Source organism: Pinus tabuliformis, chromosome 2_2, assembly GCF_031772625.1.
Source record: "Pinus tabuliformis cultivar Carrire ecotype Pingquan chromosome 2_2, CPIR1, whole genome shotgun sequence".
Classification (NCBI taxonomy): domain Eukaryota; kingdom Viridiplantae; phylum Streptophyta; class Pinopsida; order Pinales; family Pinaceae; genus Pinus; species Pinus tabuliformis.
Genome location: NC_142300.1, coordinates 314916572 through 314988660, shown reverse-complemented (window position 1 = coordinate 314988660; position 72089 = coordinate 314916572). Strand labels below are relative to the sequence as shown.

The window sequence follows — 72089 nt, the reverse complement described above, 5'->3', positions numbered from 1 at the left end:
CCCACACTAGTTTCCAGCATTCTGAAAAAAAAAAAAAAAATATATATATATATATATATATATATATATATATAATAAAGAATAAATTTTTTTTTATCATATTAGTGCACTTTCACATAAAAACGCATCGGTACGTTTAAATAAAAAACAACAATGGTACGTAATTAGTTCCCAAATTTAGAAGATAAAAACGCATTCAACTGTCTTGGTGCTCTTTTAAATATAGATCGCACCATTGCATTAAAAAAAAAAAATTGCACCATTTCAAGATTTTAAAAATGAAAAAAATTGAATCACGTCAGTGCGTTGAAAAAATATGGCATCCCAGAAATGTCGTTGCGTTTTTTATATAAACACACCAATGTGCTTGACTATCGAATACACCGGTGTGCAGAGAAATTGAATATATAAAAAAAATGTGGTTTTTTTTTAAATTAAAAACCGAGTGATGATTGTTTTTTTGAAATCTAATTTTATAAAGGCTTTTAAATAGTAAAAAGTTATTCACCATTTCATTATTTTAACCAAAAATTTAAGGGAGTGATTTACAAGAGACCTATACCAAGAGCATTGTGCAGCAACAACGGAATACTTTGGAGCAGCAGAATTATTCAGAAGATCATAAACAGGTATGGTGATTCACTCAAAAACCTACATAATAAGTTTTAAATTTTATTTTTTATTTTACTAATAAAAAAATTTGCAATTTCTGTTAGGGTTTAATTAAAAGAGAGACCATTTACAAGAGAAGTTCATATCAGAGTTGCAAAATATTTTGGATCTGCCAAAAGATCAGAAGTTGAAAGGTAGGTATGGTGATTCACTCAAAACCGTGGATAGCAAGAATCTTAAATTTTACTGTTAAAATATTTTACAATTCTGTTAGATTTATTCACAAAAAAAAAACAAACAAACAAAACAAAACAAAACAAAAACCATGTATAATAAAAAAATAACCCATGTATAATAAAAAAATTTACTATAGATTTTACTAATATATTTTTTTTTTTTTACAAATTTTGTTCCTATTTAAATTTAATTAAAATTCAGAAAACAAAAAACAAAAAGATTTAATACTTACCTTAAACCCTTATTTTTTGCTGCAAAATTTCACATTAGGGTTTAACTTTCTCTACCTCTTCATAATTAGGGTTTTTCAATTTAAGCATTTTAGATTTAATGGGTTTGTGTACTCATTATATATAGGGAGTTTGATATATAAAGTAGGGGAATCACTTATTGAATTAGATCTAAAACGTGTCGATCCTCTCCTGTAAATTATAACACTTTTGAATTTGTCTAGTATGTTCATCATTGCTCCTATTTAATACAACGCACCAACGCGTATGTTCCTAATAGCACTGTTAAATCATTGTGATGCATTGAGCCTTACAATTCACACCGTCAACCCTCTTCGACTTTTAAGAAATGACTATATGTTTCGTGGTGCGCCTTATGTAACATAATACATCGGGGTTACCTGAGTACTTCAATGCATCAATATATTATAACCACTTTCGATTTTGTCCAGTCTGCTCATCATTGCTCCCGATGTAATATAACACACCGACGTGCCTGTTCCTAATAACACAGTTAAATCATTGCAGTGCATTTAGCCTTACAAATCACATCGTCCTAATCTAAAATTAATTTTAAAATTTAATTTTCCATGACAGTGTTGAACAATTAAAAGCCCGATGCATTTAACCTTATAAATGCACCAGTGTGTTTATTCTAATAAACACACCAATTACTAAAGTTTTTTTTGGCTAAAAATCATTTGATTTGTTTGTAAAATATATCTAATGGCTTTTGTATTGAATGGTACAAGTTGTATATTGATAAAAAATGTCTCAAAAGGTTTCAAGTAACAAAAATATTGATCGACACAATGACAACACATCAAAAAAATCAGAGAAGACAAGTTCTTTGTAAATTCTTTACAAAATTAATATGTTTGAACTATATGTAAGTTTAAATAATATGTATTAGTTGGTGTGTGTCATGTAGAGCCATAAAATGAACAAGGCTGATAAGATTATTTCTAATTTAAGTGCAAAAGAGTGTAAAATCCTGATAGAAAAATTGCGAAATGATGAATAAGATGAATGAGAAAATACTATTCAATATGATTTTTTTTTTTGAAATTTCATTAATAATATACTTAAGAATATTATATAACATGTTTCAAACTATCTATTAATTCATATATGTTTAATGTTCTACAGGGAGCAACAACGAAGGAAAAAGATCAATGTTGTTCTAAGAAAAGAAAAATTATGGATCATGTAAATGACGATAAATTGGTCCTTAGCTCATCTGGAGTGGTGTTGGAGGTTAATGAAAGGGGGTATAATACTTGCAGGAAACAAAGTATGGAACTACGCCAACAAAAGAGTTGTTGAAAGAAGGCATGAAATTTGGTTTTGAAAGAATGTGTATAATTCACGAGTCACTTCTTGCTATGGTACATTGTTTTTCGATTTACATTGATGTATATTATTTATTTCAATTTTCATGATTCTCACCAAAGTAAATACACTCATTACACCTTATTTTTATATTTGCAGATGGAACAAGATCAAGAAGATGAAAACAATCGATGCAATCAACACAACATTGTTTCAAATAACCCAAGTCATGGAAGTAGCTTGAGCATTAACAACAACTCCAACAAAAAATAATGATCTATTTGGATATCAATGCAACTTGTTGTATTTTTTGAAATAATTATCTGTGAAATAAGATATTTTGTTTAATGTAAGCATGGACATAGTGTCCCAATTGAAAGACAAAGGTTACGAATAACAATCTCATTTTGTATGACAAAGAGTCTCTTATTGATATATAATAAAATATATTTTAATTTATTCTATTGTGTTATTTAGTGTCGTTGTGAAATGTTACGCCACTGATTAAATATATGGATGATTAAATATTATAATGAAGAGATGTGAAATCTAATAATATAACAATTTAATCCAAACATCATATAAACATGTACTAATCAAATATTAATTTATATAAATATTTTTATAAGATATATGTAGACTTCTCAATAAATAACAAATTTTAAAAATTACAATAATTTCACTGTCACAAGTCGAAGTCTCCAAAAAAGAGAAAATATCATACAAAACATCGGTGCGTTCATAACATAACAATGCATTGGTGCTTTACTTTAAATAAAAGCATTGTGACAAAATCTTTTAGTATAATTGATGCCTTTTTGGAAAATGACAACACTAGGGCTTTCACGTCTTCAAGCACCAATATTGTTTTTAATTAATGCTCCGGTGCATTGTGACTCTTAACACTCCAATGCTTTCATAGAACTAAGACCCCCCGGTTTTACAAAATATTATTTCCATTCCCGGTGCACTATTAAAATTAATAGCACCAGACCCTCTATATAACAAACTCATTGGTGTGTTTATGTAAATAAGACATGTCAGTGTTGCATGTTTAAGAGAAAGCACCATAACTACAATTATTTTTTGCATGCCCTAGAGCCATTCCTTCATTAAATAATGACTGGTTTTTTTTTTTTTTTAAGCACCAACGTAGTATACGTTTCAAGGTCCGATGCTCTTTAAGTTGAACGCATTGGGGAATTTTTTGTTGTAAGCATAGGGGTGGTATACATTTCAGGTTTCGATGTCCTTTCAATTAAATGCCTCAGTGCTTTTAATTATGTATGAAGCCTGGTGCATTTCTATAAGTAATGCACTAGGGTTGCTTGTTCCATAAAGCATGCGTAAAAAAAATAAATAAATAAATAAATAAAATAAAATAAAAACAAAAACAAAACAAACAAAACAAAACAAACAACAACAACAACAACAACACCGAAATCCTTTGTTATAACCTTCGTTAGAAGGCCTTTTCCTTGTAATGGATGTTGGTTGATGCAAGACAAAAATAACTCTTCCCTTGTTTTTAAGCTTTGTAGGTTTGATGCAAACTTGATGTAGAAATCATGTCACAAAATCTTGGCATGCACTAGATGAAAATTTGGAAATAGAGAAATAGGTTGTGGTGATGCAAAACAATTATGTTACAAACTTGTATTGTAGTAGTGAAAGAGTGTGATTAATTAAGTTGAGCGAATGTACAAGGGTTGGAATATGTGGGGAGAATGGGTGAAACATATGAGGGATGTTGGGAGTAATGGTGAAAGGGAAATTAAAGTTGGGATATAAGTTAATCCCTCAAAAGTTTAGTATTTACAAGGGAATGCTTGGTGGGAGAAAGGGGTAATATTTAGTTAATGAGAGATAAGCTTCATGCGAGGATTGAGGGTTTGATAATAGAGATATAATGAGAGGGGACCTTAAGTTTGTTTTTAGAGGCTAGTTTAAGTGTTGGGAAACACGTTAGTTGATTTGTATACCATGTTGTAAGTAGAGGTGCTACTCAATTTTTGATATTAATATTAAGTAAATTATGGATGAGTTGATAAGTAGATTAAGATGGCATTGGGTAATAAGGAGACACATTGATTATACACATGGGTTGTTTTAAGAAGGGGTAGAGATAACTTAATAGGTGAGTGGAGCATGGTGGGATTGAAATGGTAAATATGAGGGTTATTAAAATTCAAAGTAACATTAGGATGGCATTAAGCATGTGTGCAAATATTTCAAGTACTTAAGCAACATGGTTAAATGAGATAGAGGGTAAGGTAACTTGCCAACAAATAATTTGAAAATATTACATGTAAAAGAAAGGAGAAGCTAGCTATTAAGTGAACAATGGACTACAATAAAATGGTGTTCAAGAAATGTAACAAGCTAAAGATAAAATTGGCAATTGCCCCTAAAAGGTGCAAAGGAACACCGAAGGAATATGTCAACTAAGCAATATACAATCAAGTGTCAACTAACAAGAAACCAAAACATGAAAGGACATGGTCATTAACATGTTGAATACTAACTTCCCTTAGAAGAATATATGATTAAAAAAAAAAGCTAGTAAAAATGTAAATATCATAATCACAGGTGAAGAGAAAAATACAACATTCAAACTTCAAAGCAAAAGAAAATGGCAAGCAAAAACTCAAAAAGTCAATGTATAGAGCTATTACATTTAGATTGGTGTTGATGAAATGTTTAAGGTTGATGCTATTTATATTTGTGAGATTTTCTATATAGCTGACTACATAAATCTTATTATATAACATTGAGAATTCCTTTATATAGATAAGAGAAAATTACATTAAGAGTGATTAGTGAGAATCCTTATTCAATTTTCCCATTCTTTGCCCTAATTTATTTTCTCAAAGCAATGGTTTGTAAACTCTGTTGCATCTTTTTCTCATGTTTGAAGTCACCTGATGGATCTTCTTCTCCCAAATAACTAAGTAAATAAAGAAACTCCATATTTAATATTTATATTTTTTTTAGGAAATGTATTTAACCTATCTCTCACAAATATATTTGGTAACTTTTTCTCCCAAATAACTAAATAAATAAAGCAACTCCATATTTAATTTTTATATTTTTTTAGGAAATATATTCAACCTATCTTTCACAAATATATTTGGCAAGAACAAACAATCTTCTCAAAAAGAACATTATCACTACAAGAAGACATAATGTAGCTAAGTAGGATAAGATTCTCCACCTCCACAACACAAAATTACAAATCTATGGATAACTTGGATAATGTGTTCATCAACATCTAAGATGGCGGCCATAACTTGGTGACTTGTATCTTCAATTCCATCAATAGGTTGGTATGTCTCTAGACAATGGCAATGAGTGTATGCAACAACTCTCCTGTGGAAATATTCACATTTGTCATGTATATGGTGTGGGAAATGGGCATTAAATTTGGGTCCTTCATCTTAGTGTTTTTGTCTTCTTGTTATATTAAAAGAAATAATTTGTCATGCTCTGCAGGGAATTTTACTCTTTTTTTTAACCAAGATATGATCATCTCCTAGTCTCTAGATATGAAAAGATTGAAAAAGGGTAATGTTTTCAAATTCTACATTTTATTTCCTATATAAACATTTGTATATGTTCCATTGATGGAGGTGATTCCAACAGATTTATTATTTCCCTTTTTATATCTCTATGGAGGGTTTTTCATCTTTATTAAAAGGCTGTGTGACATAGATTTAGTCCCCAAAGGAGAAGACTCTCATTCCATCTTGACACAACGAACCAAAATTTTGAAAAGAAATATAAAAATTCAACTTTATGGAACAATAAACATTCACATTAAACCACTATTGAGTGCGTCAGATTTGGGGAGCAAGTGTAGAACCTATCAAAGTTTGCAAGTAGGTATGAATCCACCCTTGTTTACTTCATTATCGATTACCTATTTTTAATGACTTAATTGCAATAACATGTCATTCAAATTGTAGAATTTTAGGAGTAGTTTCTATCAGATTGCTTCAATGCTTATTTTTGTCTACATGGCTGAGCTGAAACAACCAAAGCCATATCAAGGTACCTGTTACTGACTCTAAGGATGTATCAACTAATCCCCTCAAAAAACTCTTGAGAAAAATGAGATTAAACATGAATTTTCAGGTATGTTAAAATTTCAGCACACCTCTCCAGCGAAAAACTACTCTATCAACAATCTGTCTTCTTTTGTTCAATCTTGTTCATTCTTATTATTTTAAAAACGTCTGTCCTTATAATTGTCAAGTGCAATGAGCCTGCTTCTGGAGCTCTTACATTTCAAAATGTAAAAATGGGTTGTCTTAGAAGATTCCACATCTTGGGTTTTCCAATAGTCTCATCCAAATTTTATTCACAGCTTAGGCTTCAATGTGTATCTAACTTAATGATGCATATAGAATATATGTTTTTTTTTATTTTTTAAAAATAATGCAACTAACAATCTAGGGCCTAAAATTTATAATTTTTTATCCCAGACAAGCTGTATGGTGTATTGATGATTATTTTTTCTATTTTATATCTAAAATATAAGTATTTTTACAAATTCCTTGTGTTCTTTGTTGGTCATAACTTTCTGCATCCCAGGTATCAATAAATATTACTCAAAATATCTCTAACATAATCTCATGATAGCATCTTATTTTTGAAATAGATTTCAATCAGTCAATCCAAGGTTTGAGATGCCCAGTCCAATACACACCATACAATTGAGTTTGAAATCTTTGTCAAATTTACCATAGATTCTAGATCAGTTTCAACTTTCAAGTTCCATTAACATCACAAAATTAAATATTTGGGTAGTTTTACATCTTCCTAAAGGCATTAAATGTTATATGGAAGTGAATAAATATAAAGTTACAAGTATTACCTATAAGATATTACACTAAATATTATAATTTATAAATAGTATACCTATATAAAGAAAGTTTTGACATTCTTGTCTATTAATTTAGATTAAGCAAATCATAAAATAGTCTAAACAATTTACATTTTTAAGTTTTTCTAGATACATTTTCAAACCATTTTTCTCCAAAAGTTGGTTAGAAGTTTAAAAGAATTAGTAGAATTGTAAATTTCAATATTAATATTGCACAATCCAAGTGTTTTATAAATTTTGGAGGGTGTTGAATTGATTTATGCATTCAAAAGGCAATTTAAGCAATCAAAAATTGTCAATTCACCCACACTTGAATCGCCAGATTCCAATAATGATTGCTGGAATAACATGGAATTTATCCTCATAAAATCTATTTAACGAGTTTCTCCAAGATGAAAGAAAATAAGAAAAACATCATGTAGGCTCTTCTATTAAATGTTATGGTCTAAATCCCCAACTTTGATTTACTGGCATTTTAAAGGGAACCCTGCATATTGCTAAATAAATAAGAGGTAAATGTTACGCACATAAGTTGTAACTCAAAGTAAGGGTAGAGTGAAACATATTTGCACCGTGATGAACAACCATGCACATTGAGAGAAAGAGCATTTTATCTAATGCCTCGTGCAGGGAATAACAAACATTCTCTTATTACAGTCAATGGCTATATTGTAGATTTCTTCCAGCCCACTCAGGACTCTTTTAGTACAGAACGACCAGAAGCTTGAAGGAGTAAGTTACGATTGCCTACAATAACTTTCACCATTGAGCTCTCTTCGCTTTCCACGGGTTCCATCTTCTCCTTTGACAATTTTCTATTATCTAGGAAAATCCAACGATAAACTTTCATTTTCTCTTTCACTATTTCATAAATTCAAGAGGCTACTTGAATGATTCGCTGTATAACTGATCCCTTAAGTTTTCATTTTTGTAATTATTTTGTCTTTCATATAATCTTATGATAAATTATACCTCTAACTTTTCACAGGTTTTTGAACATTCAATTAAATTTCCATGAGGATTGAAGACAATAACATGCATTTTGTGATATAAATTTGCAGGACAAATTGGGTAATCTATGCCCTACATAGTGAACTATCTTCTACGAAGGCAAGGGGTTAAGAGCGTGAACCTTGTATGGAACCACCTTCCTTGCTGGGATGTATATGGCTGCTACCAACAAAGTTGCGCTGAATGTCATGAATAGAGCCATCAACACCAAAATCACAAACACTTATCATTCGAGACCTGAAAACAATAGCCAAATCGAGTTAAATAAAATATGTTCAATACATTTCGTCTGAATTTAACATTTTTATGAAATCTAAGTTTTACCTTCCTATCTCTTCCAATGTTGAGGACAATCAACTCGACTAATCCTTTGGTGTTCATCAAGAACCCTAGCATCATTGTACAGTGATATGGGGTTTAACGGTAAGTTTCGTTGAGTGAAACCCACAAGACGGAGGTTCAAATCTCGTTGAGTACATGGCCTGTTATGTCTTGGCTAGAAGGGGAAAAAAAAAAAACAGAACCCTAGCATCATTGCTTCATGACAAGGAACTCAAGGAACTCTGCACGCAATTGCAACAACACATGTATCCAGAATATTCCTAGCCCAAGAAGTCACAATTACCAAAACGAGTAGATTCCAAGTGGGTCTTCCATGGATCGCTGCCACATTAGTCTTTAAACGATTGAAGGAAAAATACAGTGGAAGCAGCAAGGAATTCCAGCTACAAAGGGTAAGCTAATTCCAGCTCCAGCAATTGCTAAATCCTTCCTTCCAGTTCACTTAATGGCAGGTAAATTGTGCCCCAAAAACTCACGCCAAACCAACTTAGAAACGGTCGCTGAATCAAGAAAAGAAAATAGTATTGGTGATACAAAACATTGATTTGAAGGTTGGTGTGGAGGTCTGTAGACGAGGCGCTAACAATGAGGATATGTGCAAAGCTATGAGGGCAGTAATGGCTTCGGAAGACCGAATAACTGCGCACAAAACCCTTTCCACGTGTCAAATATTTATTTGATGGAGGACGACAAAAATGGGGTGTTGGGATTGGCTAGGCTGAACAATGTTTGCCCAGCCCAAGCCCGCACAGGGAACACCTTCGATGTAAAAATAGAGTGATTTTATATGTGCTATTTTTTAACATTCAAATTGCAGTGAAAACTTTAATTTGTATAATTAAAAATAGAAAACAGATTGACTTTATTTATAATATTTTTGACATTCAAATTGTAGTAAAATGTTTGATTTGTATTGAAAAATTAGGTTAGCATGGTATTAAATAAATACGTAATTTTTAACTAAGGTTAAAAGTTAAAGGATTTTAGCTCAATTGGTTTGGTGAATAATTTGTTTACGTCTTTGTAAACATGTTATTTGTTTGTTTATGGCATTTATGAAAAGTTGTATCTAATTTTCATTATAGTTAGAAATTAATTAATTAATTAATTAATTAAAAAATAAAATTTAATCCCATAAAAACACACAAATCTAAATCTAAATCTAATAAAATAAATTGTAATTACAAAGATTTTTTTTTTTATTCCATTGAAATAACAAACGGGAATGAAAACTATGAATATTTGTTGTGGTGAGAATATTCTTTGTCACATAGTAAAACATTGAAAACATATAACATGTAATGAAGCATTAAACTTTACATCAACTATAAAAAAGTGAAGAGAAAGCTTTTAAAAACCAAAACAATGGTTACAAATATTATTGAGAACCTTGAACACTATTTCAAATTATAAACAAAATTAATCAACATCATACAATAATTCTATTTTTTTAAATAATATATATATATATTTTTATCACAATTTAGTTGTCAAACCAATATTGGGAAAATCATCATTAATTGTTATTTATGAATGTAGGTTAACTCATCACAACTATTCATGAAAAACCACACTACTTGGAATATTTTGTTGGTGGTTGGTAAAAAGGATAGACTTTCACTCACACCAAATGTCTTTAGGCATTGGGTAGTTAACTTGATTCTTTACATTTTAGAAAGAAGATCTCTTAACCAAGTAAAAATAGTTTTAGGTCAAATGATTTAAAAATTAACTTATTTACAAACAAAGAAGAATGATCAATTTGAAAGAATTCAGAATAATTAAAAATATATCTAATTTCATCTCAATATAAATACATATGTGTTTTATATCAAAACATATTTTAAAAATTAAATAGGAATGAAGACGAGGATAAACATGTATTGTTTTATTTTAAATAAAATATTAGATTGCAAATGATTGTGTTGAGAGATGCTCTATATCCCGATATGGGAGAGATGTTGTAGTGGTTATAAACGAGTGCACACATTGAAATGTTGGCTCAATAAGAAAAATTAAAACATAACAAAATGCCGAAGACATTGTAGTGATTGTATCAACTTAATGCAATGGTTTCACATCTAGCAACAACTCAAAAAATAAAGGAAAATTGATGTTGCACTTTAAATTTTATGTTAAAAGACAAAGGAAATAAGTGAAATGGGTTGCAATTTATCATTTAAACCCAAAACAAAAATGGCTTTAGAACTATCACTATAAGTTTACAAATGTAATGACATATTGGTAAAAGGAGCTCCTAGAAATATGTATCATTAAAATTAAGCATAACACAAGGGATAAATTCGACCACAAATTCCATGATTTCTCTTGATGGCAAGATCGGGCTTAAAAATGCATACTTTGTTTTCTATTGTTCATTGTGTAAGTGGGACTTCTCACAACAATCTACTTCAAAATATAGTTGTGGTCTTAAATTATTGAATTCTTGCAACCACCAAAATAAAGACAACGAAAAATATATATGGAATTATCACCATTGATGAAAGGATTAAAGAAAAGTGTTAGAAGATGAGAGGAGTATATGATGAGACCCATAGCACATTAAGGAAATGACTACTGCATCACATGGAGAATTCATCAAATGTCATGTCCCCCTCTATTAATGTCTGCTCCTACTCCATTTGACAACCCACTTTTCTCTTACTGTGCCAAATAATAATTTCCATCCACTACATAGACCAAGTTATGTTCTATGAGGAAGTGAGTGAACCAAAGATTCCATTCATGTTCATAAGAAGGGTAGGGACAACATGCTCCAAATAAATAAATAAATAAATAGTTATGACTTATTATTTGTTGAGGGGATTGAGTGGGTACAAGCTCAAATTCATTGGTTGGATGACATATATAAATATTGTGCGTCTATGAATACAAGGACTAAGGATCAACCTCTTTGTCATTTCAATCTTGATAAGTTTTTGTGGAAACAAGTTGGCCCAAATATCTAAAAAAGTGAGGTATGTTAGAAGTTTCCAAGTGTTCTTTGATTTCAAAATTTATTTCCATGAAATTTATTTTTGTTTTTGTGTTCAATTTGTTTTGTTGTTGAAAGCTTCAAATTTCTTTTAAAATTATGGGGTTGATGTTGAGCCCAATGCTTGAGCAAAAAAATGTGAATATGAATATAACAGACCCCCGAGACTACAACCCCATGTTGCTCATCTAAGGCAATGGAGGTGGGATTGATTACAACCGTGTTCACCTTTATGTCGGTTTCAGACTCTCCTCCAAAGACCACGCCACCTCGGTGGGGCGCCATGGCAACAGTTTCAAGACATTGACAATGCACTTGGCCATTGACGCCATCATCTTTAGTCGCACACTCCCTCTCAATGACTCACTCCCCAACCTCAGCATAACATTTCTTTTGCAACCCTTCCTAATCTAGACACAACAACGCACCATCATTACCCCTGTCCTTGACTTCTAGATCTACCATATCGAATATCCCATGCCCTTCATAAATAATCTCTCAACAGTTGACAATGGTTGGAACCACAAGCTCAACATATTAGGTCATATTATGTTATATTAGGTTATAATATCAACTTATATATAATATTAAATTATAATATATTAAACGTAATATATATTAATGTTTTATGTTGAGGTGCTTTAATATAATATAATATTGAGTTTAATATTAATGTTAAAAGTTTAACATTAATATTAATACTATTAAGTTTAATATAATATTAGAATACTAAACATAATATTATAATGTTTACAAATAAATTATTACAAAATATTTAACATAATATTGTATAATAATATGCTTAATATTATATAATTACGCTAAAGGTGTTTTTCTCTGCGGACTTTCGGTGTGCAAATACTATTCATTGCAATGAATAAAAATCCCTCATTTTCGTCCTCCTTCGCCAAGTAAGAAACTTACACGTGGAAAGAGTTTTGTGCTTGTCATTTTGCTTGAACACAGATGATGGGACATTTTTGGTGGCCAACCTTTTTGCTTCGAATACGTTCGAGAGAATTTTCATGGCGGGTGTTTCCCATAGGAGTCAACATTTCACCATGGCCACGCAATTATTTCCTTATGGTGTTAATCATACCATGATCCTCTTCGTAGATGGGAATGTACCCGAGAACATTATCCTCAATGATGGTCATGGTCATCACAGTTTTCATTCTCATGATGTTCTTCTCCCTTTTCTTTTATCGTATGCATCATACTATTGTAATGTTGCTGCAATCACCTTTGCTGCATCAAATGTTGCTCCTGGATTTCTATCAACCCTGCTTTCGCATGCCTGAGATCGTAATAATGAATTGTCACAAGACCTTCTCATCTCCTCTCCAAATATAATGCATGAGTAGGACCCCAAACCTCCAATTATTGCCTTAAATCCTCTTCGCTCAATTCAACAGGCATGGAACTTAAAAGCAACACTCGAGATGCATGTTCTCGGCCTAATGGATAAACAACCCCGGAACTAGAACCCATGACATTGCTCCCACTACGAGCAGTAACACCACTAGTGTTGCTCGAGTTCTTGTTGTCATTGTAGTTGTAAGGCCTGATTAGGGGCATCAATGGAAGACAATGGTTAGTTAGATCCCCTTGAAAACCAATGTGAACTTGTTGTTATTGGTGGTGGCGGTGTTGCGCATGTCTGTTATCGAAGAGCAGTTATTGAATTGAATCGGCAGGATAAGGGATACCCATATCATAGGCATTATACAAGGGCACAACTAGATTCGTAGGAATCAAACATGTGCCTACTGTGGGTGAAACATATGGTCGTGCGTCTAGGCGATAAGAATAATAGATTGATAGGTGGTTCTAGTGGTTGAAACATGGCATAAGGGCCCAATGTAAACTCCCAGGCACATGGGTCGAGATGTCCAGAAGAATTCAAAGAAGCATGACCAAGCGTTGTCATTGTATTCATCATAACCAGAAAAAATATTTTCAATATCACAGTAGCAACACAACAACAATTCTAACCTTAGACCACAAAAACAAAAGTTTCAAAATCCAGTTGAAATTTAGAGGCGGAAATCAGAGTCCTAAACTCTGTTGAACTTCAATGCGTGCACATTCGAGCAATTTTTTTTCTTAGCATTCAAATTCCTTGCAAAAACCTTGCACTGATCCAAACACAATGCCTTTCTAAGGATTCTAAGCATAGACAAATAGACCACATGCCATATTTGGCATTTTTTCCCATCACAATACAAAAAAATCTCGCAGACAAACCCACTAAACACCCAAAAATCAACACTGTCGGACCAACAGACAAAGTTGGCCCTCAAAATGGCACATTCCCAAAGCTCCCTAAAAATATTCCCAAACATGAAAATTGCATGAGTCATAGGCTTAACTCTCTTGTATTTTGTGCATTTTTCAGAATTATACTCGACAACATTACACAGGTTATAAAGTATTAGACATGAGAGATTGTATTTATGCCACACATGACTTGCAATTGAACAAAAAAGGTTACACATTGGCTACAATAATGGACAAGTACAAACAACCTAATGTAGTGCTCAATTTTAGTTTTGTCATATTTTCTTTATATATTTAATTAAATCATTTATTGTTTTTATATATATTTACTACATTCTTTGTGGGTATTTACAGTTCAAATGTGTGGCAAACTTGTTTCCACCTCCAGTAATTTCTCCTCAGTTCCTCATAGATAATGAGGTGTAGTAAAATCAACTGAATATGTGGCATGCATCTTCATTTGGCTAATCTCAAATGGATGTAGATAACTGTGTTTTTCAGATTTGTGAATTGGGTATTCATCACTGAAAAGGAATTCGTCTTAGTCCTTCAGGACATGTACTTATGTCTATGCAAGTGCTTATTGCCTAAGCTATGTTGATACTTTTTCTTTATATAGGATGCTTGGTTGATGTTGCCATATAAATGATTGTGTTTGCTATCTACAAAAATTTAAACAATTTCTTGAAAATCAAGCTTATGACTATGGGTATCAGTAACCACTTTTCACTTGTATTTTATTGTGGAATATAATATGGAGGATCATTAGCCATGAGAGTGGCCCATTTTGTTTTTAAACAATGAACTTACCTAGTTTCCTATAACATTTTTAGTTAACATTGAAATAATGGCTTAAATGTGGTTTATTACCATATGAGGTAGCATCCAAATGTGTGATGCGTGTTGCATTAACATTCTGCTTTTGATAAGATTCTTTGGTTTTCATTTAACAAATTGATTTTGGTTGGTAACTGACAAATAATAGGTGTTCCTTTGCGCTTTCAACTATATATTTTTATTTGATTATTTTTATTAGTTATGGACTTTGAATATTCTTTGAAAGTCGATATTATTAAAATAAATGTTGTCATGTCTTGCATCTTGAAATATAACATAATTGAAAGACATTTAGGTTTATGCATATTTGTTTCCATATGCTCCTGGTGACTTTTAATGTTCATAACTCTATAGAATGTAGGCATCTCGTTTGGCATAAGTTCCTTCCAAGTGAGAATGAAAAAATGGGTGCTTAATAAACATAAAATTAGCATAAAATTACATTTGAATTTGGTAATTTGACTATTTTGTATGTTAAGTCATCCCTTTGACATCCTCTTCGCTTTGATATTTATTATAATTAACACATTTTAATGTCCACTTAAATATTTTTTGAGCCAAAGGCGCTCTAGAGCCCATTATTAAAGAGATTTTGTCACTAAATGCTAAATTTAATCACAATAAAATAATACATATAGTAACAAATTAAAAAAATAGTAATAAAAAAAATAAATCAAACTAAGCATATATAAAATACTTCAATTCCACCTTAATTTCCATTTTAATCATTAACTCCATATCTTTTACTTGAATATTACCTTCCACATTCCCCACTCCTTTCGACGTTTCTTTGCACCTCTTGGTGTAATTGCTAGTATTGGATATTATTAACGAGATAATAAGAGGAAGTAAATTTTTACAAGAGGTAAAAAAAGTTGGATTAGAAAGCCATCAAGGTCTCAAAATCAAATAAAAAACAAGATATAAAAAATTATTGAAATTTCACCAAATTAAAGGGGTAAAAGTATATATAAGGTCATATCTTGAGTTTAGATTAATTTGACATTAATATTTTGTTTTATTATTGAATCTATGCATTGGTTTCAATGTAGATGTTAATTTCTAATCATTTTTCATTGGTTGCACTTGATGCATTGATTTCAATGTAAATGTTGATTTCTAATCATATTTGATTGATTGCACTTGATGCATTGTTTTCAATATAGATTTTAATTTCTAATCTTATTTGATTGTTTGTACTAGATACATTGATTTTAGTGCATATATTAATTTATGATATGATGTAACTAGATGGATGATGTGCATTGCTTTCAAAATAGCTAGATTAATCACTTAGTTTAACTTATAGACAAAATGACATTTTTAAGGCATTTTTTTTCTAGTTACTTTTAACAAAAGTCTAACATATATTTTTAAAAATTTGAGTTAAGATGTTTAATCTGTAGAATTGGAGTGCCTTGGGGGTTATTCAAGGTGTTGAATCTATTTATGCATTAAAAAATGTATTTTAAACAACAAAAAATCACAATCTGTTTAAAATTGTATCCCTAAATTTCGGTGAAAAAGGCCATTTCGTCTATAAGTTAGATTGCACCATAGATTAATAGTCTGCAATAATTTCACTATATGGATAAAGTAATTATTGACGATGTGCACTAATTTCTATGTTACAATAATCATTAGCCTAGATCCACATTATATAGAATGAACAACAAAGAGCCTATATACATCTTAATCATCAACCTATATCCATCTTAAATAGAAATGAACAATAAAGAGCAAGCCAATAGAGAAAGTCATAAGAAATGACAATTGAGGATTCATTGATTTCAATGTAGATGTTAATTTCTAAGCCTATTTGATTGTTTGCACTAGATGCATTGATTTCAATGTAGATGTTAATTTTTGATATAATGTAGATAGATGGTTGATGTGCATTGCTTTTAAAGTAATTAGATTAACAATGAGAATTGATTTCAGTTTATGTACAAATTAATTATTGCCAACGTACATTGATTTTTGTGTTATAGTAATCATCATCCTAGATTTATCTTAAATAGAAATGAACAACAAAAAACAAGTTGACAAAGAAATGCACAACAAATGACTATTGAGGAGTGTCAACAACAAAGGGAGATGTAAAGAGCAGATCAACAAAGACAGTCACAATAAGTGACAACCGAACAACAACAATAATAGTTGAAAGAAAAAATTGAATGTCAAACATCATATTAAGGAGAATATCCAATAGCATATTGACATAGAAGGGCACAACAAATGACAATTGAAGAGTATCAAGAGCAAATAATACAAGAAAATGCACAATGAAGTGAAAATCACCCAAAAAAGTCAAAGTAAATGATAACTCAAGAGCATGAAGAACAAAGGAAACAAAAAGTTGAACAACAAAGAGCTTATTGACAAAGAAAACAATATTCAACCAACTTAGGCATAATACATATGTAAAAGAGAATCCTATGAAAAAGATATATATTGCACATTGAAAATTTTGTGATATAATTTATTGATTAGCTCAAGTTCAAATTTGTCATATGTGCAATGAGTCATATATTGGAATTAAAGTATTCAGTACAAATATAAGTCTAATGTGCATGAGAGCTAGAAGAGGAGGAACTCATCAAATTAATCTTAAACATATTTAAAAGATTTAAAATAATCAAATTAATCATATGTTCGACAATTTTTTTGTGGCTACACATGACTGAAACCAATATAAGATCCATTTTAACTCTGAATCTATTAAGCAATGAGAGGGATCAACTCTCTCAAGGTGCAAATCTTCTCTCGAGGTTTACACTAAAAAAGAGGCTTGCACCTCAAGAGATTTGATCTCTCTCAACACTTGAAGAGTTGAGATAAATCTAGACTGATAATAACACAATCTTTTGAAAATTTGATATTTTCATTAGTATATTATTATTGTGATTTTATTATGTTATTAAATATTTTGTAAATTCTATTTTGTTGAAAAAAATTATATATATATTTTAAACATTTTCATTTATTTTAAAATATTATCTAATATAAAGTGGATAGTATCAACTTAATGCAAATTAAACAAAAATTTGTATAATATTATCAAATTAGCAACAATAAATTGTTCTTCCATTTTGATGAGCACAAAAGTGCTGAATTAACCTTGTTATCGGTCGATGTAAACGATAAAGGAAGCTTTGAAGGGTTTCGACAGTTATAGAGCAGAGATGCTGCCCTGATCAGTGAAGGAGCTGTAGGAACACCAACTCCCAAAAAGGTTGCGATGAGAACCCCTAACAATATGGAAAAGAGGGCCAACAAGACCTCGCCACCCAAGGTTGAACCTGCAATTGTTGGAGATGTCAAGAATCTAGAAGAAGCTGAAGTTCCTGTAGAGGATGTGAAGGTTTTTGAGGATCCAGTAAAGGAGGAGAAAAATATAAGGGCCAAGAAGTTTAAAGCGCAGCCCCCCAAAGATGCTAAAGATGTCGTTGCTGCTAAGAATGAATCTGCACCATAGCAAACTTGTCCTATTGGTGTGGTGCAAAGAGGCCAACTCTTGGGTAGGGTAGTCAGCGGGTCGATCTCGCTCAGGGTACCATACAAATTTGAATTGTTAACATATATATAAGCCAATGGTTTGCAAAAACTAGATCAAATCCTAGGTCATTTTAAGGACACTTCATTAGATCTTTTGAGCCCTTTTCAAATCTCCATCAAATTGATTTTCAGGCATTCAATTCTTTTTTGGGTTAGATCTACGGATTTGGTAAAAGACCTCAAGTTATCGCTAGAACTCAAAACAGGGCTACCCTTTGGATTATAATGCCTTATTTTCAAATGTAAGCAATTGGAAGGTGCCTCTCCTCATTCTGTTTATAATATATGCAGGGATGTCACAACTTTTTTGGCCCTTCAACTGTGTGGGGGATCTTTGGGAAAGCCTTCCTCTTCCCAAACCTTCTCTTACAAAGATGAGGTATGAAACAAGTCTCCCCAAAGTGTAGTGTCGCCTCACGAACATCCCCTCCCTCATGCAAGGTGACTCAGACCTAGGTTGCTCCGGTTCCTTTTATAGTTAACAAAGCTGATGATGTCCTTTTAGTTGAAATCACTCATCCACATCTGGATGGACTCTGCGATTTATTGGCAGGTAATGACCTCATTTGTCACTTCAATGGGTTATGGCCACGTACAACAAACCTTTACCAATGGGTCCATTCAACTTGGACCAAGACATGCAGAGTCCTCCTCTTTTCTAAGGGTTTCATCATCATCATTTTTGACAATGATGCAGATTATCAGAATGTTTTTTCCAAGGGGGCCTGGTTTTGGGGAAAAGTTGGGCTCTTCTTGACCCCTTGGTTTCCAAATTTTGAACCCTCCACAACTGTGATCACAAAGCTACCCATTTGGGTTCGACTCCCGAATTTGTCGGCCCATCGATGACATTCTGCAGTGTTTGAGGGCATTGGAAACACCTTGGGTTGTTTTCTGGTCGAAGATCCCTCGCGAGGCCAGTGTGGAGTTTTCACCTATGGTAGGATTTGCGTAAAACTTAACATCAACAAAGGCTTGCCTGACAAAATTATTTTTAAAATAGGTGATTTTCATTGGGCCCAACAACTGGACTACGAGAACACTGCTTTCGATGTCAACTTTGCAATCAAACAGGTCATCTTCAAAACTCCTATTCTAAAAAACTAGTCAAACGGAAGCCCAAATCTAAAGCATGGAAGTCATGCAACCCACCTCCTCGAGAAGAGGAGGATTCCTCTTCCTCGAATCAGGAAGATGATGAGTCTAATGACGACATGTTCTCATTGGACGAGGCCTGGAATTTAGATCTTCAAAAGCCCCATGAAGGAGGTTAGGAGATCCAAGTTTTGCCAACCAAAAGAGAAGAAGTTAGTAGTAATGCTCTGACGGGTGCCATGAAACGTGCCCATGATGGTTCCTCGGACTCTGACAAGGATGCCTCCTTAGATTGCCAAAACAATCTTAAGGTAGCTTTGGTAGCCACACCTCTAGAAGGTTGGATCAAAGTAACAAAAAGAAAAGATGCAACCCAAGTTGGGTGATTTCAAAGTTTTGTTTTTTGTTTTTTATAAGTATTATGTACTCTGTTTAGTGACCATCCTTAAGTCTATTCTATCTTTGACTATTGTAGACTAGATCTCCTCATATATATATGTTTTCCATAATAAAATATATTATTTTTGGTTTACCAAAAAACAACTTAGCAACCATATCTCAACTTCATTAATATTAAAATTTAACTTTAAAATTAACTAATAAATTTTTTATTGGAGTAAATAAATAAATATAACCTTGCCCTTTGAAACATTAAAAAGGTTATTTGATAATATGATAAAAATATAAATAAGCAGATAACACAAGCAATTATTTAACGAAAAATACCTTTAAGTTTCACGTTGGGCACCTTGGCAAAATGAATTTACCCAAATAAAAGTTCCTGATGCAAACATTAACCAACAAAATGAAGAGAATGGAATTTCTCAGCACTTACAAATTCGTCCCACCCAACTCCCTTTCCAGCGTTATGCATTCATTGGAGAAAGTTTGAAAGGCTGACAAAGTGGAGCATAAAATCTTACTCGGTGCAGCTCCTCGGATTCGTATTAGGACTTAATCTCTATTCAACATCCAATTACACTTCAAACTTCATCTCAATAAGGTAAGATTTATTTTCCAAGGAAGATGCTTGGCTTGGAACCATGATTCTAGCAATTAGATTGTCATTGATAATTTGTTTTTTTTTTTTAATCCTGAAAATATTTTTTTTACATATTATTTAAAAGTAAAGTAATCTTTTATATTTTTAAAATTTAAAATTATTTTTAATGGAGTAAAAGTTTGTTTTTTTAAGAGATAAGGACATGTTAATGATCAAAGACTTTAATTTTTTAATTATATGATAAAAGTGAAAGTAAAAGTTTGTTTTTTAAGAAATAAAGACATGTGTTAATGACCAAAGACTTTTAATTACATGATAAGAGTGAAAGTCTATTTGCTTACGAATCACCACTTATCATTTAAAGGAGTTTAAGGGAGTATATTTTTCCTTAAATAATGATGACGAGTTGATTGTTTTTGTTACTCATTGACAACTAAATTATGATAAGTTTTGTTTTTTTTTTCTATAAAAGAAATGTATTTTTTTTAATTGAGTACTTAAACTAATACATGGGATAATGGTAAAGTTCTTGAGAAACTTCTTTAAACGTCTAAATTTATTGTGCCATCTAAAAAAGATAAGATAAATGTCATTTAATGTATTGTCACATTAAAACAACTAGTACACATGGTAATTTGTGTTGATGTGTGAAGATGTTAAGTTGCATACAACAATATACAATAACTAAATCCATGTAGTAATAATGTAAACACTTTGTGTAATTATACTCACGTAATGGTTATGAAATACCACATCTAGTTCGTGCTCACAAAATGACTTCAGATCTTAGTTTGGTTGGTATGATAAGATGTCAATATTTGTGTAAATACTTTACATCTAGTTCGTGCTTACAAAATGACTTCAATCTTAGTTTGGTTGGTATGATAAGATGTTAATATTTGTGTAAATTTACTTTTTCACGTAACATTTATTCTCACCAATCCAAAACAATTGAAAGCATAACATACCATGACTTGAAACCCATCACTTTATATAATTTATAATTTTTTTAAAGACTTTTTTATTCATAATTTTAAAAATTAATTTTTTAATGTTATGATAAAGACCTATGTCATAGATTCAAAGCATTAAGTCTCAATGGATTGAGAGTGACATATAAACTCCAATATACCATGATTCTTATGTGAATGCTTATAATACAAATGAGTGGTGCTTTCTACTAGTTGATAATTTGATTGTCTTTGAGGTGAAGTTTAATTAATCAAATTCCCCTCTCATCTCATGTGTTGCAAAAATAAAATAACTTTGACTACTAATGTTTACAATTATCACTTTCACTTACTAAAAAAATGCTTATTTACAATGACTTGAGTTAATAAATCCATAAATTCAACTTTTATTTAACCAAATAAAACTCCACCTTTATGTACTTATTTTTTTGTAATATAGTTTGTTTTGAGATAAACCAAAATCTTGTAATATGTTCTCTTTTGAAATAAATCAAAACCTTGTAATATAGTCTGTTTTGAAATAAATCAAAATCTTGTAATATGGTTGTTTTGAAATAAATTAAAATCTTGTAATATAGTTTGTTTTGAAACAAGTCAAAATCTTTAATTGAAATTCTCATAAATAAATTTATGATTTTAAATTTAAATTTAGAAAATAATTATCAAACGTAAATATGTCTTATTATTATTATTATTATTATGAAATGTGACCATATATTTTTGGTGAGATCACTATTTTTAGTCACTTGAAATACAATTTTGATGACACTATATCTATACAATTTAATCCTCAAATTTGCCATTTTAACAAGGAGTTGCTTTTAGTGGACTTTTTGGACTTTCCGGTGCTCGAATTGGATGAAATTTTTTGAGGTGATATCTTGATTTGTGTTATTTAAACTGGTTTTTTGATTGTATATATGGATTCAACGCCTTGAAAAAACCCTACGGCACTTTGATTGTGCACGGGTTATCCATCAAGCTTGTGATTCCAATAAATTCGTCCCAGATTTTAGAGAAATTAGACGAAAAAAACCCATCGAAAAAACTTCCAAAAAATCTCTCTAAAAACAACTCATTTTAACAATGTTTAAACAAAACTCATAAAAAAAAAACATAATCTTTGTTTTAATTTTTTAATATAAATCTAATAATACAATTTTTTGTAATTTAAAATATATTTTTAAATACATAAATAAATTCAATACTTTGAATTTTTAAAAACATTCAAACTATATAAACAATACATTCAAACCCTATAAACTATACCATTCAAATTTTTAACAAATTTATATTAAATTTTAAATTAATTAAAAAATATATTTAAACCATCAAAACATTAAAAAAAAATAAAAATTAAACTTACGAATAAAAATATCTTTCAAATTCTCATAAATGGAAGTCTTGACTTTGGGACCTTTTAAAAAAATTGAAAATTTTTACTTTAATAAATTACAAATAAAAAGAATATACCTGACATTAATGAAAACACTTAAAAGTCTGTGCCCAAAGAAGATAAATAATAATAATTTCGTTAAATATTTGAATTAGGCGGCTCCTCCAAATTACAAGAGCTTCAAAACATGTGATTGCTTAAAAGTCGTGTAAAGCTTAATCTCTGCCAAACACGTGGAAATGAGATCGAGGCCATCAAAGAAAGTGAGCAGCCGAGAGGGCCGTCCGATCAGAGGGAGAGTAGGTCAACACCGCATATCCTAAACCCTCCTCACATTCGGATATCTGATCTTTGTCATAGTTTCTTGGTCTCTCAAACCCTGGAGGCTTAAATCCCGGTACCCTCGACATCAAATTCACAGGCAATCAATCCATCACTCACATAGTAAGCTCACGCCACTACCTAGGGAAAGGTACGACTCCCCGTTATTCCTCAGATTTACTTCATGGTTTTTCTTAAATCCATCCGGAGCTGCTTATCAGTCTGCAACAAACCCTAAGAGAGAGAAAATCGTTATTGGTTCTCATGGCCTTAGTGGACCTTGCAATTTGCTGCAAACGTATTTCCGGGTTTGTTCTGCATCGATTATCGAGGGATACCATCTGCGGGTTTAATTTAATTTAGTCAGGGATTTAGCTGGTTTGTTTTAAGCTGGGGTTTCTAGTTTAGTAGGGTTATCAATGGATCCGGTGTGAGATATTTGTTTACTTTTAAGGGCTGTTCCGATGGTTTAGGAGCTGAGCTACTGCTCGAACTATGGCTTAGGTGTTGTGGAAAATGATATAAATCATATTTCGTAAGTTTTTTAAGAAAGAAGTGAAGAACCAAGTATTTTGAAGTTGTCATATTATATAATGCACTCTATAACAAGTTAAAATCCATTGGATTTGGCCTGAGCTCCTCTGGCAGTGGAAATTGATGTCATCTTTAATGTCAGTTGTTTTAGTAATGAAGCTGTTAGGGTGTTTATAGGTTTTGGAGTCAAGGAACTGGGGTACTCAGTTGGTATCGTGCTTTTCGTTGAAAATTTTGTGTATGGCATCTGCACCTATGGTTGGGTGTGATGATTCTCGAGACAAACATCGTTGGGTAGAGAGCAAAGTTTACATGAGAAAGGGTCATGGCAAAGGATCTAAAGGAAATGCTGGTTTTAATGCTCAAAATTCGACAGCACAAGTGCGGAGAGAGAATGATAACATGGGCAATTCGATTGCTGATAATGGAAAATCTGAAGCAGCATCGGAGGGACTGTCGAGCCTTAGCAGGAAGCAAATAACTGTAAATCAGGATCATCCTCCGAATGAGACTAGTAGCATGCCTGCTGTTGGAGGATTGCAGAATATAGATACTCATGTTACTTTTAAGTTGGAGGGGTGCTCCAAGCAGGAGATATGGGAACTTCGCAAGAAATTGACTAACGAATTAGAACAGGTTAGGGGCACATTCAAGAGACTTGAAGCTAGAGAATTGCAGTTGAGGGGATATTCTGTTTCTGCAGGAGTAAACACTAGTTACAGTGCCTCTCAGTTCTCTGGAAATGACATGAGGAACAATGGCGGCAAGGAGGTCACATCTGAAGTGGCATCTGGTGGAGCGATCACACCTAAGCAGGCTCAACGAGAGTCTAATCCCCCTCGTCAGTTGAGCATTTCTCTCATGGAAAACAATCAAGCTGCAAGCGACATGGGGGAAAAGGGGAAGCGCACACCAAAGGCCAACCAGTATTACCGCAATTCAGAGTTTGTTTTGGGAAAAGATAAATTCCCACCTGCAGAGAGTAAGAAATCTAAATCTACTGGTAACAAAAAGATTTCACAATCCAAAGTATTTTCTAAAGAAACAGTGCAGGTAGGAAAAGAGTTCATGCCGCAGAAGTCTGTGAATGAGGTCTTCAAACAGTGCAGCTTGTTGCTTACAAAGCTGATGAAACACAAGTATGGTTGGGTGTTTAACTTACCAGTTGATGCACAGGCACTGGGACTTCATGATTATCACACCATAATAAAAAGGCCAATGGACCTTGGTACTGTAAAGTCCAAGCTGGAGAAAAACCTATACAACTCACCTGCATCATTTGCCGAAGATGTGAAACTGACATTTTCTAATGCGATGACTTATAACCCAAAAGGGCATGAAGTTCATACAATGGCTGAGCAGTTGCTGCAATTATTTGAGGAGCGCTGGAAGACTATATATGAAGAACACCTTGATGGTAAGATGAGGTTTGGAAGTGGCCAGGGACTTGGGGCAAGCAGCAGTACTAAGAAACTGCCTTTCCAAGACTCAAAGAAGAATATAAAGAAATCAGAACCTGCTGGAGGGCCATCTCCCCCAAAACCCAAATCCACAAATCACCATGCAAGTAGAACCCCTACTGCCAAAAAACCTAAGGCCAAAGATCCCCATAAACGTGACATGACTTATGAAGAAAAGCAGAAGCTAAGTACAAACCTTCAAAATTTACCTCAAGAGAGATTGGAACTTATAGTTCAGATCATAAAGAAGAGGAACCCATCTCTATGCCAGCATGATGAAGAGATAGAGGTCGACATTGACAGTTTCGACACTGAGACTCTTTGGGAACTTGATAGATTTGTCACCAACTACAAGAAAAGCTTGAGCAAGAATAAGAAAAAAGCGTTGCTTGCTGATCAGGCTAAAAGAGCCAGTGAACATGGTTCAGCCAGAAATAAGGTGAGGGTCCTGTAGAGTGTTGTGCTTGCATTTCATGCTTTATCTTTTAAAATGAAACTTTATTTACCTGCATGCCCTGATGTTGGCTTGCAATTTTTGTTCAATATGTCAGCATCCGATGATTGGAAGAGAGCTACCAATGAACAATAAAAAGGGTAAGTTGTGCACTACTGAACCTTTTCAGGATTTTATTAATTGTTGCTCAAATTCAGAATAAAATGGATCGAATGTGGTGCTGCCTCTTTTAACCAATTATTTATGCACCTTAATCTCAAATTGCCTTTTGAATATGTCGTGTAGGAGAACAAGGTGAGAAGGTGGTTGAAATAGATCACATGCCACCAGCAAACCCGCCCGTTGTTGAGGTCGAGAAGGATGGTGTTTATGCAAACAGATCGAGCAGCTCTAGTAGCTCCAGTAGTGATTCGGGGTCTTCTTCCAGTGGTATGTTTTATCAGGATTGTATTTCAATTTTCTATTGCATGCCCAGATATAATTGCAGCAAAACATAGTTCCGTTTTCTGTTTTAGAGTTTATATTTTATCGTGCTGTTGGAACAGTGTCGCCTTTTGTTACCATGTTATTTGAATATTTATGTAATAGAATGGCGACTAGTTTGAATGGGAACTAATAACTTATCTTTTCGGCTTTGCAGACTCTGATTCTGGGAGTTCCTCGGGAAGTGAATCCGATGCCTATGCTGCAACTTCACCTCCTGCTGGTTCGAACACATCAGCTAGGGGTTGATTCTGAGAATACTGTGGCAGAAGGTGAAGATGGTGAGTCGCTATACCCATTGTATCCTTGGAATCATCTAATGGATTATCTGGGCATATTTTCTGATTTCTGCTATTTGTGCTTGTTGGAGTATTGGGAAAGCTTATTCACATGTAATGTCCTTGATTAGATGCCGTCATATTTCTTTGTGCCAATTGCTGTACTAATGATGTGTACATACGGAATTATGTCTAAGTTATGAAAATATGAAAGCATGTGCATGCATTTCAGCTCAAGACACGCTAATCCTTGAATACCAAAGGAACTTTCTCAAGGGAGATGTGTTTCCAAGCCATGTATAGCTGTTGTTATGTCAAAAATTAAAGGTGTTAGTTGACCATATATTGTTATTCAAACTTGCAAGTAATTGTGAGCTTCCCGTGGTTCTTTTAGGCTTCTGATAATAGGAAGTAGGCATTAATTAACTCAATTAAAATTTAAAACCATTATTTCATGGGTGTGGCTAGGTGTGGGAATGGGCATTGGGTACTGGTTTGGACACAGGTGCAGGAAGGGTGAAAAACTGTCTAAACTATGTGTGCAGCAATGTGGTAAGTTCCCCTCATAAAGGGTGGAGGCTGTTTGAATGTGGGTTTGGCTTATAAAGTGATAGAAGAATAATGTAACACTTGATAAAACCGAATCTTTAAAGCAAATCAAATCCTAGGTAGTACTCAACTCTGCCCTGATAGTATTTATTATAATTAAAAACCTGCAAACATATTAGTGATACAAAAGTGTCCTTGCAACAGTTTTTTTGTTTGTGTGAATCGTTATTGGATTGTCAATATGTTGATTATAACTATGTTGTTGCTCCTAAAGTGTGTGTGGCATGCACTATGTACCTGTTAATAATGAAAACATTTAACAGCAACAACAATAGTATTAGTTGTAGTCATAGTTGGCCACAAACTGGTCCCGACATCTCTGAAACTTGTTCCTGCTGTTCTGACATTTTAGGGAGCTTGGGAATGGGAATGAAATGTCCTCAATTGGATGGGAACGGTTCTGAAACTTGGGAGCTTCAATGTCAAGGAAATGGGAGCTTGGGAATGAGAATTTATGGTATAGAGAGCTTTAAATATTATTTTTATTTTTGGTATTAATAAGTACCAATTTTTATTATTATTAAATTAAAATGCAAATATTTTTATTCATTAATTGCACCGAGAGGTGCTCTACATCCCAATATAGGGCAGATGTGTAGGCGGTAGATGTTAGATGTAAACAAATTAATTTTTTTATATTGTAATTTTGTTTTTATTAATAAATTATGAACAATTTTTTAGACAAAAAAATCATAATATACATATCAAATTAAAATATATAACATATAAATAGTGGGTATAAATTAAGATCCATTTTACCATATAAATTAAAATAATGATTACATAACATATTTAAATTTAATTAATAAGCACATGTAAAATTAACTTTAACAAGATTCTTAACCATGAATATTCACCCCATGGATATTATTAACTTCTAAATAGGATTTGTTACGATACTACGGGCCAATACCATTGCTTATAAATACCACATGCCCAAAAACCATAACTCATTTCAAAATCAAAATATTTTATTTTAATTTAATTTTATATCATTTTTAAAATTAAAACTTAATATTCACAATAAACTTACAATATATCAAGATTCTTAACCATGAATAGTCACCCCCATTTTACCATGGATATTGTTGACTTGTAAATAGACTTTATTACAATACCATGGGCCAATACCATGACTTATCAATACCAGTGTCTCAAAAACCATAACTTATTTCAAAATCAAAATATTTTATAAATATTTAATTTAATTTTTATTTTATAACATTCTTTAAATTAAATCTAAAAGCAAAAAAAGTATGGGGGAGATGTTAATCAAAATATTTTATAAATATTTAATTTTAATTTAATTTTATAACATTCTTTAAATTAAACCTAAAAGCAAAAAAAGTATGGGGGAGATGTTCTCGTAGTGTAGTGTAAATGTGTGTAAACATTTACATGCAGGTTTAATTAAAAAATAATAAATGGTTAAAAGTAATTTCCTCCCAATGTAATGTCTTGTAAACATTTTGACTCAATCAAAATAAAATGAAAATAAAAATAAAATAAAATAATAATGATAATTATGAATAAAATATTTTGACTTGATCAAATTACATAAACTAAAAATAAAATATAAAATTAATAATTATAGGCGTAGTCTAACTTATTCTTCCTAGTTAATTTTAAGCAAAATCCGGCATGGATTTTAAAAACTTGAGTTTAAGTTGTTTAATTTGTACAATTCAGTGTCTGAGGGGTTTTTCAAGGTGCTGAATCCATTTATGCATTTTAACAAAAAAACCACATTTTTTCTTAAAATTATTTTACCGAATTTCGTTGAAAAATTCTATTTTGTCAATAAGTTAGACTACGCCATAATTATATTAATAACTATAATTGTAATCAAATAGAACTGTAAACAATTAGAATTAATAATAAAACAAACTTATATCCATCCTAATTCCAAATCTACCAAGCGTTTAGAGGGAGATGCAAACCTCTTTTAGAGTGAAAAGAGGATTTGATCCCTTTTGGGGCTTGGTAGATCTGGAGTTAGGATGGATCTAAGCTGGTTACAACCACTTCACTATTAGAATATATATATATATATATATATATTTTCAAAATTTCATTATTAAACAAAGACTAAACTACATGTAGATCTTATTTCAAAATTTTTTTATAGAAAAAAACTTAATAATATTCACTTTATAATTGTGGATATGAATAACTTTTAATGCATGTATGTTTTCCTTCAAGCCAATGCCTTGCTAGTGGCAAGCTTTTGCTCTAGTGTGTTGTTGTTGTCAACCAACCATATTGTTGATTTTTATTGTATTTTCATATTACAAGAGTAGTACTATTTAATCTTTTTCTAATTAGAACTAGAACAATGGTTCAAATTTACAAATATGTTCGAAGCTTATCTATAAAGTTTAATTTTACAACACTGTTAAAATTTTACATATGTATTTTGTTTCTCATGTTTTAGTTGAATATTTATGGATATCAAAGTTTTAGTATTTATTTAAATACGTTCATATAATTATTAGCACAAATTAAATTAGTAATTTGGATATGATAATTGTTCCAAAGATATAAGGTTTTAATTTTGCAGATTCTAATATAGTTAGAAATTGGTACTTATTAATACCGAAAATAGAATTCAATATAATAATAATAATAATAGTCTATTTTTAAGGTCACGAAAAGACACCGAATTGGTGTATGAGATCCCCTTGTTTGTGGGAGAAATAGTTAGAAATTGGTACTTATTAATACCGAAAATAGAATTCAATATAATAATAATAATAATAATAGTCTATTTTTAAGGTCATGACAAGACACCGAATTGGTGTATGAGACCCCTTGTTTGTGGGAGAAGGGACCTGCCTCCGTGCGACGATTTGATTGCTAAAGTCTATGGAGGTGTATATACTCTACACCCTTTTGAATTTGAACTTGGGATCTCTTAGGAGGAAACACATGTTCTTAACCATTAGGCTCATTCAAGCTATACATTAATGGAGTAGAGTCTAATATACTATAGTATAAATATTATAGGGAAATTCTAGCACATAGTAGCAGCGAAGTTGTCTTGGATTGGCATATGATTTGTTTAAATAGTATCATTATCTAGATACATTGTAATCTAAAATATTTTATTTATATATTTTTTAATATATAATGTTGCTGCTCCCAACTTGATGGTTCTTGTAAATTTGGGCTAGACTTCTAGTAATTTCAGATATTCATATCCACGTTCTCAGCAACCTGCATTTTGAAAGCTCGTGCAATATGGGTTATACCGTTGTAGACTTGTAGTAGAATTTTTTTATTTTTATTTTTTGTATTAATGGGGAATCAATAACTATAATACATAATCATTTGTGCCACCATGGATCACATTGCACTATCGCCATTATAACCTCTTTGCCTGATATAATAGCCCACAAACCATATCAAGCAAGTTTATCCAAGATTCAAACCAAGGTGGGTGGCATTAACACATTTAGTCCCAATCACTTTGGCTACCCCTAACAGACATGATAGAATCATTATTGTTAAAGGAAGTAATACTTCATAAATTGTACAGATATTGAAATTAATCAATTGTATGTCACATTATTATTATTTTTAAAGGAACATATAAGGGTTTATATATTAATAAAAACTGGAATTTGGGCTAGAACCCTTAGAGCATTCCTTGGAATTTTGACATACAACACTTTCACTAGTCCACAAAATGGATATTTTGGTCCCGTGACATCTTTTCCTTCCTATTCTAAATACATATCTGCTGAATATTTGACAAAAAACCCTTAATATTAGAATGTACTTGCACAACAACATAATTCATCAAAATTTATAGAGCCGCAGACAAAGAGACTATCAGTTTTAGACACTGAGGCCAACCATTTTGCTCCATCCTTATCTTGAGGTTCCAAACCTATGCGGGGACAAGTTTTCTTCCTTGCAAGGGCAACGGTAATCCCGAATGCCTCTGCGCCATGCTGATCACCACCATTCTTCAGTTTCTCTAAAGAAACCACCCTAGTGCTCAAAGCCATAAGTTTTGCTCGCACACCGTCCGTTAACTGCTCTTGATTGCTTTGTTGACGTTCTTGCTGGCTTCCATATAAAGTTGAAATGATTGCCTGTGAAGCTCCGCCATTTCATTTTGTTGCTGCATTGTCGCTAGCATATCATCAACCGAATCCAACAACCTCTCTAACAACAAGCTGACATCAACATTCTCCAAATTTGGCGGTAGGTCTGCCATAGTCGGGAAGAACCACTCCACACGATGAGCCAACGAACAAGCGAGCTTTTGCCACACATCGAAACCACATAGAATAATAGCACACATTGAGTTTAAGGGACCTAATGACCCTTTAAATAACCAAGGTAGGACCTTTGCCATGAGCCCGAATGGAACGAAGAATCTATGCCTTAACCAGAATCCAAATGCAACTAGAGAAGAGACAATTGAGGGATACAGAGGGACGACGAAATTAACTCCGTCCCATTGCAAAATGAATGTTTCTTCAGAGTTGAGGAATGTGATAACAAAGTGCATTATGTGGAAGGAAGTGGCAAAGTTGGTATTGAATTAGGGGCTAGGATATTCGTGTTCAAGAATGGCTCTTATATACAACGCTGGAAAATGAATCTTCTTTCTGTAAATGAAATAACCAACTAAGGTCAACATTTGGAGCACACTGTCACTTGTTGATTCTACAATAGCTTGTTACATGTTAGGGCCTCCTCCAAACCTATGCTTCATGGCCATCTATTTTTGTGGGTTTCTTCAACAGGCGGGCTTTCCTCCCTTCACAATTCCTTTCATGCAAGGAATACTCTATGTCCTTTTGTTGTCTCTAACAATGGTAGATCAAATTTTGATTGTGGAAGACTGTCGTAGGTAGTGTTTGGCCCTTTTTTGATTCATTGGTAATTGCAAATTTCAATTTTTAGGTTTGACTATTGTGTAGCCATTGCCATTTGTTGTGGGGGGGGGTGCCTTTGTTGAAGGTTATTATTTGTTGTAAATGAAATTTCATAACTTGTTTCTTACTTGAGGGGAAATTTTTTCTTTGAGGGAGACCTCACACTCCTTGTGCCTCACCTAAAATATCAAACATCTTGCCCATTGGTGTGACTGCTGCGAAATGCCTATATTTTCTGTTGAGAATTCAATAGGGCAATGAATATGTTAATTCTCTTAACTTGATAATTGTTTGTGTTACCTTTTACTTATTAGCTTTGTTTGTTATTATTCCAATGTGAAATACATCAAACAACTACCAAAACAATAAGAATAATGACACAGTATATAGGCTGCAAGCCAGGGCCAAAACCCCTCCTCTTGAGGGGAAAACCCATAAATCTCTTCTTATCTTTCAGATCTTTCAATTGACGAATACCATGACCTAGACTCAGACAAATACCCTCCAAGATCAAGTTTACCACGACCTCTTGCTGCAATATCTTCGACCTCCCAGTAGATCCGAAATTCTGCTCCCCAACAACTGTTGCTGCTTCTCTAGGAGACTTTGATCTCTTTCTAATAGCTTTCCATTTGACTTCGGTTACCTTGTCTTGAGTCTTAGGGCTACTAAGATGCCCTAAGAGACCTTCGCTTTCCTTCCCTTCTCTTCTGCTTCCAAAATCGAACCACAAGAGATCCCAATGCAGACATCCTAACTTCGATCTTCCCAAGAGAGATAGATAAGGCCCAAAAACACTTAGACTTCTTCAACTTCCTCTTCTTTGCACTTCATTCTTTGATTTCTTCTTCTTCTTCTTCTGCTTCTTCGCATAAGAGATGAGTGAGTGAGTGATCCAAATGGAGAACAAATTCCTCTTATATATAGGCTTCCCTCAAGGGTGGACGTGGCTCTTCATGTAGGCCGACTTGACAGCTCCTTAGGTCGACTTGACAGCTCCTTAGGTCGACTTGATCTTGGAGGTATTTTGACACTTTCAAGACAAAATAATTTTTTCTTACAATTTACAATGTGCCCATAGGGTCTTCCATATATGATAATGAGTCTTATACCTAGGACAAATCCTAGAAGCACTCAATGGGTGCTTCACCTATCAAATAAAAGAACTTGAACATGAAACCCATGCTCCAATAATAATAATAATTTCCTTTTCATTTTATATTTACAAGATTACGTTTCATACTTATGAAGACCGAACCTAGTTACACATTTTTCAACACTCCCTTTTAAATAGGGAGGTATTCATAAGAGGTACATGGTCATTCTCAATCTGAAGAAATCTCATAAGAAGAGTCGGATTGGTAACCCATCTGTCTAGCATCATATTAACCAACATTGTCACATAGCAAGGCCTTGACTAACATCTCTATGTCTCCACAAGATCAGAGCACAATCTTGGCGAGACCAATGATGTATAGACACCATAATCATTGTCTCCCAAGGTACATACTCCACCCGAGTATTCACAGAGTATGACCTCCCATTAGACTATTCTTGTCTTAGGTAGCTAATCCTCAAAGAATGTCGGTCCATGATTACTATTATCTTGAATGCCCTACCACATTCTCAAAGAGTATCGACTGCCAGATGATTACCCAATCCTCCATTCTTTCTTCCCAAGTGAAGACTAGAATGTAGTGTCTATCTCTCCCTCTCAATTAGGGAGGACAAATCCACCAAACCAAGCTTGTCCCTTAAGTATACAAGCTTCTTGTTCAGAAGTGATTTTGCCAATATGTTAGGCTACCTGTTCATCAGTGGAGATATACCATAGCTGCAACACACCATTTTGTACTATCTCTCGAATATAGTGATACTTGTTGTTGATGTGCTTTGTCTTTCCATGAAACACTGGATTCTCAGACAAACCAATCCAACTGGTGTTATCACAAAGTATCATTGCAGGGTTCATCAGTCCTTCAAACAAGTCGGATAACAACTTTCTTAACCATACTACTTCTCTGCTCACTTCACATGCTGCAACATATTCAACCTCAACACGACTCAAAGCAATGATGTCTTGCTTTTTGCTCATCCATGAGACCATGGAAGATCCTAAACTAAAACATCCTCCTATAGTGCTTCTTCCATCTTGTTCATTGCCTCCTGAGTCAGAATATGTATATCCAGTCAATTGGACATCATTCCTTATATCATATTTTAGACAGTAGTTGATGGTTCCTCGTAGATATCTCAGATGCTTTGCTACTATCCATTGATCATGCTTTGGCTCCACTTTGAATTGAATGAGTACATTTATTGCAAAACATATGTCTGGTCAAGTATTCACCAAGTACGTCAATGAGCCAACAAGTTGTCTATACTTGGAAGGATCCACAGGGCTTGATTCGAAACTCCTCAGTCTCTTCAAGTTTGTGATCATCAGAGTGGTCATAGGTTTACAGTCCATCATGTCGAACTTCTTTAGAATCTCGATCACATACTTTCCTTGAACCAAATAAATTTCATTTGGTCCTTGCCAGACTTCTAGTCCCAAATAGTAATGCATCAGCCCAAGATCCTTCATGTCAAATTTTGTTGCCAGTTGCTTCTTACATTCTTCAATTTGACCTTCTACACTTGTCAAGAGAAGATCATCTACATACAAAAGAATAATTACAGGTTTATTATTTTCAACCTTAATATAAAGGTTTGAGTCAACGTAACTTTTTGTGAAGCCTATTCTCTGTAGGTATGCATCCATTCTAGCATACCATGCCCTTGGTGCTTGTTTGAGGCCATATAATGCTTTCTTCAATCTGCAAACATATGCCTTCCTATTTTTGACTTCAAATCCCAAGGGTTGTTCAGTATAGACTTCTTCATCTATGGTGCCATTCAAAAACGCAGTCTTGACATCCATTTGGTAGATGTTCCATCCCATCGATTTTGCCAGAGAGACTAATGATTGAATCATTGTATATCTTGCTGTTGGAGCAAAGTTTCTTCATTGTCGATGCCTTTAAGTTGAGAGAAACCTCTAGCCACAAATCTTGCTTTATACTTATCTATACTTCCATCAGCTACATGCTTGATCTTATAGATCCACTTGGAAGTAACCACAAATTTGTCTTCAGGCCTAGGTACGATCTACCAGACTCTATTCTTCATTATAGATTGACACTCTTCATTCATGGCATCCTTCCATTCTCGATGTTCTATAGCCTCTTCAAAGGGGGATGGTTCTGCTTCTATTAATTTTGTCATGTATGCAACATACCCAAAATATTTCTTGGGTCTCTTACTTTCTCTAAATGATCCTTCCGCTGCTCCATGAACTTCTGCATCAAGTAGTGTGGATTTCAATCAATTAGTTTTTTTTTTCTTGTTTTTGGAATGACCACGGGTTGAACAAGTTCACTAGGCCCTTCTTCGTTATGGTGTGATTCTTCTCCTTCCTTGTCAACTTCCTCTTGAAATATCAGAAGTTCTCATCATCAAAATCTATAGAAAGTTCTTTTGACTTCTTGAACGCTATACTTTCATCAAATATGACATCACGACTAACTTCAATGTGATGTCCATCTTTCATATAGATTCTATAAGCTTTCGATGAGTTACTATACCCAACAAATATACCTTTCATACCAAAAGGATCCAACTTCTTTCTTTTGCCCTTTGGTATATGAATATACACAGGACACCAAAAGATTCGAAGATGATCCACAAATTGCTTCTGCCAAGTGAACACTTCTTCCGGAGTCTTGTTATCTAGAGATCTGTGAGGACATCGATTTTGAATGTACACTGTTGTCGTTGTTGCCTCTTCCCACAAAAACTTAGGTAGATTTTGATCGTGTAACATTACTTTTACCCTTTCTTCAATGGATCTGTTCTTTCTTTCTGTGACTCCTTTTTGTTTGGGATTGTATGGGACTATCAACTCCCTCTTAATCCCAGACTCCTTACAAAATGCTATAATCTCTTTGGATGTATATTCTCCTCCATTATCAGATCTTATTATCTTGATTCTTCTTTCTGTAAGGTTCTCCACTTCAGCCTTGAATTCTTGAAATTTTGTAAATACTTCATCCTTAGTTTTCATTAAGTAAACCCAGATCTTTCTTGAATGATCATCTATGAATGTGACATAGTATAGATGGCCTCCAAGTGATTTTTGAGTCATAGGGCCACACACATCAGAGTGAATGAGATTCACGATTTCTTTCCACTGTGAAGCACTGTTTCCAAATGGTCTCTTGGTATTCTTTCCCAATGCACATCCCTTGTAGACACCTTCATGATCCTCCTTCAAATTCGGTATTCCATCTACTATGGAATTTAAAGTTGGAAGTATTTTGAAATGTAGATGACCAACCCTTTGATGCCAAATTTCACATGGACTAATCTTAGTGTGAACTAGGGCTTGGGTTATGGGAGATATTACTCTGTAAAGCCTTCCTTCTCGGATACCAATAACTTTTGCTTGATCTATGCTTGAGTCTTTTTCCCAAACAACTAATTTTCCATCAATGAAGGCTACTCTATCTCCTTTATCTTCTAAACTTGAAATAGAAAGTAATTTTTTGTGCAAATCTGGAACAAATAGAATGTTGTTGAGGTGGATGTTGCTTCCATCTTCAAGTTTTATGGAAGTTGATCCAATGCCTTTCACTGGATAGCTTTTGTTGTCTCCAAGTTCCATAGAGTAAGCGTATTTTCTTTTTGATAAGGTCTTCAATCGATGGGAGTGGCCAGTCATGTGCCTTGATGCACCACCATCAATCACCCATATGTCTTTGTCGTGGAATGTACCAAAGAGAGTCGAGAAGAGACCTTCATCCCTTTCTTTGAATGATACCTCCGTTGAAGAGAATAAGAGACTCCATGCTTCCTTGATACCTTTCTTGAGATGGCTTGCAATTTCCTTAATGAACTTCTTCATTGTAGAGGAGATCTTTATGATGCCCTTAGAGAACCAAAGCTCAAATACCATGTTGAGAATTCAAGAGGTCAATGAATATGCTAATTCTCTTAACTTGATAATTGTTTGTGTTACCTTTTACTTATTAGCTTTGTTTGTTATTATTCCAATGTGCAATACATCAAACATCTACCAAAACAATAAGAACAGTGACACAGTATATAGGCTGCAATCCAGGGCCAAAACTCCTCCGCTTGAGGGGAAAACCTGTAAATCTCTTCTTATCTTTCAGATCTTTCAATTGACAAATACCATGACTTGCACTCAGACAAATACCCTCCAAGATCAAGTTTACCACAACCTCCTGCTGCAATATTTCGACCTCCCAGTAGATTCGAAATTCTGCTCCCCAACAACTATTGCTACTTCTCGAGGAGACTTCGATCTCCCTCTAATAGCCTTCCTTTTGACTTCGCTTGCCTTGTCTTGAGTCTTAGGGCTACTAAGATGTCGTAAGAGACCTTCTCTTGCCTTCACTTCTCTTCTGCTTCCAAAATCGAACCACAAGAGATCCTAGCGCAAAAACCCTAACTTCAATCTTCCCAAGAGAGATAGATAAGGCCCATAAACACTTCGACTTCCTCTTCTCCGCACTTCCTTCTTCTACTTCTTCTTCTGCTTCTTCGCATCAGAGATGAGTGAGTGGGTGATCTAAATGGAGGACGAGTTCCTCTTATATATAGGCTTCCTCAAGGGTGGACGTGGTTCTTCATGTAGGCCGACTTGAGCTTGGAGTTATTTTGACACTTTCAAGACAAAATAATTTTTTCACTTTCAAGACAATAATTTTTTCTTTACAATTTACAATGTGCCCATAGGGTCTTCCATATATGATAATAACTTTTATACCTAGGACAAATACTAGAAGCACTCAATGGGTGCTTGACCTATAAAATAAAAGAACTTGAACATGAAACCCATGCTCCAATAATAATAATAATTTATTTTTCATTTTATATTTACATTTCATACCTATGAAGACCGAACCTAGTTACACATTGTTCAACATTTTCCACAATGTTTGATTTTGATATCTCTTCCATTATGGCTGACTTCAATTGATTTGGATTGCATCATTATATTATTTGTCATCCATCTTGATGCTTTTAGATTGGAAAAATTGGAGGGATCGGCTCATATGACCATTTTGATCGATGGGTGTGTGTGTGTATATATATAAAGAGGCGGACGAAGGCACAAGATCATCATTATCGTGAGATCATTCTTTGTGTGTGCATGTACCAAATTGAGGAGCTTGTGTCCTAAGGTTTAGGAGCACAAGTGCGCTAGGAAATAGGGGCCTAATGTGTGCAAGGATTTAGGAGAAATGCGCAAGGATTGTGGAGCACAAGATTAGGGATTCTCAGAGCAAGTCAAGGCTATTCAGTAGGAGAATAAGTGTGTTCTCAAAGATAGATTGATGGTTGCAGAAAGCAGTGTGAATTGTAATAGATCAATTGCTAAAGAACAATCAATAAAATACCACAATAAAGAAAGCAGGTTTTCCCCTTGGGTAGACAAGCATGTGAATTTGTGTGCATGTGTTTTTATCTCTCGATTATTTTCTACTGCTTATAGATTGTTAAGAGTATCTCGGTTGAAGTAAATTTGGTTTTAGTTTCAAGAAAATTAAGATGGTATCAGAGCAAAGTTTAGCATAAAGACCAACACAAAATTAATTAGTCAGTGAAGAGCGCAGTTTAGGTTGAAAGTTTGCGCTATAGTTTTGAAGAGCAGTTTTTGGATAATATGTTGTCGTTCCAAGGATTGAGGGTAGATCATTGTTTAGATGGAGCCTCTAACTTCTGCTCATGGAAGGAGCGGATCTCAGTGATGTTGGAGGATAACGAGGTTCTAGAATTTGTGGCAAATCAAATAGTTCCACCTCAAGATCCCCAATAGTTGATCCAACATAACAAGAATGACACCAAGGCCAGGAGGATCATTCTTGAGGGGGTCAAAGACCATATTATCCCTCATCTCCATGGGAAGAAGACAACATATGAGATGTGGAAAGTCATCTTAGATTTGTATCAGGGTTCTAGTGATGCTAGGAAACTTGTATTAAAGGATAAGCTAAGAAATATCCGAATAAGCAAAGGTCAACCCATCATTACGTACCTTTCCAAGTTCATTTAGGTTCGAGATGAGCTAGATGGGGTGGGCGATACTATAGTAGACAATGACCTTGTGAGTCTTGCACTTCAGGGACTTCATAAGTCTTAGGAGAATTTCCAGGATGCAGTCAGTGGTAGAGAGAATCTTTCTAGTTGGGAAAGGTTGTGGTCAGACTGTCGTCAAGAAGAAATCCGGAGAGGGGCAAGAGTTGGAAGATCAACAAAGATAGAGGACGAGGAAAACTTTTCCTTGGCAGGAAAAGGCAGCAAAGTCAAGGGCAAGAAGGGCCAAGGAAAGGCAGAGTCCAGTCAAAAAGGTGAGAAGAAGAAGAAAGATCTGAGCAAGATCAAATGCTTCCATTACCACTAGTTCAGGCACTATGCCACTAAGTGTCCTAATTGAAAGAAGGGGTCCAATAATGATCATATGGTTGCATCTATTGAGGTAGATGTCCAGTCAAAAAGGTGAGAAGAAGAAGAAAGATCTGAGCAAGATCAAATGCTTCCATTACCACTAGTTCAGGCACTATGCCACTAAGTGTCCTAATTGAAAGAAGGGGTCCAATAATGATCATATGGTTGCATCTATTGAGGTAGATGCGTTTTCTTCTTAGTTCGAGAAGTATTTCTCATTGATAGCTCGCATGTCAAGCTCACTAGGCAGTAGCATATTGTACATTGATTCTAGAGCATCCTTCCATATGATTGGGAACAAGGAATATTTTAGGAAACTGAAGGAGAAGGATATGTAGTTTTACATTGAGCTAGGAGATGGTGGCAAGTACATGACTAAGGGAGTAGGTATTGTCAGTTTTTGAGAGGGAGTATGGTAGCTCTCTCCACCTCAGGGATGTCCTCTATGTTCTTGGCCTTAAGAAGAACCTTGTTTTTGTTGCTATCTTAGAAGACAAGGGTTATGATGTCATCTTCAATAGAGGTAAGGCTTACCTCAAGCACTTAGCCTACACCTATCAATGAAGCAGATTGGTGTGAGGATGAAGAATTTCTATAGGTTGTGTTGACCGTGCCGCCTACACCTACCTACAAGTCAGTGAGAAAAGCCTTCAACCCCACAAGGAGTGGTTGGTGGCAGGGAACTAAGAGAAGGGGCTACCACACTAAATCCCCTCTCTCCGTTTGAGCTGTCTCCTAGTTTAGCTAAGGGGGGTGGTCCCTAATGAAAAGTTAAGTTAAAAAGGATGTGAGTTTCTAGGAAAATTGTTAGAGTTAAATAGATTATCTCTTTAAGATTTATAAGCAAAAGCTGCTATGAGCAATAACCATCATAAGATAAGCGTGAAATACATAAACAACCAATGCCTTCCAAGTATTTGCTCTTTAAGAAATGAAATTGTATTTTGCTTAAAATGAAGTGAAATGCTTTCAAATGGAAAGCCAAAATAACCCTGAAAAGTGAAACAATAAAGTGTTAGCACAAGATATTATAAATTCTTTCAAGATGAATAAGTCTACAAATCAAAGCATGGAAACTATCTTGCTTAAAAGGATACAAAAAGAACTCAAATGTTAGACCAAGATGACAACATGCAATTAAGTTTGCAACTCAAAATAACAGTACTTGAAAGTGAAATCAACCTTTCATGACAATATGCAATTAAACCAAAAGACGAGTCAATTTCCAAGTACAAGAAAATTAAACTTGTTGCAAAATTAAAAGAGATTACAATGCTTACATCCAAAGTGCCTCTTGAAATAAGATTTGCATGTGAGACTTTAAACCAAAGGAAATGTGATGGAATGTTGTTCTTGGTTCATTTTATTAATTAGTGCTAAGGCAAAGTTACAATTGAAGTTTAGTCTTCAGACCTTGTCTTCGCCCAAATGTTTGGATCTCACAATGAGTCAATAGAGGTAGAGGGTCCCTAAAAGTCTATTCAACCAACTTAAGTTGGAGGTAACTTTTAATGAGGCTTGGGGCCTTCCTATACTAAAATGCCTAGATGAAGTGCAAATTGTGTTAATTCCCCAAATTAAACTAATGCTTCATGCAAATGCTTCAAAGAGATAGTTTGCAAAACTTGAGAGTGCATGCATGTGGGAATTTAAATACAAGATTAGTAAAATTTTGCATGCGTAGTGAAATGTATTGATTTTAAGCATGCACAATATGAAATTTAAACGCTAGAAAGTCAAGAAAAACTAAAAGCAAGATAAGGCCACCCACAAGAATCCCTTCTCTAAATGAGGAAGGGGGATGCCATGGAAAAAATCCCAAGCTCCCTGCAAAATTAAAAGAGATTACAATGCTTACATCCAAAGTGCCTCTTGAAATAAGATTTGCATGTGAGACTTTAAACCAAAGGAAATGTGATGGAATGTTGTTGTTGGTTCATTTTATTAATTAGTGCTAAGACAAAGTTACAATTGAAGTTTAGTCTTCAGACCTTGTCTTCGCCCAAATGTTTGGATCTCACAATGAGTCAATAGAGGTAGAGGGTCCCTAAAAGTCTATTCAACCAACTTAAGTTGGAGGTAAGTTTTAATGAGGCTTGGGGCCTTCCTATACTAAAATGCCTAGATGAAGTGCAAATTGTGTTAATTCCCCAAATTAAACTAATGCTTCATGCAAATGCTTCAAAGAGATAGTTTGCAAAACTTGAGAGTGCATGCATGTGGGAATTTAAATACAAGATTAGTAAAATTTTGCATGCGTAGTGAAATGTATTGATTTTAAGCATGCACAATATGAAATTTAAACGCTAGAAAGTCAAGAAAAACTAAAAGCAAGATAAGGCCACCCACAAGAATCCCTTCTCTAAATGAGGAAGGGGGATGCCATGGAAAAAATCCCAAGCTCCCTCCAACAATTTTTTTTATCTTTTATTAGTGCTTAAAGCGGGTAAAAATGCCTCTAAGAGGGTAGCCCACAATACGAGAGAGATCTTTACAAAGATGGGACTCTAACAAAGCTAGACTCTCTCCCAAAAATTATAACAATAACAAACTTGAAGATGGAAAAAACTCTTCAATAAAGATTCACAAGGCTCAAAAGGCCCATGACCTAGATGAGTTTGCAACTCTCTTCTAAGTGCTTATTGCCTCCCTAGAAATTAGTCTTTGGATAGCGTGAGGGGGTCCTGCATACACACAAGTGAGTAGTTTTCCAAAACTTCTCCTCAAGCTCCTTGCTGCCCAATTCTCAAGCCTATGGGCTGCAAAACGCAAAAGAAATACCAATTGTTAGTGTGAAATTAGGAAAAAGAAACTAAAACTAAACTTATAATTTAATTTACAAAGTACTAGCATGGGAGTGAACCCCCATACTTGCCTAGCTTTAGAAATGATCCTTGAATAGGAGATGTAACTTTGAAAGAACTAGAACCAAAGAAGTATTTTGAATTTTGAATGGATGATCAAATAGCTATAGACTAAGAAAACTCCTTTTCGCTCTTCGTTGGATGAAAAACTTGGAGCGAAAAAATGGATGAGTCTTGGATCGTTGTGACTCTAGGAGTGAATTGATCTAATTGAGATTTCTCCCACTTCCAGATGGATTCTTATAGACAATACAAAAGATTGTTTCCTACACACTTGAACACGTATTAGTTTGCACAAGATTAAAGCAATATAATGAATAAGATAAACCAAACATTCCTCTTAAAATGAATTGGCAAGCTTATTTCTAGAATACTATTCTAAATCAATGATATGTGCAAGATAGTTTGCACACATCAATCCAAGTAAGATGAAAAGCATAAACTAATATTAATTCAACATGCGAAAGAAATTAAACACAATAACAATAATATGAAAGGACATCACCTCATAATGCTAAGAGAACACCAGTCAGATAGCCCCAAAGTCTTGATTATATTAAGAAAGTATGCAAGTACAAAATGACAGAGTTTTATCAAGCCCAATAGCTTATTACATGATACAATATGAGAACCCATGGCTCTATTATATAGAGAGTTGGGAGCAAATCCCAATGAAGAATGGCAATGGCAAATGGCATTGGAACCAATCCCAATGTAGAAGTGATTAAACAAGTGGCATGAGGTGACAATCCCAAGAAAAATTCGAATTTGTTGAATGGAGCTCCAATGTTAAGTGTAAAAATCAAATTCTGGCAAGTGGACATCTTTTTCTTTTTCCCTTATGTGCCAAATTCGAATTTTATGATAGAATGACAAGTGTATATGGGTGGTAACCCATGTGGGGACAATTTTCCACAAAAATTTCCACCAAATATTCTCCCAAATCCTCCCAAATGTGCATTAACTTTACAAATTCGAATTTCCAAGTAAGCAACTTTCTCCTTTAATGCCAGAAATTCGATTTTATTTGAGCACATGTCCTTTCCTTGATTTTAGGAGTCCACATCACCTTGAGACTTCACTTTAACTCCCCCATAATTTTGCACTTCATTTCCACAACATTTAGCATGTGTGGATATTTATTTATTTAATTTTTGGCTAAATTAATTGTCAGATCTCCCACTAAACCTGGGAAAGTGGGTATTGAGGGTTCAAAACACATTTTTAACCCATCAAAGTGTGTCATAGTAGAAAGTTGAAGGTGAAAAATGCAAATTTCATTACTCATACCTCATACAACTTCTCTAGACATCATTTATTACATTACAAATACAATTTTATTAGCAATTTCCGTAGTGCGGAAAATCTAAAAAATTAAAAAATGACTACCTAGACCTAATTAAATTCCACGATTTTTTTGTGTGATCTAGTATGGTTAAATATATCGACTCTAGACACTAAAATGAGTTAGGGGTTCAACTTTCAAACAGTCACCCCGACTTTGGGGTAAAACGTGAGTGAAAAAACTCAGAAAATTATGTCTCTGAAAAAGAAAGGATAATTAACTAGATTAAAAAAACACTCTAAGGTGTACTTGTTTGTTGATCGAGTCTCAACATCCTAGGCCTATTACAGACTCGAAAATTCATCATTACTAGTATCACTTATTACAATTTCCCACAGGGTGTGGAATCTGGGTACAAGAAAGATGATGAGAAGATAGAGGTAGAGTTAAACAACTCTGTTGATTGATAATATCTGATGGTACAAGTGTCCTCTGGATCATCCTTGGGCGTGTAGTCTTCATATAATCATCAGGTGCCACTCTAGTGGTCAACAGGGTGTAGGTTGAGTCATGTGCAAACTTGAGTAGCAAGGCAGGAAGTGTGTAGAGTAGACGCATGGGAGAACTTTGGCACAAGCGCATGGGACACTTGCATCATGGGGTGCTGAAGATGCTTTAATAGATAGCCATAAAACTACCATAGTGCGCAATTGACCAGCATGATGTGTGCAAGGGGTGCACACTTGGAAAGTATGCCAAGTCATCTTTTTCGGGCCGAGACAACTGAGCCAAAGGGATATTGGAGATAGTACATTCAGATGTATGTGGGCCCTTCTCTTCTCCATCTCTCATGAGACACATACTATTTCACTTTCATAAATGATTATTCTTGGATAAACTTGGATCTTCTTTATGAAGGAGGAGGAGGTCTTCTCCAAGTTCATGGACTATAAGGCCTTCGTAGAAAACTAGACTGGGAAGCAGATCAAAGCATTGAGGAGTGACAATGGCAGAGAATATGTCTCCAATGCTTTCAGGGACATGCGTGCCAAAGAGAGCATTAGGAGAGAGCTGACAACACCCCAATAACCCTCAACAGAATGGTGTGGTTGAGAGGAAGAACCGCAACATAGTTGGAGCGGCCAAGGCCATGTTGCATGACCAGGGGCTACCCTTGTTCTTGTGGGCAAAGGCATGCAACATTGCAGTATTTCGCAAAATAGGAGTCCACATAGAGTGCTTGTACGAGTTACATCGGAGGAGGCTTCCACAGGCAAGAGCCTGATGTTTCTCATTTTCGCAGCTTTCGCACAAAAGTTTACTGTCATGTGTCCAAAGGGAGCAGGAAGAAGTTGGAGACCACAACTGAAAAGTGAATTTTCGTGGGCTACAGTGAGACATCTCAGGTGTACAGGTTGTATATACCATCACTCAAGAAGACAGTTATCATGCAGGATGTGAGGTTTGAGGAGGACAAAGATCTAAGCGAGTCCTTAGAGTGAGAGCAGGTTGGAGTACTTGAGGAGGAGCTACTCACTCGCATGCAAGAGCCTTAGCCAGTATCACAGATTGAGTCTCAAGATGAGGAGGAGAGACTAGGATGAATGGAGGCAATCACTCAGTCAGTGACTCCTAGCACAGGGAGGAAGAGAGCCAATTGCGCAGAGAGGTTGATTTAGGAGGCCTAGGAGTGAGTTGGGACTCCTAACTCTATATTCAGGCAGAGCAAACACCCACAAAGGTACACTAGATATATGACTTTGACACTGAGTTGTTGGACACATAGCCTTCTTGTTGTGAGGAGGCAACCTCTCAACAGGCTTGGCAGGATGCCATGGTGGAGGAATATTCCTCCACCATGAAGAACGATGTTTGGGAGATTGTGCCGCGGCTAAAGGGCAAATCAGTAGTAGGCTCATTCTAGGTGTACAAGGTGAAGCATGGAGCAGATAAGAGTGTGGAGAAGTACAAGGTTAGGTTTGTGGCCAAGGGCTTCTCGCAGGTTGAGGGCATTGACTGTGATGAGACGTTCAGCCTAATGGCTTGTTATTTATCCATCGGGATGATTATGGCACTTGCAGCTCAGATGGGGTGGAATATCCACCAAATGGACATGAAGACAACATCCCTCAGCGAGATGGTTGAGGAAGAGATTTATATGGAGTAGCCAGAAGGGTTTGAGGCTTTAGTAGAGACACTCGTGTTTGTTTGCTGAAGAGAGCTCTTTATGGGCTCAAGCAGGCACTGAGAGCATGGTACACTCACATTGATAACTACCTTTAGGGATTGGACTTCACTAAGAGTGAGGCAAATGCCAACCTGTACTACATCATGGTTGGAGGGCTTCTGCGCATTCTAGTGCTCTATGTTGATGATGTTATATTGATTGCAACAAACAACTTGATCCAGGATTGCAAGGAAGATCTTGCAAGAGAGTTTGAGATGAAGGATATAGGGCTTATGCACTATTTCCTCGGGCTGGAGGTATGGTAGGGTGATGGGGAAATCTTTTTCAAACAGGGGAAGTATGTTACAAAGATCTCAGGAGGTTTCATATGTAGGATTGCAAGCCCATGACCACACCTCTAGTCACAAACTGGAGGAAGGTGGACGCTAGTAGAGCAAAGCAAGTAGATGCCACAATATACAGGTAGCTCATCGGGTCATTGATGTACTTAGTTAACACACGGTGTGATATATGTTTCGTAGTGAACTCGTTGAGTCAGTTCATGATGGAGCCTGTTACCCACCACTTGTGGGTGACACCCATAAGAGAAATTTTTCTCCTAGATGGTATTTAGCCGACAACCAACAACCCCTTGCATCCACTAGATAGCTCAATGTGCCACCATCTCCGCCACCTAAGCCAACCATTATGTGCCCTCACCCATCTATTATGATTGTATGTTTGAAGGTGGGCCTTCCAAGCCCGAAGGTATGGCTTTCATCATGTAGTTGGTTATTTTTTTCTTACTTATCATGGATACTTTTGGGCATGGATTAATGGGGGGATTCGATGGAAAGAATGGGCTTGGTTTGTAGTCTTGTCCCCTTGTGCAATTTGGTGGTTAACCTTGTGTCCCAGTCCCGTGGGATATCTTTCATTGACTACTAGCTTTAAGAGTGCCACTACGTGGGAAGTCCCAATTTGGTTGCGTGATACTGCTTCTCGACACCACATACATCACTCCCCTCTGCTCATTATAACCCCTGTCCATATATTTCCTATGTGGGTCGATATTTGTCCACTGGGTCCACAAGGAGTTAGCCTCCCCCTCCCCTTGTCCACACTTTGGGTCGAGCCTAGAACGATGCCCCAGAGGTTGATGCAACTAAAAAGAAATAAAAAAGCATAAATTGGCCACTCTCAACAGGAAATGTACCATAAAATGCAAAAGATGGTTGGGACATACAAATTTAGCACGTGGGCAAAAGCCGAACATGAGCTGTACTCCCATCATAATGGCCATCACCCTGGTTCTTAGGGTCCCTTATATTGGCCCCCCGCATCATTAAGGAACCCATGATTGTGTAAAACCTTGGTGGGCAATGAACTGCCCAACCTTAAGGGGGTATTACTACTATATCATTCACATCATGCTCTCATCCCTTGGAGCCCGAGCAGTTTTAAAAGAAAATTCAATAATAGGCAAAAGGTATATGAAGAAGGGTGGAAAAACAAAGGTTGGGGTAATTCATGTACCATGATTGGCCCCTCCTACATTCATACACCAAGTGTGGGCTTCCTTTATCTTAGCTACCCCTGTACTATGGCATGTGGCATGGTGTCTTCCCCTGATGCTCCACTCTGTTCCATCATCATATCACATGACCCCTGCCACTTTATGGATGTACTATGGACCTGTCACTACCTTAGAGGTTGAAACCACCTAATAGGGTCCATGGTTAACCTCCTCCTTGAACTTGGAGACACCTATACACTCTAAGGCCCATTATGGAAGGACATGCAACTATGAAGTGTCCACTTGGTTCCATGGTTTGTAAGTTCATTTACTCAATTACACTGATTATTTGTTGTATTAGAAGGTGAGGAAACACATTGGATCTATACAGGATTGCAGACAGGTCTTCATCTTGGGGTTTGGTTTCCCTATACGGGGTCCAAGATTTCCAGAGGGTCATATTGGCATTTGTAAGGTGTGTGTTGAGAGCCATGAACCTCCACTATAGCAGAACATAGATAGTTGTGCCATGGGATCCTTTAGTACTATCCATTGCTCGCTCGTGTTCCACCTATTTGATGACGATGATGCACCTGGACCACCTTGCCCAGCTAGCTACATGCTTGCACCACAAATTTGGCACTTGATCGAGGGCCCATATGAGGTTGTAAGGAGAGGTGTTTCTAGGCTGTTATCTCTTTCAGCTCGGTGAACACATTAATTACTTTTGTCTCAATAATATTTATGAGTTTAATAGTCATGGGTGGAAAATGTACTTTTTCTAATATTAAAGTCACTTGTACAAAAGAGGGAAAAGGGATCTCATTCTTCACTTCACACTTGAGAGAGAGAGCATAAAGAGAAGAGAGGAGAAGAGAAATTTCATGAAGGAGGAGAGAAATTGCAGCTAGAGAAGAAGAGCTCGAATCCCAAGGAGGAGAACTTTTAGTAGACACGAAAATCAAGGAGGGAACAACAACAACAACAACAGGCACAAATTTCAAGACAGGGAGGCACAATTTTCGAGGGCTGTAGCATGAAATTCGAGGAGCATAACAACTCGAATTTCGAGGATGAATTTGTTGTTGTCAGGCCCAAAATTCGAGGCACAAATTTTTGGACAACAGTCATAGGCAACACAAAAATCAAGGGGCTGCCAGACAATTTTTGAGGCAAAACAGTCACCTTTAGTGCAGAATTCGAGGCACCTTCCAGAACAAATTTCAAGGCAGATCTAGGCACGAAATTTGAGAAGCTGGGCAGAGATGATTTGCTAATTTCTGGCCATTTAATTTTGTGAAAATCTGAAAATTTCAGTGGGCACAATTTCCAGAAAAGAGCATTTAATGCTACAACAGAAAAGGGAGATAAGTATTGTGTTTGTTTTATGTACTTATTATAAATTTATCAAACAATAAAATTTTCCTTTGAAGACGGTTTTTCTCAAGAGGCTGTGGGGTTTTTTGGGGGTCAACTTGACCAAAAATAAGTGTCTTACATGTGAATGCTTGTCTAAATTTTGTATTAATTACTAGCTGATAGGAAAGTTGAAATTTAGTAGAAGCACTCTTTAAAGTTTACAATAAATGCATACTGAAATTTATATCAGCATGACAAAACATGTGGGTTGGGCCTAAACAAACACATGCAAACTTGTAAATTGAGTTAAGGGTGCAAATCATAAATTTTCTACATGGTATCAGAGCTGTGTTGAGCCAAGTTGAGGCTCAGATCTCAAATTTTAGTCAACTGATAAAGAGGGCAGCAAGCATTTAAAGTCTTCAAACAGTGAACCAATACCTTTGAAACTTTGCCAGAAACCAAAAGACTTCAACAGTTTAGAGGGAGGAAGGTTCTAGCTTCTAGATTTGCTCCATATTGTTGGTTGTGGGGTCATGGCTACAGGGTTGAGAGTAGAGGACATATAGGGCTGAAAAATTTGACCCATGGTAGGTGAGGACTATGCTTTTACTGGAGGAAGTTGAAGTGTGGGATGTTGTTGAAGTAGTTGTACAAGCACCCACTGATCCAACTTAGTTGGTGGAGTTCAACAAGAAGAATGTGAAGGCAAAGAGGATCCTTCTAGATGCCATCAAGGACCATTTATTCCCTCATGTGTCAGGGATGAGGTATGCATATCAAATGTGGGAGTCCTTGGTCTCTTTGCACCAAAGTTCTAATGAGAACAGGAAGATGGTGTTGAGACAAAAGTTACGCAACACCAAGATGACCAAGACCGACAGTGTGACATCTTTCCTCACCAGAGTCTCACAGGTGAAGGATGAGTTAGCTGCCATTGGAGAGGCTGTTCCAGAGGAGCAATTGGTTAGGATTGCCTTAGATGGGTTCACTGAGAAGTGGGATGGTTTTATCCACGGCTTGGTGGCCAGAGAGCACTTTCCTGGTTGGAGGAGGATGTGGGACGATTTCATCTAGGAGGAGATCAGGAGGAGTGTGAGGGGTGGCAGCAAGAGTGGTGGGGGAGGTGAAGAGGAGAATGTTGCTCTTGCGGCTAAGGGCAAGAAGGGTAAGAAGGTCAAGACAGGGTCTTCTAGTGGAGCAACACAGGAGAAGGGGACCCTGAAGGCTAAAGAGAAGGACATGATCAAAGTGACATGCTTTTCTTGTGGGAAGATGGGTCACTATGTTGTTCATTGTCCCAACAAGGAGGGTAAGAAGAATTAGGGAGTTGCAGCTTCAACAAATGTGGATGATTTTGCGGCTATGTTTGATTCAGAGTGTGCTTTGGTGGTGAGTTTAGCCACTCATTTCACATCTTCTCGTGCTTGGTTCATATATAGTGGAGCATCTTGCCATATGACTGGAGTTAGAAAGCACTTCACGAGCCGTTTGGAGGATGATATTGACTTGGAGGTTGTGGTTGTCGACAACTCCAAAGTTAAGGAGGCAGGGATGGGGATAGTTTCATTTCAGAGGGAGTCATGACCTCCGCTGAAGGTGACAAATGTTCTTTATGTCTAGGGTTGAATAAGAGTTTGATATCAATCTCTAGCTTAGAGGACAAGGGTTATGAGGTATTGTTCCAGAAGGGACAAGTGTTGATATATCTCAGGGGATCTAGTATCGAGTTTGCTGTTGTGATTGGAGCTCGTAGTGGGAGATCATACAGACTTCTGTTTCGGCCTCTTAGAGCTATGGTAGCGCAAACCAGTAACAATGAGCTATGTGAGCTATGGCACAGGAGGTTGGCCCACTTGCACCATGGAGCTTTCAAGATGTTGAGGGAGATGGTTACAGGGTTGCCTGACTTCAGCACAAAGCATCATGATGTGTGCAGGGGGTGTGCTTTGGGAAAGTACACCAAGACACCTTTCCAGAGTGGTGACAATAGAGCTGCTGGTATCCTTGACTTGATTCATTCTGACGTATGTGGTTCTATGTCCCATGTTTCATTGAGTGGATATGAGTACTATGTGACATTCATTGATGACCACTCTAGGAGGACCTGGATTTACTTCTTGAAGACCAAGGATGAGGTCTTCCAGAGATTCCAAGAGTTTAAGGCTCTTGTGGAGAACCAAACAGGGAGGAAAATTAGGGTGTTGAGATCAGACAATGGGGGCGAGTATACTTCCACGGAGATGAGGGATTTTTGTGGGAGTGTTGGCATCAAGAGGGAGCTCATTGTGCCTTACAACCCTCAGTAGAATGGGGTGGCAGAGAGGAAGAACATGACCATTGTGGGTGCAGCTAGAGCGATGTTGCATGATCAGAGTTTACCTTTCTTCTTGTGGGTCGAGGTGTGTAACATTGTTGTTTATTTGTAGAACAAGAGCCCACACAAAGTCTTGGGGAGAAAGACTCCCGAGGACTTGTATACGGGCAAGAAGCCAGAAGTTGGGAACATCAGGATATTTGGGTGCCTTGCATATTTACACGTCCCTGAGGAGAAGAGGACGAAGCTGGAACCCACTGAAGAGAGGGGTATCCTAGTGGGTTACAGTGAGACCAATAGAGCCTATTGTATATATCTTCTTGCATAGAGGAAGATTGTACTGAGGAAGGATGTGACATTTGAGGAGGAGAGGGCTTTGAGGAGGTCTCGAGAGGTTGATCAAGTAGAGCAGCATACTCCTTAGCAAGGGGCCACACTACAGGTTTCAGGTGGATCAGGTGGTACATCAGGATCAGGTTATGCACCTTCATGAAGGGTGACAGGTTCACTGAGTACAATTTCGCCTGGTTCAGGATCACCTGGTGTAGGCTCATTAGGCATAGTATCTCAGAGTTCAGGATCTCCATTGGCTATTTTCGAGCCTTCCTCGCCAGGAGGAGAGGCACTAGTTGAGGATTTTCCATACCACCACAGGAGACTATTGCAGGGAAGAGGAAGCCAAGATGGCTTCAAGAGACATTGAAGGAGGCTCAAGAGGTAGTGGGGAAACCCAAGTGGTCAGTGAGGGAGAGTAGACCACCAGAGAGGTTTTGTGGCTTTGTGGTGGATGTTGTGGAGACAGAGCCAACTAGTTTTGAGGAGTTCTCCAGACAACAGATCTGGAGGGATGCCATGGTGGATGAGTATGCCTCTATCATGAAGAATGATTTCTGGGAGGTAGTGCCACGTCTCGATGGGAAGTCAGTTGTGACTTCAAAGTGGCTCTACAAGATCAAACATGCTACAAATGGCAACGTGGAGAAGTTCAAAGCTCGGTTTGTGGCACGGGGGTTCTCACAGGTAGAGGGAGTTAACTATGAGGACACCTTTGTACTGGTTGCTTGTTATACTTCCATTAGAGTAGTGATAGCTATAGCAACTGAGATGGGTTGGAGGATTCACCAGATGGATGTGAAAACTGCCTTTCTCAATGGTGTTATATAGGAGAAGGTGTACATTGAGCAACCTGAGGACTTTGAGTTGCGTGGGAGGGAGTCTCATGTGTGTAGGTTGAAGAAAGCCTTGTATGTACTGAAACAGGCACCGAGGGCATGGTACGAGAGGACATCCTATACTTTATCTTGGTAGGTGATGATCCACTCATTCTGGTACTGCATGTGGATTACTTGTTTATTACAAGGGAGGATAGACTCATCCAACATTCCAAGAGAGATCTTACTTCAAAGTTTGAAATGACTGATATGGGGCTGATGCATTACTTTCTGGGGTTGGAGAATTGGCAGGATGATGGGCATATCTTCGTGGGCCAGGGCAAGTATGCAGGGGATATCTTGAGGAGATTTCGTATGGATGGTTGCAGGCCTATGGCTACCCTTGCGATCACCAACTGGAAGAAGATGCATGATGTTGATTCCAAGTTGGTGGATCCCACCTTGTATTGTCAATTGATTGGTTCATTGACGTATCTGGCCAACACTAGACCGGATATTTGGTTAGCAATCAACACATTGAGTCAACTTATGATGAAGCCCAGGAGAGTACACTAGGTGGCTACAAAACATGTGTTGAGGTATTTACAGGGCACAATGAATTATGGTTTGGACTATGTCAGATGTGATGGAGTCAGATTGATTGATTGCATAGACTCCAATTGGGATGGCAGTGTCAGTGACAAGAAGAGTACTTCCAGATGTTGTTTCTCATTGGGCTCGATGGTTGTGTCATGGTTCAGTAGGAAACAAAAGTCTGTGGCATTGTGCAGCGCAAAGGCAAAGTATATGGTAGCTAGTCAGGTAGGGTGCGAGGAATTGTGGCTTCACGAGATGCTTCATGGTTTATTTGGTCAGATGTTGAGGCCAACTACGATTCACTGTGATATTCAGAGTTGTATTAAAGTCTCTGAGAATCCAGTATTTCATGACAGGTTAAAGCATATAGAGATCAAATACCACTTCATCAAAGGCTGGGTTCACCGAGGGGTTGTGAAGCTTGAGTATATATCCACTAATGAACAGGTAGCAGACATTTTCAACAAGTCTTTTCCAAGAGGCAAACATGTTTTCTTCAGAGATAGGATGGGAGTGGTGAGCAACACCTTCCACGGTAAGAGGGAGTGTTGAAAATAGTACGAAGGAGCGGTGTTACTAGGATTTTATCCCATTTAGCGTAGTGGGCACATTAATTACTTTTGTCTCAATGGTATTTATGAGTTATATTAATGTCATGGGTGGAAAAGGTACTTAGAAGAATTGTACCATCTACTTTTTCTGATATTAAAGTCACCTTTACTTTATAAAGTGACTTTATGTGAATATTACTAAGTGTACTTTTTCTAATATTAAAGTGAGTTGAAAATCACTTTATGAGAAAAAATAGAAAAAGGTACACAACTTGAAAAAGATACTAGGATACTTTTAAGTGATGGGGCCAATGTATGAGGGGGGTCATTTGGGAGAAATAATCTCAAGTACACATCTTGAGATTTGGAGATTAAATCTCAACCATTGGATCCTAGGTTTAGGGATTCAATCTTTTCCAAGGAGACAAAAAAGAGAAAATGGATCTCATTCTTCACTTCACACTTGAGAGAGAGCATGAAGAGAAGAGAGGAGAAGAGAAACTTCATGAAGGAGGAGAGAAATTGCAACTAGAGAAGAGGAGATCGAATCCCAAGGAGGAGAACTTTCAGCAGACACAAAAATCAAGGAGGTAACAACAACAACATGCACAAATTTTGAGGCACGGAGGCACACATTTAGAGGGCTGTAGAATGAAATTTGAGGAGCATAACAACTTGAATTTCAAGGAGGAATTCGTTGCTATCAGGTCTGAAATTCGAGGCACAAATTTCGGGATAGGAGCCACATGCAACACAAAAATCAAGGAGCTGCTAGGCACGATTTTTGAGGCAAAACAATCACATTTAGTGCAGAATTCGAGGCACCTTCCAGTATAGATTTCGAGGCAGATTTGGGCACGGATTTTGAGGAGCTGGGCAAAGATGATTTACTAAATTTATGGGCATGTAATTTTGTGAAAATTCAAAAATTTCAGTGCGCACAAATTTCCAGAAAAGAGCATTTAATGCTACAGCAGAAAAGGGAGATAAGTACTGTGTTTGTTTTATGTACTTATTCTAAATTTTTGAAGCAATAAAATCCTCCTTTGAAGACCGATTTTCCCCAAGAGGCTATCGGAATAAGTGTCGTACATGTGTGAATGCTTGCCTAAATTTTGTATTAATTACCAGTTGACAGGGAAGTTGAAAATTAGTAGAAGCACTCTTTAATATTTATGTTAATTTTTTGGTATGCAATGGTATGTTCTATAGAGCAATTTACTTCAATTTCTTAATTAGCCCAATATCAATATCCAGTTTAGCAATCACATAAGCATGATCGTAAAATGTAGATAGAACATAAACATAAATAGTGGAAGACAAGCCAAGACAAGAGGACACAAGATGTGGCACTAGCTAGGGACAAACCCCAATGTGGGGAAACCCTTGATCAATTCTTCTTATATTCTTCAATAGTTCAACAAAGAGAGATAATACAAATTACAAATATGATAATTTATGACGGCAGTAGAAAAGCCCTAACCAAAAATGTCAACATTGGTCAAACAAGGCAGGATTCTTCCTCTAAGCAGCTTGGTCAAACCCAGTCAACTTCAGCCTCCAACAACAAACCTAAACAGTCCAAAACAATCCTGAAAAGTCCAGTCAAATGTTGGTCAACAAAAGTCAAACTACGGCCAGATCTAGGGCAGTCTACGCTGGTCAAATGGGATGTCAAATCACCTCGATTTCAGTGCCCAGATCTATAGCCTGCCAAGAAGTACCCCAAGCCCCTTGGAGCTCCCAGAGCTCAATGTCCATATCATATAGGATCTTGAGAAGAGGTTCTCTCCACGACTCCAAGTCGTTCTCAGAAGGTTAAGAACTTGACCTTCCCCAGGGGCTTTGTTAGAATATCAACGACCTGCTCATCAGTCCCACTCTGATGGAGCCCTATTGCTCCTCGTTGTACCATATCCTAGATAAAGTGGTACTTGATATCTATGTGCTTGGAGCGATCATGAAATACGAGATTCTCTGATAATCAGATCCCACTCTGGTTGTCGCAAAGGATCACGGTGGTGTCCAACACATGTCCAAACAGCTCACTGAAGAGCTTCCTCAACTAGACAGCTTCACAGGAGGCCATGCTAGTAGCTATGTATCCGGCCTCAGCAGTGCTCAAGGCAACCGACTTCTGCTTCTTGCTCAACTAGGATATCGAAGCATAACCCAAAGAGAAACAACACCCAGAAGTGCTCTTGTGATCCACCACACTGCCAGCCTAATTAGCATCAAAATAACCATGCAGCGTCACATCTCCGACAGTGTATCTCAGTCCATGAGTGATTGTGCCCTAAAGATATCTCAGAAGGTTCTTGGCACCAATCCAATGTATATGATGAAGCTCAACCATATATTGGCTCAACGTATTAACTGTAAAACATATGTCCAGACGGGAGTTCACCAAGAACATCAACGCTCCTATGAGTTGACGATACTCAGAAGCATTTCCCAATTCAGGTTCGACAACACTACCACATAACTTCTTAAAGTTAAGTTCCATCGGGTTAGTCACAGGCATGCTGTCCACCATTCCAAACCTTTCCAATATCTTCACAACATGTTTTCCTTGAGATAGGAAAATTTCTCCTGGCTTTTGCTAGACCTCCAACCCTAGGAAGTAGTGCATCAATCCTAGGTCCTTCATCTCAAATTCAAAAGCCAACTCCCTCTTACATTTGAGAATGAGAGGGTTTGCACCTGTCAAAGAGAGGTTGTCCACATTAAGTACCAGAATGAGAGGTTTATCATTTTCAACCTTAAAGTAAAGGTTTGGATCGACTTCACTTCGAGTGAATCTCAACTTCATCAGATAGTTATCGATCCTCTCATACAAAGCTCGGGGTGCTTGCTTCAAGCCATAGAGAGCCTTCTTCAACTTGCATACATGAGATTCCTGGTCATCAACCTCAAACCCCTCGGGTTGTTTCACATAGACTTCCTCTTTAATCGAACCATGTAAGAAAGCGGTCTTGACATCCATCTAATGTAGGTTCCATCCTTGCGAGGCAGCAAGGGCTATGATCGAGCGAATGGTGGTGTATCGGGCAACAGGTGCAAATATCTCATCGTAATCTACACCTTCCTTTTGAGAGAAGCCTCGAGCAACAAAGCGAGCCTTGAACTTTTCTGCACTTCCATCAGCGCCATGCTTGATTTTGTAGAGCCACTTAGAGGTGACAACTGATTTGTCTTGAGGTCTAGGAACCACATCCCAGACATCATTCTTCATAATTGACTTGTATTCTTCATTCATAGCATCCTTCCATACTTGTTGCTTCACGACTTCTTCAAATGATGAAGGCTCATTTTGAATGATAGTGCTCATGACGGTCAAGTATCCTTGATACCTGTTCGACTTCTTGCTCTCACAGAAAATCCCCCTTGGTGCAATATGTCTCTCGGCATCTTTTAGAGTCTCCCTAAGCCATGAGGGTCTCCTCTTGGAGGAGGAGGGCTCCAGAAGAGGAGGATCAATAGGATCCATAGGTTCATCAACATCCGGCATCGTTTTATCTTCTTTTGCACCCTGTTTTCTAGTGCGAGCTTCTTTGCCCTTCCTTGGGATAGGAAGGTTGTTGATCTTACTGAGGGCCATGTCTTCGTCAAAGGTAACATCATGACTTATTTCAACTTCCCTTTGACCAGCCACATAAATTCTACAACCCTTAGAATTTTCACTATAGCCCACAAAGATTCCTTTCTTCCCTGATGCACCTAAGTTGCTTCTTTTCTCTTTCGGCACATAAAAATATACAGGACCTCCAAAAATTCTAAAATGAGAGATATCGGGTTTCTTACCAGTGAATATTTCTTTGGGAGTCTTGGAGTTTAATGCTTGATGAGGGCATCGGTTTTGAACATGTACAGCGGTATTTGTGGCTTCAGCCCATAGGAACTTCAGAAGCCCTTGATCATGAAGCATGGTACAAACAACTTCTACAATAGTATGGTTCTTCCTTTCAACCACACCATTCTGCTCAGGAGTGTATGGTGTTGTAGTCTCCCTCTTAATGCGAGCTTCTGCAATAATCATGGAATTCATTTGATTCATACTCATTCCCATTACCAGTCCTCAATATCTTGATTCTCTTCTCGGATTGATTTTCGATCATGGCTTTGAAGTGACGAAACCAGGTGAACACTTCATCCTTCTTTTTCAAGAAGTAGATTCAGGTCTTGCGAGAATAGTCATCCGTAAAGGTGAGATAATCTAAGTATCCTCCCAAAGAGTTTACGAGCATCATACCAGATATGTCGAAGTAGATCAACTACAATATATCAGTGGTCTTGCTATTACTTGAGGGGAATGGTCCCCTTGTAAGTTTTCCTTTGGCACATCTCGGACATACACCTTTATGCTCTACCTTGAACTCGTGCAAACCTGTAACCATCTGTCTCACATCAGGAAGAGCCTTATAATGAAGATGGGCAAACCTCTGGTGCCAAAGTTCAGATTGTAGAGATGTATTGCAAGACATGGCTCCTAGTGGACTTCCTCCAACTTGATATAAAGTGTCAACCTTGAACCCAAGGGTAAAAGCATCTTTAAAATTCCTTTTCCAAACACTTACCTTTCCCTCGATGAATGCCACCTTGTATCCTTTGTCTTCCATTGCTGAAATGGACACCAGGTTCTTCTTGAGACTAGGTACGTATAGAACTTCTTGTAAATGAATAGTGTTTCCTTGATTCAATTGAAGGGTAACATTCCCTACTCCCTTCACGGGATAGGCGACATTGTCTCCAAGAATAGTCTCCAAGTTTGTCTCCTCTATTAGATTAGAAAGAGCTTCCTTGTATCTGGTGAAGTGCCTTGAGGCACCACTCTCAATTAGCCAATTCCCAAAAGAGTCTGGAGGAGAGGTAGTGGAGAGGGCCGATATAAGATACTACTCCTTTTGCTTATTGTTAACAACTTTTGATTCTTCATACCTGGAGTTCCTTGCTTTCTTGGAGGGTCGACTATTTCCTTGATGCCCCTCATTCTTTTTTCCTTTGCCATTGAACCTACCATTCCTTTGATTGTTGTTGTTGTTGAAGTTGCCCCTGGAATGATTGTGATCATCATTATGTGATGTGTCCCTTCTATTTGGACACTCCCTTTCATAGTGGCCAAACTTATTGCAAACAAAGCACTTGCCCTTCCTTCCACCCTTAGATCCAGGCTTTCAATTGAAATAACCTTTAGACCTTTCAATGTTTCTCCTTTTGGAATGAGCGGAAAAAGAAGTGGGGTTGCTTCTATTAGAAGGCATCTCTTCCTCCACCATTCTTGTTTCTTCTTGAATGCATCTCGACATCAATTCTTCAAACCTAGGAACTCGATCATTATTGAGAATAGTGGTTCTAAATATATACCACTCGGGTGGGAGTCCTCCAAGGGTAGTGATAGTAATTTCCCTGTCAGAAATGACCTCTCCAATCGAAAGTAGATCATTCTTGATCTCAGTGATCCTTAAGAAGTAGCATTGAATATCCTCGTTCTTGCCCTTCTTTATATCCTTCAACTTATTTTTGAGAAATAAATTTGATTTGCATCACTAACCTTGAACATGCTGACCAACCTGTTGTAGATCTCCTTGGAGGTGTTCAAATTGGAGATGTAGGCCACCAGATGCTTGTCAATGGAGGCTTTGATAATCTTCTTCGCTTTGACTTCAACTTTATTTTATTTGGTCTTCTCAGCAACCGGTGCATTTGAAGGAGGCTTAGGGATTTTACCCTTCACATAATCCAACACTTCTTGTTCTTCCAAGGTCAAATCAAGAGACATCTTCCGTCCATGATAATCAAACTTTTCACAGAGCTTGTCTTCAGCCGGGAAGTGGGACAAGGAACCCATTGAGCCTTTTGTCCTTGTCCAACTGTCTTTGGTGATTTCTCTTTCACTCTTGCTTGGGCTTTGTCTTCACCTCAACTCTGATACAATGTTAATTTTTTGGTATGCAATGGTATGTTCTATGCTTAAGAGCGATTTACTTCAATTTCTTAATTAGCCCAATATCAATATCCAGTTTAACAATCACATCAGCGTGATAGTAAAATGCAGATAGAACATGAACATAAACAGTGGAAGACAAGCCAAGACAAGAGGACACAAGATGTGGCACCAGCCAGGGACAAACCCCAATGTGGGGAAACCCTTGATCAATTCTTTTTATATTCTTCAATAGTTCAGCAGAGAGAGAGATGGTACAAATTACAAATCTGATAATTTATGATAGCAGCAGAGAAACCCTAACCAGAAAAGTCAACTTTGGTCAAATAGGGTAGAATTCTTCCTCTAAGCAGCTCGATCAAACCCAATCAACTTCGACCTCCAACAACAAACCCAAACAGTCCCGAAAAGTCCAGTCAAATGCTAGTCAAAAAAAGTCAAACTGCGACCAGATCTAGGGCAGTCATCGATGGTCAAATGGGAGGTCAAATCACCTCGATTTCAGTGCCTAGATCTGCAACTGGCCAAGGAGAAGACAACTCACCCAATCCGCAGTCAAATGGAGGTCAACGTTGGTTAACGCAGCTCAAACACTGGTCAACGCAGAGAAACAATCAAAATAGAAAACGTCCTCCTTCCTTCGCACGTGTGAGAGAAAGTTGCCAGATATGTGTACCCAATCAAGTGAGGAGAGAGAGATGTGAGAAGATGAGATGATGATGAAATGACTTAATGTCTCCTCCTTCTATATGCAATGTTGAGGACGAGCTGGGGGTTTGAATGCTTGCTTTTCTTGCTGGCCGACCTTGACAATTTGTCAGTAATACAAATAAATTCATATCTTCATTTTTACATATTGGAATCGGATGATCTTTATATCAATCCTACACCTCTCGGAGAGAGGAATCCAAGAAAAATATTAGCTGCCATAAATAAGATGGCCCATGAAGAGTTTGGCCCTAGTTGCCAATTTTAACAATTTACAATAAATGCATACTGAAATTTATATCAGTATGACAAAACATGTGGGTTGGGCCTAAACAAACACATGCAAACTTGTAAACTGGGTTAAGGGTGCAAATCATAAATTTTCTATAGTGTCTCACCATACAAATCATTGGACACAAAGGGAGGGCTTACATCATTGTTCAAACCCATACGTATGGGATACAGGTTTGATCGATCTGCTTGGAGACCCATGAGGATGTTTTTGTGCCCCCACAACCACTTGGGAGCACCACATGTCATTTGCTTGGAGATCAAGGGGCCACCCCCTTTATCATTGTATATGGGGCACTTCCACTCATTTTGGCACATACTCCACTAGGCCTTCTAATGGACCTCATAGCTATTTATCTATCATTTTGGCCCTCTTGAGAGGCTTATTTTCATGTTATGGAGCTATCTTGGTGGGCTTGTCACCAAGGAATGTTATTTTGCACATTATTTTATTATAAGGGGCATCATTAGGCCTAATTAGGAAAATCAAACCCTTAGAGAATCATATTTGTTGATGAGAGGACCATTTTATTCCTCATCATCTCTTGGATTTGTATCTCTTTCTCTCTTGAGAATTTCACTATACCTATTTGAGGACGGATTGGAGAATCATTGATGCATTTTGATGTTTGGATATCTTTTCTTGGTCTTGGAGGTTGTAAGTGTTTTTCATGATCTATTTCTCCCTCTTTATTGTATACATTCATGAAATCTGAAATTGTGCCCTAATTTAATGCGAATTAGTCAAATATTGATCTTGTGAGGGAATTGCATATGTTACATGTTTGGGTATAGTGAATGAATGTTCCTAGGGGTACATTATCTCCATAATTGCCTTGAGAAGTCATCAAATTGTTGCAACAAGAAGTATAAATTTCTTTGGTAACCTAGTTGCTACCTTTTAGGGCCATGCGAAGTTGTTAAAGGACTCCTTGATTAGGTAAAGAACTCCAAAAGTTGAAAGCACATTGACTCCATTCTCCTAATAAGTTAGGCATTGATCCTACCCTGGGTGATCACCCTAAAAAATATATTTTCACCTCCTTTTCTCTTTTCCTAAGCCCTAACCCTAGAGGCCTCCTAAGGCATCAAGCGAAATCCATTATAGCCATCCAATCCAAGAGCGAGTTGGGACACAATTGCGCTGGGGTTTCCTCTAGGCCTTCACAAATTTTGAAGAATTTCTCGAGGCTAAATTTCGAAATATCCCAAGCCCTAGCTCCAATTCGTTCTTGACCCTAGGTTTCCTTGGTTAGTGGCTTCATCAAGAGTCATTGTATTGAAAACTCAAGTAAAACTCAATTTCATTGACTCTTTTCTCCTCCCTTGCTTGGTCTAGGTCATTGTTTGAAGTTTCACCCAAAACCCTAGCCCTTGCTTGGGTCCACCTGGGCTTCTTTGTGGTCCCGCACCTTAATCATTCCTATTTCACGAGATCTCTTAGTAAACCCTTTTTCCCTTGAGGATCTTAGGTCTAGGGCATCCCTCATCAAGGAATATCCCTCATCCCTAGGTTTAGGCTTCCTTTAAAAGCCTTTCTTGGAGAGCCCTACACCTTGCTTCCTAAGCAAGTAAGCTCTATCATCCGAGTCTCTCCTATGAATGGCCCTTGAAATCACTATCTCTTCATCATTGATATACCATTTATAGTGATTTCCTCTCATACTAGGACTCCTCCCATTGGTGAAAGTTGTAAAGTGCAAAGGACAATAACTGAGGTTGTAGTGGGTCTTTGTCCTGTTGTTGCCACTTGGTCTAGTAGTTGTCCCTTCGGAACCTCTCCTAGGACCCTTGCTAGATTGAGCGGTAACAAAGCCTACTGGAGTTCATTGGGTTGCTGCGAAGCATGCTTTGTGGCATCTTAGAGGCACGACAGATTATGGATTATGGTATAGACAAGTTTATGGAGTGAGGCTTGATGGCTTCACAAATACAAATTGGGTAGTGAGCTCCACGAATTAGAAGAGTACTTTAGGTTGCGTCTTAAGAATTGGGTCAATAGTTGTTTCCTAGTTCAACAGGAAGCAGAGACCAGTTGCATTCAGTGCAGCAGAGGCTAAGTACATGGCTACTAGTTTGGCAACGTGTGAGGCTTTCTGGATGAGGAAGTTGCTTATGTGACTTTTCAGGCAAGGGATGGAGCCTACAGTGATACATTGTGACAATCAGAGTTGCATTGAGCTCTTTGAGAATCCAATGTTTCATGATTGCTCCAAGCATATTGAGATCAGGTATCATCATCTCAGGGAATGTGTACAAAAAGGGATATTAAAGCTTCTATAAATTCCAACAAAGGAGCAGACAACAAATATCTTGACCAAGGCATTGGCAAGAGGTAGTTTCGTCTACTTCAAAGATAAGTTGGTAGTTGTACATAATCCCTTCCTCGCTAAGAGGGAGTGTTGAAAATGTAGCAAGTGAAGGTCTTTTGGCTTGTGCCTTAGCCAATGAAGACCATGAATTTGTCTTTCTCTCAGCATGAGTGCAAGCTCATGAGAGAGACTTCAGTTACAATGAGTTTATTTCTAGTTTACTGGAATAATCATCAAGTCTGCATGCGTAGTGTTGTAGCTTCAGTTTCGTGGAGTGTTCCTTAGTTTGACTACAAGACGAGGTGGCTGTTACAAGTTCAGTTAGAACGAGTTAATCTTCAGTGTTGATTGGAGAAAGAACGAGTTAAGACTCCAAGTGCTGATTGGAGAGAGGACAAGTAGAAGTCTCAGTATACTCCAGTGTTTTTAAAACCGGAACCGGTGACCGAACCGGTCCACCTAGCTAACCGGTTTACCGACCGGAACCGGTCTAACCGGGACTGGTTTGGTCTAAACGAACCGGTTTTTAAAAAATACATTAAATAATTAATTTTTAATGAAACAAAACTATTTTTAAGATGTAAAACCATGATTCCAAGCCAATAGAGACAAAATATGCAAAGTTTGCTCATTTATATACCATGCAAAGGTGAATATATCAAAATGGCACCGAGTGCAATACATATCATCGACAAAATAGCAAAATACATAAGAAATGAGGCTCTAAATGGCCTATAAAGTCCAAAAACAATGCTGCAAGCTATGAGGCCATTGGCCTACTACAAGTCTATAGTGTACACATGATCAATCATCAAGTCCATCACCACTACTAGACACAGGATCATCATCAGGAGCTACATAGACATCATCTGGTTCAGAGTCTGAGGATGCCTCAACACAAGTCAGAGTAAGGTCTGAGTTACCTATGTGTTTGAGACTGAGTCGTGAAAGAAGTTCAAAGCCAGATCTCTGTAATATTGTTGTGTAATCTGAACTCTCCTAAAAGGGCCTAATCTAGGCCTTGTTGCAGATATTTTCTAGCAGAACTTGATCAAGATATTTAAAACATATTGATGACACCTTGTTGATGGACTGACGCCAGCAACCTGTGGAATAAAAGGTTCAATCACAAAGCGAAGATGCATGACAAGAATTTATTATACAGGAAAGAAGTAATGAATTAGTCATGAGAATGCAGACCTACAAAAAGATCATTGAAACAAAGCCAGAAATCAAAGTCCAAAACATATTAAAGAAGGCCCGTCGTGAAGTTTACAAACAGATTTTGAATTGCACTGTCAAGTACCTCATTTCTCTTTGAGATTTATTTTGTGCTTTTTTGAAATACAAATCATTTCATAGTTTGAAGGACTCTAAGATCTCCATGCAAAAGACATTACAATGATGGGTAGCTCAGCGTCTCATAACTCACAGCCATAAATGAGTCTAACAAAATTATAAGTCTGCAAATGAAAGGTATGCATCATGGCTTGATTTACCCACAGTGACCTTAATCAATATTAAAGATTTTGCTTTGGCATCATTCTTAAAAAATTTCAAGGCTTGGAATAAAAGACATGTATCAAGAGGTTGATTTCACAAGAATATGATCAGTCAGATCATAGAACTGTCAATCTTGTTGAAGATTGGCAGCTTCGGTCAGAATTTCGTTAGCAAATTAATGGAGAAACTTAATATTTATGACTTTGGCCAAGTCAGCCTCGTAGAAGACAAGTTGGCCCCACATTTCTGACCAGCATTGACTATCTTGATTGACTTGTCCATAAACCGGCCGGTTTAGGACAGAACCGGCCGGTTAGCAATAAACCGGCCGGTTTTGACCTAAACCGGCCGGTTTTTACCGGTTAGGTCTATTTTCTGGGCAAATGAGGCTTCTAACCGGGTTTTTTCACCGGTTCTGACCGGTGAGCCTCCCAACCGGCCGGTTAGGCCGGTAACCGGTCAGACCGGAACGGTTTTTAAAACTATGGTATACTCACAATCAGAACTCGAACTTCTAAATTGAACTGGGGCTTCTTGCATGCTCAAATTCTATCTATAAAGGGAGGACGAAGGCACAAGATCATCAGTATTGTGAGATCATTCTTTGTATGTGTGCGCAGAATTGAGGAGCTTGTGTGTTAAGATTTAGGAGCAAAAGTGTGCTAGGAAATCAGGCCCTGATGTGCGGAAGGATTGTGGAGCATAGGATCAGGGATTCTCAGGGCAAGTCAAGGCTATTCAGCAGGAGAGCAAGTGTTTTCTCAGTTTCAGATTGCTGGCTATAGAAAGCAGTGTGAATTGTAATAGATCAATTGCTCAAGAACAATCAATAAAATGCCACGACAATGAAAGCAGGTTTTCCCTTTTGGGTTTCCTGGTTAAACAAGCGTGTCAATTTGTGTGCATGTCTTTTGATCTCTTGATTATTTTCTGCTGCTTATAGATTGTTAAGAAACTCTGTATCTTGGTGAAAGTAAATTTGGTTTCAGTTTTCAGTTGCCTTGTTTTCAGTAATTTATCTAAGTAGTTGCAGAGTTTCAAGAAAATTAACACACTAAAGATGAATGGCTTTGGTTTAATTTGCTAAATTTTGAATGGGGCTGCATATTGGCTTTTACGATGAATTGGGTTCAACATAACAAACATTTATGGCAGATTAATTTAAGCAGAACAAAGACATGATCTGATTTTTCAGTCAATTGCCTATTATTTGAGTCACAAAACTTCGTTGATATGAACTAAAAGATGCAACAAATAAGATGTAAAATACACACAAACAAAGCTGTTTCGTTTAGGTGAACTAAAGTTGTAAAGGTGACTTGAAAAATGTGTATCTATTACATGATTGTTGATTGACAAGGAAATGAACAGAGCGAACGATCTATGATGCAATAACAGTTGGGGAAGGGAATGGAGATTCAAGGAGAAATAATTGTATTGCCTTGGGCTTAACAAGCCCTCCTGTTGAAGATAGAAGGGGTTATGCATAACTGAAACAAGATGGGGGTCTGAAAATATCAACCTTGACAATACTTTTTGTTGGAATTATAAGTGTAGTAAACCTAGATGTTAAACACTAAATGTTGAAGGGTAGGTTACCTGAAAAAAAAATGAATAAGTCAGTTCTAGCCGATGTTAGCAACTAAGGATTTTGGTGCATTTGCAGGAAGATTCAGAAGTTATTCTAAGGATGATGTACACATAATGGTCTGAAACTCTAGAAACATGGAAGACATTCTTGCATAGAAAGGAGAAGTTTCTCAAAAGGGGTTTTCTGAAATGACAGTTCAATGCATGTGAATGGATTCCAGAAATACTGGAACAGCTTCTGATATTAGGACAATCCTATCCATTGTGTCATGAAGTAACATACCAGAACTGAAGGAAGAAACACTCATCAAAATCAAAATCATAGGCTAAACAATCTTATCCAGTCACGTTAACTGCTAATAGGTGAAATTATCTCATGTAGCCTGCATAGAGAAAATTGTTTATGACTTTGTCATGTTGTTCAGTTGTGTTAGATGACATTTGAGTTCAATATTGACGTATTTGGTTCATGTGGGAGAATGTTTGATCTCCTTGCCTTTTGGTGAGATCAAGTTGAAAGAAATCTATTACTTAGTAGAATAGAAAGCTTCAAGTTGGAGATGTATAGTACATATGAACTTGAGAAATTTGTGTATGGAATGATTTCTAATTTGTTATTGTTTCCCTTCTGCAAGGTGGGGGTCTGACAATGTCAACCTTGACAATACTATTTGTTGGAATCATAAGTGTAGTAAACCTAGATGTTAAACACTAAATGTTGAAGGGTAGGTTACCTGAAAAAAAAATGAATAAGTCAATTATAGCCGATGGTAGCAACTAAGGATTTTGGTGCATTTGCAGGAAGATTCAGAAATTATTCTAAGGATGACTGTACACATAGTGGTCTGAAACTCTAGAAACATGGAAGACATTCTTGCATAGAAAGGAGAAGTTTCTCAAAAGGGGTTTTCTGAAATGACAGTTCAATACATGTGAATGGATTCCAGAAATACTGGAACAGCTTCTGATATTAGGACAATCCTATCCATTGTGTCATGAAGTAACATGCCAGAACTGAAGGAAGAAACACCCATCAAAATCAAAATCATAGGCCAAACAATCTTGTCCAGTCACGTTAACTGGTAATAGGTGAAATTATCTTGTGTTAGATGACATTTGAGTTCGATATTGATATATTTGGTTCATGTTTTATCTCCTTGCCTTTTGGTGAGATCAAGTTGAAAGATGTCTAGTACTTAGTAGAATAGAAAGCTTCAAGTTTGAGATGTATAGTTCATATGAACTTGAGGAATTTGTGTATGATTATGTCAGGTAACATTCATAGCATGTTTTTCCTGATGAAATATGAATGAATTTTTCAATATAAAATGTTTCAAGGCAAGTTGGCAAGTACAGCAAATTGAATTTTCATATAGAAAAATGGTTGTCACTTTGTCATTGTTGTTTTGTGATAGTGCTGTTTTTGGGTGGGTTTGGGTTGTCCTCTATATAGGCTTATAAGCAGGGGTTGTCTTCTTCACTTGTGTTTCAATTACTGAAATGTCAGGATTAAGGAAGTTTGCTGGCTAGAAGATGACTTGTAAATGGTTCGGGAAATATTAGAGAAACATATAGAAATATTTTGGATTTTTCCTTTTACAAAATAGTAAATATTTACGGGAAAATTATCCTCCTAGACTCCTTTTTGAAGTTCCTACTAAGAGGTGAGTTGTTCACCATGGACAAAGGAAACTCCCTTATAATAAACCATAGAGTTTAAAAATTAAATATCAAAGGTCTAAAATTGCTTTTCCTTCGAAGTATTTTTTATAAGATCCTGGAAAATCAATTGGCCAACATTAAAACATGAAGATTATATATATATATATATATATATATATTTGATTTTTCGAAGTCTTATCGTGTGTTGTCTGTTGGTTTCCTCATCTTAATGAGGGTTTTTCTGTGACATCAGCAAAGTGTTGCACACGTGATCTTTGAACCTTTCTACGTGCTTTAAATATTTTTGAAAGATGAATATGATTTATTTGACAGCTATGAGTGATGAATATCAATATGTTTACATGCAATCTGATAAATCCAGCTCATACATGATTATGTTCAATTTACTGCTAACTGCAGGCTGATAGATGCTGGTTGCTGTCTTTTGCTCCACAGGTTTATCTTATTTGGAGTCAAAAGCAGATGTTTGGCTTTCATGCGATGGAACCCAATTGCTTCAGAGGCGACAATGTAGGAATGCAATGCCATGTAATCTGTTTATTCACCATTGACTGTGGCATTGTTATAACCAAAAAGAGAGTAGTATATTTTTAATGCAACCACATTCCTCTGGTAAGCTGCTTTTTCGATGGTCATATTATAGGGTATGATCAGAAATCCCATCTGTATATTTTGAAAGGATATTGGTAAGAGTGTAAGAGAGACCACTATTGATGCTACTATAAAAAGGGATTATCTTTAGGCAGTTGCACTCTGCAGGTACGTTCTTACCATCGTAGCCACAGGATAGGAACTACTGACTTAGTGCAAAAGACATGATAGACAGTAAAAGAGCAGCTAAGCTCATACAATCCTATCGTGTCCTTTTTTATTGTGGCTGTATTGAAGAAAGTAGATTTTAGCCCATTGTTCTGTACTTTGAATTATTGATTCAAAGGGTGTATCATAGGACTTGCTGTGACAAGTTTTGACAGCCCGTCTTAGAAACTGTTTAGATGTAAAGTATATTTTAGCCGCTATTGTTGTAAATTTATGTTTTTCATTGCTATCAACATTCAGTTTTCAGGTGCCAGGGAGTCTTTTCTGATTTACAATTTTCGTTGCACATCTAAGCAGTATTAATGTCTGATATGCAGTTTACTGTCCTGAGTTAGGTTGTGCATGTAGTAATGTTTTTTTTTAACAATTTGAGAAGAATTTTGTTTTAGGATGCTATTGTGGTCAGGAGGCTGTGACCGAATTATTCAAGGGAGACTGTCAACTGCTTCAGGTTTGGCAGTTGCCAAGAATGAAGTGGCCTTCAATAGGAAATGATTCTTGGTTTCCTTTTTGCCGCATAGTTAGTAGTCAATATTCTTGTGAGTTGCTGTGTGTAGGGTACCATCCTTGGAACCATTAATTGAAGCCATCCAAAACTATTATTGGAGTATTACATAGATATAGTCATTGCTTAGAGCATTGTAAGGTGGTCTCTCAAATATGTCAGTAGCCACAGGTGTCTGTATTATGTAAATGTGAAGTAGGACACAATGAAATAGCTGGTCAACTTTAATGAGAACTTAGACTCATAACCTTCTAGGTGAGAGGACTTGGATTATGCACGAGTCAGCATTCGTGCAGATTCATTTTTCAACTTCTTCGAGGGGGCCTTCTAACACTAATTGGTGGGATTCAGATTGACCCTTAGCACTAGTTGTTAAACTTGGATGTGAGAGGAATGTATTAGAGTGAGAAAATAGTTTCATAGAGATCTGCGAGCCTCCCCATCTTCCCCCTTCGTCAATGTTATAAAGTGCCAGAGACATGAATGGCATTGCGATATCGACTGTTCTTGTTGTAAGATATTTCCAAGAACTTAACGTGGATTTGATATAATCATATGTGAGTGCCTCCCAGTAAGCTGACAAACATACTCTGTGATGGTGTTCATTGTTCTTGTAGTAGGAATGAGAGCCTCTGATTAAGCTGGCAAACATGCTATGTTATGGTTTGTCAGTTGCCATTAGGTTTGTTGCCAGCATATTCTTTGAACTGGGATATTTGACTGTTTTTAGTATACATGTCCTGTGAATGTAATAGACGTTGTCATTTGCAGAGCCCTTCTGTTTACTGCTCTTCTGCATCCAGCTTCTGGTCGAAATATCTAGTTTATCTTCCAGTGTAAAACGAGAATTGCTTTACAACTTTTATATTGGTTACGGATATTTTCCTTTCAGTTTCTGGACCAAACATTCAGTTTCTCCTTCATGATTAATGAAATTGCAGTACCAATGGATGTAAACGAATGTCATGTATTTCAACGTATAAAGCTTGGTTCGAATGCTAGGATTCCCAAATTTAATGCTGTTATTTTACGACTAATTTTTGGGAAGTGTTTAAATCAAGTGTGGAAATGCATATTTCTGTCTTGAGTAATACATGAGAGCGTTCTTAAAGCTCGCTCTCTATGAAAAGTTTTCATTTAGGTTAGTTCCTATATTTTGAAATCTTCAACTGTAGATAGCATGAAATGAAAGTAATACCGCTAGGAATTCAATGTTTATATGAATCTAATTGATTTTATGGGTCACCCATTTCATCGGACTGGCGGTTACTTTGCACTTATCTACTTACTGCCTAGTTCTCTCCTGTAAGAAACCTCCTTCAAAATAAGTTCACTTCGAGTATTTTGTTCTTAGTCTGATAAAACAGCACAAGAAGAATTTACTACTAAGTGCCTTTACTATATTTAATCAATCTCCTTTCTTGAAGGAAATCGAATTCGTACTTAGTTTTTTACCTGGTAAATTACCTTGATGTCTCTCTGAGAATTCTGTGTCTAGATTATGTTGAAAAGGGTTCTGGAAGGGCCAAGGATTGGAAAAATAGAAAAAAAAGCAAGAACTCTGGCCATCGTTTAACGTTGGTGTTTTTGGCAGGATATTAGACGGAAAGTAGGGATGCAAACGCTGCCCTTTGTTTAATAGTGTATGCATCCAGGATACTGACTGACTGTAGGGACGTGCCTATTCTCGTATATGTTTTTCAATGTGAATTTTAATTAATGCATCACAACGAGAAATTGCATCGTGGATTTATTTTTCCTGTCGTGCTTGCAAATTTTGTGCATAGATATATTATGCATTGCGTTATTTTACGGACTTTACCACATAAGCACTCTTCATTACGATCTTTGGATGTGATTAGTATCATAGATTTTTTACTTCTTATTCACAGCTAAGATCATCTTATAAAATGTTAACACATTGAGGGGGGAGTATTTTTATTAAATAAGGAATGCTGAATTAGATTTATTAAGAAGTTTTTTCTTAATGATAAAAATATATTTGCGATGTGTGATCTCTCTCAGTATTTGATAAATTTTCATATTAAATGATAAAGGTATTATATATGTAATATTTTTCAGTATCTGTTAGATTTATATTTAATTTGGATTTTTGTTTTTTTTATAAAGATGGTGATATATATATATAGTTTGAAGCAATTACAAGGATATATTCATTGTGAGCTAATGTAAGAATTGAATCCCGGTAAAGAAGATAACATTTCTCCCAACTACTTAATCTATATTCAATTTAATGTTAATTCTTATTTCTATTCCCAGTGCAAATAACATGATATCATTTCTCCCAACTACTTAATCTATATTCAATTTAATGTTAATTCTTATTTCTATTCCCAGTGCAAATAACATGCGTATTAATTTCATTGTTTTATTGCTTAGACCTGCACTTTCTAATTTGTCTTCTTATTTCAAACTATTATACTTTTCATCAATCATTTTGAATCAATACTATTTTCAAGAATTAATATCTTTGCATGTGGTAAATAAGAGACCATGAAAATACTGTCAATTTTAAAGAAAAAGATCAATATGAATTTTTTTTGTCAAGAGACATGGTTTTTTGGTGTTTTAATTGAAATTATATTTCCATTTACAGATACTTTGTCAATTTTAAAGAAAAAGATCAATATGAAAAAAGTTTGTCAAGAGACATGGTTTTTTGGGTTTTAATTGAAATTATATTTCCATTTACAGTTGAGATTATTTTATAGCAAATTGATACATTGGGGGAGTATTCTTAATTGGAATTTTAAATAACAAATACTGATATATTGAAAGTATTTTTGATTAGTAATAATTTTTTTCATATTGAAAGCCAAAAATATTATATTATATTTTAAGAAATTTGGTTGTTCTTCTGGTTGACAAATCCAGGTTTGAGATGGATTTAAATTTTTTTATTTTTATTTTTTTCTTTTATACTATTTGTATTAATTGAGAAAGTATTTTTGATTGGTAATAATTTTTTCATATTGAAAGCCAAAAATATTATATTTTAAGAAATTTGGAAATTGGGTGGTTCTTCTGTAGTTGATAAATCTAGGTTTAAGATGGATTATTATTATTATTTTTTTTTTTTCCATAGTTATTTATTTTTGTTGTCTTGTAACTTTACATGATCATCATAGAGTGCCTATATTTTTTTTTTGTGTATTCCATCATGAATTAGAGGCTATTATTGTCAATTTATTAAAAACAATTATTTTTATAATTTTATCAATAAGTTAAGAGAATAAATAAGTTTTCAGTTTTTTTTTAATTACATTTTTATCTATTTTTATGATGTACTCGTAATCAAAAGTAAATCTTTGTTATACCTGACTATGACAAAGTGTATTGTAATTAGTTTATCAAATTAGTTTTGAATCCTAATTAGCTCTGAAATATTTGAAAATAATCTTTGTTAAATTAGTTTATCAAATTAGTTGGCTTCTAATTAATTTGAAAATAATTTAAAAAATTTACTGAAGATTTTATAAAATTTTAACATTTAAAACATAAAAAACTAATTTTTGATATTTTATTTTTTTTATTTTTTAATTGGTTGATATTTTTTTTTTTTTTTTTTAATTTTTA

The 72089-nt window shown here is 36.1% G+C and overlaps 1 protein-coding gene and 1 long non-coding RNA gene across 3 annotated transcripts; one reads left to right on the top strand and one right to left on the bottom strand.

Annotated features, from left to right (window-relative positions):
• Positions 1–7689: 7689 nt before the first annotated feature.
• Positions 7690–9233, bottom strand: LOC149192558 (uncharacterized). Its single transcript, XR_016254891.1, has 3 exons — positions 8933–9233; positions 8429–8544; positions 7690–8118 (listed from the first exon to the last, which is right to left on the bottom strand). It is a non-coding gene; the product is annotated as an uncharacterized LOC149192558 (long non-coding RNA).
• Positions 9234–23068: 13835 nt separating this feature from the next.
• Positions 23069–68240, top strand: LOC149192557 (transcription factor GTE4-like). 2 transcript variants are annotated; one of them, XR_016254361.1, is made up of 6 exons: positions 23069–25538; positions 25651–25693; positions 25839–25982; positions 26194–26317; positions 66287–66567; positions 67604–68240. XR_016254361.1 is itself a non-coding variant. In XM_089404644.1 (5 exons), exons 1-4 carry the CDS (start codon positions 23880–23882, stop codon positions 26283–26285), a joined length of 1938 nt encoding a protein of 645 aa, XP_089260770.1. In that variant the 5' UTR covers positions 23071–23879; the 3' UTR covers positions 26286–26317; positions 67604–68240. The 2 variants fall into 2 exon arrangements, 1 of the variants encoding a protein (XP_089260770.1); XM_089404644.1 differs by lacking the exon at positions 66287–66567 and having other exon boundaries at positions 23071–25538.
• The last annotated feature ends 3849 nt before the right edge of the window (positions 68241–72089 follow it).

Coding starts and splice junctions, on each gene's coding strand:
- LOC149192557 (XM_089404644.1), top strand. CDS start 23,880: ATGGCATCTGCACCTATGGTTGGGTGTGATGATTCTCGAGACAAACAT. Junction 25,539..25,650: donor ATGGTTCAGCCAGAAATAAG/GTGAGGGTCCTG, acceptor TCAATATGTCAG/CATCCGATGATTGGAAGAGA. Junction 25,694..25,838: donor ACCAATGAACAATAAAAAGG/GTAAGTTGTGCA, acceptor TATGTCGTGTAG/GAGAACAAGGTGAGAAGGTG.